Genomic DNA, 72,089 nt, shown 5'->3' on the forward strand with positions numbered 1-72,089 from the left:
AATGTAGGTCCACAATTAAACATACTTACATTATTTTCATTCAATTTAACATTAGATTAAGATGAAATATTATATTATCAATCATAGAGATAATGAGATGGAGGGTCATCAATCTAGTCTTGATAGAAATGATAACAATTTTAATTTCAATGATGATTATGATGATGATGCCCAAAACTTTTTTAAGATGTTCATTCTCTTGTTTTCTTTTTTATTATGATTTTTAGATGTTTGAAAAAATAGAATATCCATTTAGACAAGATGAATATCTCTAATATGATGTTTCTTATGATGTGGGGTATAATATTTAACACTTTGAATAATTATTTCTATTTTGTCAATTTTATAAGACATTATGAGCAATGAAAAATAAATAATATTGATTGTTGAAAACAACGCTTATATTGATTAAGTATCAAATAGGTAAATATATGTATATTTTTTATTGTTTTATTATAATTAGGCTTTCGCTTTGTTTTTCACCTTTCGCTTTTGACAACATTACTTTATAGTGAATGTTGCAATTATGATTAACCCATGTTTTTTTTTCTCTTTAGAAATTTTCCATATTATATCACTGTGTCTTTGTCTCTCTTTTATTCTCTAAATTTATAGTTTGATTCCATTTATAGCATGAATTTTAGATTTGTGGACCATGTTTTAAAAGGTATTGAGGGTTATGCACTCAGGCTCACCTCAAGGCAATTGAGGTGATTGAGGCTTAAGCCTCACCTTATCAAGGCTTATAGCTTCGAGGATATAGCCTCAAGGCTGCTGGGACCTAATCCTCAAATATCCAAAGGGTTTTTGGTTTTTATGGGCTTTTGGTATTTATTTTATAAGAGACTGAAGTCTCTATTCAATAAGTTTTAATATGATCTACTTCAGCAATTACAAAATACCTTGAGGTCATTTGAGACTTTAAAGCCTTTGCCTGTTTCTCTAAATCTTTAAGCCTACCAGCCCGATTATTAGCATGCTCTTTGATTGACTTCTCAAGCAGTGACACTGTATTTACATAGTTTTCAAGCAGAAGTTGCTTTTCTTTAGCAGCTGACTTTGATTCCCCAAGCTCCTGCTCAATCCTTTTAACCAGTTCACTGAGCTACATTGCAAGCAAAAATAAAATTAGAAAGGATAGAATCATATTACATGAGAAGAGGCAGCCTGATGGTAACACCAAAGCTTCCTCCTAGACATTTTATGTGAGAAAGGAAAGGCCATAAACCTTAGATGCTCATTTTGCTCAGCCTTGTTCTGAAATAATGAAAGGTCATATGACTTAAGTTCCAACTGCGCTTTAAGGTCCATGAACCTTTTCTGAAGAGGCACGAGGTCATGTCAACCAAGAAATAGACAAAAACATAAAACTAGTATTGGAGAAGACTGATTTTATTCAAATCTCAATGAATACATCTGAAGAGAACATACACTTGCAATAATAAAAACCATTTATCTTCAAATGATTGACAAATAATTAAAAGATAGATGTCAAGTTTGTTCTCAAAGTTCCAAATATGCACTGAATAAGTAAAAATAAAATGAAGTCCAACATCTTCCCATTGTCATGTTGAATGGAGATAAAAATCAAAACTTTGCAATGTAATCATCATTTTACTAAAAGTTTTTTTCACTTTATGAACATGAACACAAACGACCCTGCTGAAGGAAACTTAACATGATCATGTGAAGGACAATGTTAAAGTCACAAATCATGTGAAGGACTATTGGGTTAACTCAAATGAATACTTCTTATTAAAAGAAGATGCAAGCACATAAATACACCATTAGCATATTGAAAAGAAGTTTTATTTAAATAAAACGCATGAAGATTTTTACTTTCTATTTTTTTTTAATCCCAAATACTTCATTTTTCAGGAAATAAAGGCTGTTCAAAGTTGACCTTTGCTTCAATTTCTGATAACTTTTGTTGATGAATTCAAAGTTTTGATTTAGCCTCTGCCAAAGCATGAAGTTGCCTTAATGAATCACCACCACCTCTAAAACAATAAATTGTTAATTTAAAAGGTTATTTTACTAAAGTTGATTTGAACCTTGAGAGCATCTTCTAATGTAGGTATGGTAGTACAAATGGCCTTTTTCCAACATACTTGAAACATATGTATGCATCAAAAAATTAAATAAAAAAAATAACCAAAAGAACTGCAAAATTACTCAATTTTGTATTTATATGTTCTTACAAACAATAAGCAATTGAAATGACAGGTAACTACACCCCCGGAAAGAATGTTAACTAGATAGAAAATAAGCAGGCAGGTGGTTTACTTGCGACTACCACCAGTCAGAAGACCACTTGGTTGAAATATATCACCATCAAGAGTAACACTTGGAGTGGAAATATCCCTGTCAAAAGCAACCTGTGGACCATTCATTTCAATACAAATTAGCTTTGGCTAAATCAAAAATAAAATTCACCATATAATTCACACTATGACCAGTTTGCATATAAACAAAAAGCAATAAGAAAGCAGTGAATGTTTTAGAGCTGAAAATAATACCCTGGACTTGGGACCACCTGATTCGATCAGGTTTACGTCCATCCCTTTGAGTAAAACAGGTTAACTAATTATAGACATGTCCGGTTAGAGGTTAGCCTCTAACACCAGATAAATTCATACCCAAGCTGAAGTTCTTCAACTAGGTTATAAACAGGACATGCTTTGGTCAGATAGTGTTAGAGAACATGCAGATATGGGGCTGCACATCCATGAATGAGAGAGGGTGTAAGAGAGCATGTTTATTTACCCAATTTATTGAGCTCAAAGGAGGTTGTTCACAATTTGTTTGCCTATGGACTCGTCTATTTCTCCATGTATAGGAATAGGGCCACACATGAAAGAGGATGCTAGAACACATACAGGTATGGGGCCTCTCATGTGGCCTGCGGGCCTATTCGTCTCTCCATGCGTGGGTATGAGGCTACACATGAAGTAAGGTATTGAAGAACATAGTGGAATGGGGCTGCACATCCCCCATGGTTTGTCCATCTCTCTTCATACAAATATGAGGTCGCACATGAGAAAGGTCTTAGAAAGCACATACTTATAGGGCCACACACACCCACAACCATTAGGAGAATTGGTTGTCCAAAGAAGTAGTTTTAGACCACTACTCTATCAATTACCAACTCTAGATATAAATCCAAATCATTATGCATTTTTTACATATCATACACTTGAAAATCACTGCAGAAAACAAACAAAATGGACTGAAAAGATATTCCCAATTCTTATTTCAGTCAAACAATAATTTAGTAAATCATTGATGATACAAATAAACCAACAATACTAATTTGATGATACAAAAACATAATATCTTTTACCAATGATTTTGAAGACTATACACTAAAGGAAATGTGTAATAGAAGTTCAACTTTCAAAAGAACTAAAATTTTCCAAATTCTTTGAAGTGCATTGGTATAGAAAACCCAAAGACTTAACTTTAATTGGCATAATCATCTATTTTCTTAAGCAAAAAGCAACTAAACTTGGCCATGCAGAGATTTAGAGTTTGGTTTATCCGATTACTATTAAAGAGCAATTCCATTGTAAGTATCTATTTGGATCATTAATGGTTTTGATTGACACTACCATCATGGTCCTAGCTTTTCTCTAAGGGGCCATTTAGATGAGAGGTGCAAAAGAAGGGATTTCAAGATAAATAGAATTTGGCATTATCTTCTTCGAAATCCATAGATCTTAGTATTTAAAACAAAGATATAGAGCCATAGACGATTACCCCACCCACCATTTTTGCTAAACCATCACTATAGCCACCAACACTCCTATCACTATGCCATCTTCACCACTACTTATGTAACCACCACCACTAACACATTAGCTTTATTACCAAATCATGCCACCCCACTGTGTCATTTTTATTTTGTTTGATAACCAAGGAACCTTCCATGGCCAAGCCCTTAGGACTCTCCATGGGGACCCATTGTGTCATTGCCATGACAACAGATCAATAATACCACTCCCATGAAAATGATTTTCATACCATATTTATTATCATCTTTATTACAACCTACTCATATGGTAAGGGATTGTTGGATGTGAAAAGAAAAAAACCAAATAAAAAGACATTTTTACTTATTTTATTCATTAGTATCTTTTTTACATCCAATAACCACCTGCTATTGTAGACCCTCCATTTTACTCTCTTAGCACATGTCCTATTAGGTTTTCGTTCGATACTTTACAACAATTCCCCGATGGCCCATTACTACTCATGTAGCTTATCTTTTCTGAGCCACCTTGGAGACTTTGGTTGAGAGGTTTATCTGGCTCCTCATTATGACCTTAGCATAGTTTTAAAAGGCTCAAGGCGCACCAAGGCGCAAAGTAGTCCTGGAGCCTGAGGCGCAAGGCGCATCTAAGGCGCGGCTTTAGTGAATGAGGCGCACCTATTTCCCTTTATTTTTCTCCTATTTTCCCCTATTTTTCTTCTTCTTTTTCTTCTTCTTCTTCACTTCTCCAGCACGGAAGAGGCTAGGGCAAAGAATGGCAGTGGTCTCGGGTGGAGAAAGACAGAAAAGGGGCTGGATGGAAGGAACAGGCCAAACGGATTCGTTTTGGCCTGTTTTTTTTTTAAAAGAACAGGGTCCAAACGACGTCGTTTTGGTCCCTGTGCACTTAATGAACAGGCTCCAAACGACGTCGTTTTGGTCCCTGTGCACTTAAGTGAATAGGGTCCAAACGCCTCGTTTTGGCCCAGAAAATAAAAAAAAAAATTAGGCTAGCGCGCTGCCGCGTCTCTGCAACTCACTGGAGGAGGAAAAGAAGAAGAAGAAGAAGAAGAGAAGGAAAGGAGAGCGCGTACTGTCGGGCCGTCGGAGGCGACTCGGCGACCGCTCGCGCCTTGCTGGAGGCGAGCGCCTTGCGCGCTAAGCGGCGCCTTCGTGAGGGCGTCGCCTCCCTTCAGGCGGGCGCTGGAGGTGGCGTCGCGCCCCCGAGCCTAGGCGCGCCTTTCAGAACTATGACCTTAGTTGTCTTCGAGTTTAGATTAGACTTCACTTAGGTGCACTTTAGGTTAGACTCAGTTAGGCACCACCTTAGGCCCATTTAGGTACATTTGGCCAATTAGGCACCACCTTAGGCCTATCTAAGTTCACTTAGGTCCATTTAGGTACACTTGGCCTATTAGGCATTCTTAGCGTGACTTGTATGGTTGCATGGCTTGCATGCCTAACATGCCTTGCATGGCTCATTTATCTCATTTATCTATTTATTTGTTTGTTTATTTATTTTTTATTATTATCAATCACCTATTTTTATTTACTTATTTATTTACTATTACTTATTTATATGTTTATTATCTTGCTATTTATTCATTTATTTATTATTATCATCTTATATTCTTCAAGAAAATCTTTATTCATTTATCTGATTTAATAATTTGATGCTTTTAAAGGAAAATCTACCAATGGAGAAGTTTTTGGAAAATGTGGGACTCTTTAGGTGATATGCATGGATTGATTTTTGGAAATTCAAAAAGGATTTCTCTGGTGAATGAGATGTAGAATTCGAAAAGAGGAGTCCTCAGGTGGGACGGTTACCAATTGCTATAAAAAGCACACGCTGGTGGTTTTGAATGGGGGGATTCTGAGATTGTCTTCATAGGGAAAGGAAGGAAGCATGACAAAGCTAAGTAAGAGATCTGAGACGATATACCAATGGGGATTTTCTTACCAGGGGGGAGCATTTCCAGGTACACTTTCTATAGACCCTTCCTTCATTCTCGTTATCTTCTTGTTATGTATTGATCTTTGCGGGATTTTGGGTTTTGTCTGGATGCTTAGGTGTACAATGACAAAGGTTATATGTTTGTTTGCATTGGTACTTGATTGCTTCTATAGATGTTATTGATTTCTCCCTTAGGAGTTCTCTAGTTTTGATTTAGGGCTGAAAGGTTCTACCTTTATTTATTTACTGTGCATTACATGAGAAGTGTGGCTGTATTTGTTTGCTAGAATCTGCTCATACTCCCCTCACCAACCTAAGCCCATGGAATAAAATGCGAAATGTGGCTTCCGTTGGATTTTTTTTTTTTTTCCATGCTCCATTTCTAGTCGTCCTCTGTTTTATGTGGATATTTTGAGTATTTCCAATCATGTATGCGTCCTTGATCGATGGCGTTAGAGAATGGCTTCCTGATACTGTCAAAACTCGATATCTAAATTTGGAAGAAGAAAGCAGGTTCAGGGGTTTCTCGTACAACTACTGTTCCAGGAGGAAGATTGTTTGGCACCAGTTAAAGTATTTATTACTAAAGAACGAATGAAACAAAGCAGGGGTGGAAGAACATAGGAGAGACATTAGCATGAGTTTTGGTGCGTCCAGGAATGCAGCATGGGAATTTGATCCATCACGGGTTTTCTAAAAATTGTAAAGCTCAAACTAAAGGCTGCCACGGTGAACAAGTTAGTTATGACATTTAATTTGGTACTCATTTTCCTTGAATTCAGAGTGGCAAGATAGAAGAGAACATATCACTTGGCAAGGGAATGGATAAAGAAAGCTGTGGGAGGGTCCTTAATACATGTTCCTTAAAAAAGACCTAAAGGTTTTCTCGTCCAATGACCACACAGTTATGGATGGTCTGATTCTAAGTTTAGATTGTTGCTCCTGGTGATCTTAAAAAGCATATTGATTGCAAAACGTCAGCATGGTCTGTGATCTTGAAGAACCTCCAAGTAAACAAAATGACAGGAGGGTCTACTGGGTCTGATAGCTAATAATGGTTTAAAGGGTCTACCGCAATTGCCAAAAGCCAAGCTTTCGTTTGTTTTCTTATTAATTCAGGGTTGTTCATCTTTCATTGATCCAGGCTCACGGAGTCCTACAACATATGTTAGTCTTGATTTTCAACAAAGATTGCCATAGTCCTCTTCAATGCCACACCTCTCATGGCATCTCATACTCACTGTATAAACAAATATATCATACTGAGATCGGAATGACAAGAGTTGAGGTCTATGATATGGATATTAGACATCGAATCCTTACGATGATCCTTTACTTGCTACCTTGTCCCTGGTATTTGGTAATGCAGGAAAGATTGGAGTGGCTAGAATACCCCCTTCTTCAAAGGCCCTCGCATTTGTTCTTAATGGTCTCGATACCATTTGTCTCAAGGGCTTAAAGGAAGTGAAAGAAGCTTCAGTATCGTGATCCCTTGTGAACAATGAATGAGATTTTTGCTCCCTTGGCTAATGTTATGTAAAAGCTTCTGTTGTATTTTCATTAAGGAGCACTGGCGTTGACATAACTATCGAAATTGTCGATAGAATTGCTTCAACATGGGATGAAAATGTGGGGAACTTTGGATAGGAAAGAAATAGGAAATTGCAAAGGTTGTCTTGTGGAAACAATGTCATCATGGTTGATTTGCATCAGTTTATTACCATTGCTTTTGAAACATCGAAATCCTGTTTTGGTGGGCCATCCTTCCTTTTTGTTTGCTTTTGTTAATTCACTTGCTTCTGGACTCATTATCAGTGGTGATGAAGATTGTTTTACAAAGACCTGGAAAGATGTAGTTTGTGTTGAAGCATAGAGCATCCTGGTTGTCTTTGGGATGTCCAATTCTGTAGAATGTTGTACAACATGCAGCAAAAATACCATGAGCCCAACTTTAAGTTCAATAACATCTTTTGATATCAGATGCCCTCCCACAATCAATTCGTTCAATGACCCTGTTTGCAACAAGTGTCATAGCTTTGAAAGTTCAAAGTCAATTTCAGAATGCATTAAGGGGCAATGATGCTTTTGGTTTGGTATTTTCTACTATCCATGCCTATGGAAGAAGTTTATCTCTTAAAATGGTTACCACAATATCTCGCCAGAATGAGGAGTTGCCATGGAAATTTTGCATTTCATCTGTGATACCAAAGCAAAAATTTCAGATGGATCCGACTGGGAATCAAAAATCAATGGCAATCTCTTATGATAGTTGCAAATAGTCACAGACTCGTTCATGAAAAATCACATACATATATTGATTCTTATAACTCCTAGAGTTTATAGAGTTGAGCCTAGAAAGGAAGATGCCAATGATCAAGGTGGAGCATGATTGGGTCCCTGACTCTAATGTTGCTACTGGGAATGATACTTGGATTCAATGCATTACAAATTATGGAAACTCTTCCTTGCCTTTCAAACCTATTGTCACAAAATTACTAGAGAAACATCAAGAAGGAAGCTTACTGGAACATAATCTCATGGGATTTATAGTTGATATTCTTCAACAAAAGCCCAATAAAAGCCACTCTTCTCATCTCTGGAAATGAGAAAACTACAGGTATTTGATGTCTAAAGTTGTCAACTAATCGGGGAAAGTTCCAGAAGAAGTCTCTAAGTTAACCTGTTTAACTTGCTTAAACATGGCGCAAAGTAGTTTAGAGGATGGAATTAAAATTTTTATACTCCAGGTTGTAGTAGCAGTTCTGATAACACTCAAACTCAAAACATTAGGGGATGTGACAAAATTGCTAGTAATGGAGATCTTGGAAGGCATTGGAGATATATTGAAAAGATCAATTTCTGCCACCTTGATTAAATATCCAAATAGTGAATGGCTAAATGTGTTTTAGGAAAATATTAAGAAGAAATTCGATCCAGTAACAAGTTTATTCTCTCATTCAGACCAAGGGCTCACCCATATGATACAACCAACCAAAACTCACCAATTTTTAGATGGCATTGAGAGTGAAGTTCAGGTCAAAGTGTTGGCATGAAATCAAAGCTCTCATAAGCCACTTTACATTCTCTTCTTCACTCAAATAGAATTTCTTAGCACAATTAGTGCACCTGGTTGCATGACAATTAGTCACAACTTCTGAAGTAATCTGCAAGGGTAAACTGATCACTGAAATCAGGCACAACAAAGGACTCTATTTCCATTCTCAAGAAAGCTTTGCCAGTTATAGCGAAACTGAATGTTCTTAGATATGATACCATCCACATCACTAAAGTTGAGGCAAGCACCGAATGTGACACTTCCATTCCTGTTATTGGCACTTCTATATTTCATCCATATAGAAAAGATGGGACTCTATAGAAAGAGATGGTGATTGCAACAACCCTAAAGGTGATGATGACGGCTCCAAGTGTAAAGAAGATAGCATGTGAAGAACCTGCAGATTGCTGAATGTTTCCAAGATTGCTCATAGATGTATTTTAGATTTTCAAGAATTCCTTCAACACTGTCAAGCTTGCTAAGATGTAGAAGAAATTGGAGCAACTTCAAACTCATGTGCGGAATGAACACCTACAATTTAATCAAACTAAGATGATTACCCATAACTTGCAGAATTTGCACTCTCAATTGCAGTAGGAACAGAAAGTTCCGCCTTCGAATTTGAAATTGGACCTTAAAGATTGAAACAGGTAGTGATATCTAAGCTTGATTTAGAGAATGAAGCAGAGTGGTCTGTCAGACACCTTTTCGATAACCAACAGATTGCAAAGCTCTAAACAGGAGTCAATTCTTAAAATCACATTAATTGAGATTGATGTTCCTCTTAAGTCGATACATGCAAAACTATCATCTTCAGTTCTATAAAGTGGAAAAGAAAATAGAAAAACAAGTATTGAGAAAACAGAGGAAAAAAGGGAAGTGACAGGCAACACAAGTTGAAGCTGTGTTTGTTAGTCATGGGTTCCAGAGCATCAATACTTCATAATTTCAGACGAGATTTCAGAATAAAGTCTTTGCTAGAACTGGAAATGATTGAAGTCATGACACTGTTGTTATTATTGGCATCAGCAAGTGAGAAGTTGGAGATAAAACAGCCATATGTAGACCGGAAAACTGCATCAGGTTTCAGTTTTGCCCATGCAAACGGTTAAAGGAAGCAAGCCAAGTAACAACCACTGGTAGTAAGATCTCCGAACATGAGTCTTTTGAGCTACAACTTGAGACATCTCGCAGAGCTAGCGATGTCAAGAAAGTAGTCTATTGTTATCATCAAGTTGGTTAAAATGGCAAAACCAACAATGCTAAACGAAGTTGAGAGCCCTCTTCGAGCGTAACAATATCTCAAATCAGAAACTGACACCCTTGCCATAGCTACATCTTCGAATGATGGAAGTGGGCCATCAGTGAACTCCCTCATACAGGCTACAGATGATTGGTTAGGATAACTGAAAAGGTAAAAGATGAAGTTCATGATAAGCAGGAAAACAAAGAATATGAGCTACAAAATAATCCAAAAGAAAATTGTGAAAAAACTGATGAATCAAATGAACTCCTGAGCAAAGACTTGAAACTCGAGAATGAGTGGCAACAAGTGAGCACATGCTCTAAAATGAATATGGCCAATTCTTCTCCAGACATGCCAGCAATGTACAAAGGCCTCTTCATACAACCATCAGCAATCCAGCTACAGCCAAACCCCCAAGCCTCGCTCCGACATGGCCACTCTGGTGCGCACTATCCTCTTCCTTTTCCACCCCTCTTATTTTCCTCGTGATTTTACCTGTTTTGAATTATGTTTTCAAAATCATCTTCATCCTAATAACTCTGATTTTAGAGAATCATCTTCAGACCTTTTTTAGGCAGTAAAATCCAGGTTTCAATAATCTTTTTCTGCCATTTTTCCTCTTGACATGCATTTTCACTATTTTCTTTTACTTTCAACCATTTTCTTGATTTTCTCAATTTTCAACAAGCATGAACAAACTTCATAATTCCAAACAATGGAATTCATAGAATCAACTCATGCAAAATTAATTAGGGCTTTGGTGAGGGCCCAACATTCATAATATTTTCTTCAATATTGTTTGTTTAATATTTGATTGATTGTGTTTCCTCTTCGTGAATACATGAGATGATTTTACACATATTATTGAGCTAACCTTGTTCCTCATTTTAGCGCTCAATTTGTTGTCTAGGTACGCTCTCCATCACCCCATTTTCAAAATTCCACGAATATCCATTTCTTTGTGTACTATGCTCTTGCTTGATGTCATGTTTGATTGCCTTGATGTTTTATGATAGCGCTTGAGAAGCAGTCCGGGTACACACTTTGACTCCTTTATGATCATGATTTGACTTTCTAGCTTGGCATGTTAATTCTGAAATCACCTTAATCTACCTAGGTACCTTCAATCAATTAATTAATTGTCACATTTCCCTCGACTTAGTCACTAGAGACCTCTTTAAGGCTTAGAAGGGTGTTATCTCTTAGAGGTATCTTCCCGATAGGTAACCTGATCCCCGAACCAAGACTCAAGTTTTTCAAGACTTGCTTTTCCAAAACTATAGAATCACTTCTTTAGAGTTTTTCTTTCTTGTTTTATTTTCCCTTTTAAAATAAAATAAAATGAGTGGCGACTCCAACTTTTCCTAAACTAATTTTTCACCATCTCACCATTGAGTGGGGACACACGTGAAAAATGCAGGTCCACAGCTATATTCGACATTGGTAAAAGAGGTGGTATAGAAAATGTTAATGATAGCATCATCCCCATTGCTACTACCATTCCATCACCAGTACAACTACAACAACTCTCATTGTTTTTAATAAGCAAAGGCAATTGTATTAAAAGAAAAAGTATACAAAGCAACCAAGGTGTGAGTACACAAAACGACTCTCATTGTTACAATGCCACCATCACCATTCTATCAACCTTCAAATTTATTAACATCAAACATAAGCAGAATCTTCAAAAGACCATTGGCATTCCATTCATTCAAATACTTGATCACAAAATCCTTAATGTTAAATCAAAATCATCATCCAAACAACGATTAAAAGAAAAGCATTGATCAAAATGAAACTTCTATTTGTTGGCTTAGTTTAAAATTGTCTTATTCCATTAATACATAATAAGTATATTAGTCATTTCATTTCAAACCCATTTCTATCTTGATAGATTGCAATGTATGAAATGGGTTTGGCTCACTTCAATTTCCATAATCTTTAAAAAAAAATCATTAAAATCATTTTGCATAAGCAAAAAACAGTCAAAATCTACTATCTAATAGGTCCCACATACACTACCCCCAATGTACAAAAACCAATTTAACCACATGATTTTAACTATACAATTTTTCACACACTATTTTCCTTCTAAATAACATTAACATGTTCCAACTGTTCAAACTTTTTTATATAAATCAATGAAAATCCAAGGGACAAAATGATCAAATCAAGGTATCTCATACATAGGGTACTAAATCGTGCTCATTAGATGGTGATTTCAATTTTTTATTGCTGATGGCATTGCTTGAGTATAATGGTTGAGGAAACCTCAGAATAGCTCATAAGGTGCAGGGCAGTATGGCAGTCCCAAATTTGGTTATGAAGCTATATTTATAGCCATTTTAAATTTAAAGGATGGAACCAATTGATTGATACAATCTATCTAATTCTATTTAACCTATATGTCACCAGTAGGACTAATCATTCTCAAAAGAGAACTAATAGAAAAAATCTACAAAACAAAGAAGAATCTCTTGAAGGCAACTGACACAGAAACCTCAAAACAAAATGAAAAACAAAGGTGCTGAAGCCTTAAACATATTTCCATAAAAAAATTGCCTACAAGGCAAGGAAAACTTTTTAACAAGATTGTCCTTCAGATGATGGCACGCACTTGAAATCTTAAGATGGTATTGTCCTTGTTTCCTAAATATTCAACTTAAATGACTGGATGGACAAGGAATAGGAAAAATCAAATGATATGATATTCTCAAAGTAGATCAAATAATAGGTAACACACACACACACACCAAATATTCTACTTAAATAATTGGATGGACAAGGAATAGGAAAAATCAAAGGATAGAATAGTCTCAAAGTAGATCAAATGATAGGTAGCGCACACACACAAACTAAATATTCAACCTAAATGACTGGATGGACAAGGAATAGGAAAAATCAAATAGAATATTCTCAAAGTAGATCAAATAATAGGTAACACACACACACACACTAAATATTCTACTTAAATGACTGGATGGACAAGGAATAGGAAAAATCAAAGGATAGAATATTTTCAAATTAGATCAAATAATAGGTAACACACACACACACATATATACATACATATATATATATCACATGTTTCATCATTTCATTTTTTACAGAATTATTCAGGGCAATGCAGCAAAAATATATGAAACTTTGTGCTTTGAAGTAAATTCCAAAAGAGCAGAAATATACTTCTGCTTTTCAGCTGCATTTCTGGTAAAATCATCGCATGCTTCATTGTTTCATTTTTTTGCAGAATTATTCAGTGCAATGCAGCAAAAATATGTCAAACTTTGTGCTTTGATGTAAATTCCAAGAAAATAATTTTTCCAGAAATGGAGTAGAAAAACAAGTATCTGAAATATGGCATCAACAAAACATTCAAATAGAATCATACTACTCAAATAACTGCACAGATAACTGCTTTGCCAAAATGAGTTTACCTCCTTTGCAACATCAATACTTTTACAAACAAAGGTTGAACCAAACACATATTCCATGCACTCTGCGACATTTATACCAACTTTTAGTAAAGCTATTATCCAGCAGAATTTGGTTAAAAATGCAAGAGAGGTCAATGCTCAATTCCCACTGCATATGCTATGCAATAAGATAAATAAGGCTTGCCCATTTTCACAACAAATATGTGATGGAATTATGCCCAAGCACTAAAATTTCTAGTAACATGGCAATATACAAACATTTCACAAAGTGCAACATTCAATAATGAGGTTCGACATCATGGAAGCATACCTTTAGTTCCTCATCATATCCAACCAAAGAAAGAGCAAGTTCTGCATTCTCCTTACCAACCTGAAGATGCCAAATAATAATATTTGAACCATGGCTGACAGACCAAAACCATTAAATTATGGAGAAAACTAAGTGCATTGACTAACCAATCTGGAAGCTGCATTTTGAACTCTTAAAGGAACAGTATGGGATTGAATTTTGTTCAACAGTATGATCATTACTCTTCTCCGGAGATCACCATTTTGAAGCAGTAGTTTTCCAGTATTTTCTGTGTCTACAACAACATTAAACAACTTCCCACCAGCAACCCGTAAGTGAACTCAGCATAAGAATGCATATGTTATTTTGTAGTCATAAATATTGGCAAATGAATTAAGCCCTTGAAAGCAAACCAATTATATCCTATCATGCATTCCCAACCTATAAGGCAGTCATTGTGGAGCTATCCTTCACTTTGATTAGTTTTGCACCACACCTTTCACCCTTGACCTATCAAAATTCTTCACTGGGTCACGGTATGTAAACTGAACATTTCTCAGTTGAGCAGAAACAATCCTTGTCTCATCTTTTAACTTCTGCACCACGTCCAGCTCAAGAGCACGTTCCTGAAAAGCATTTTGCAATCTAATATGTAGAAGTGTGATCAAATTGGGATTCATATATCATTTATGTAGTGCTGGGAGCCATTTGGGAAAGAGCACACTAACCTTTTGTGATGCTTCCATCTGACCTTCTTTGTATGTAAGAGATTCCAATGCCATTTTGATATTTTCCACATCCTTTCTCCTCACATTAAGCTCATTCTCAACAGAAACAGCTTCTTCACACTTAGCTATTAACTCATTTGTTTTCTCTTTCAGCTCTTTTTCACAATGAGTTATTTTTGTGTTGAGTTGTTTCAATTCTGTTTCTGCACTTCTAACTGTTACTTGTGCATCAGCTAGTTGATCTTCAAGGCATTTTTCCTCACTTCCACTGCTCTTACCAGCTAGTATCATGGTATGTACAACATATCTTTTAAATACAACTCAGCTTGCCTATAAATGAGAGCAATAACAATGCCCATCAAGTTCAATAGCAGAATGAGATATATTAGCACTCTTTTTACCTGGTACTCTTTTTCACACTCTTCCAAATTCTTAGAAAGTCCCTCAGCTCTTTGTTTTAGATCAGCTGCCCCATTTTCAGCCCTTTTGACAGCAGAGGCCTCTCTTCAACAGACTTTTAAATCTTCAAACCTCTAACAATCTGGTAACATCAACACAACTAAATGTGATATTCCATACAACTCACAATAACAGCAGAAAAATATTAGTACAAAACAGGAAAAGAAAACACAAAAAGCAAACTGTCAAAAAACAAAAGCTATTGATAAGCATGCAATGCTTCCAACAAAGAGAAAACATATCTTCATTTGTTTGGTGCCAGGCTCCAGTTACCTTTTCAGCATTCTCTTTTTCACTCCTGAGAGTGTCTTCTTGATTTTTCAGTACTGATGCTTGCTTCACAAGCTCACGAGAAAGAGCATCTACATTCTCTGATAAAACTTTTACCTCTCCACCCATACTTGCCTCCTTTTCAGCAGTCAAGTTTGACACTTGTGTCTCCATTTCCTGTATTTCCACCGGCATCCTTTTGTGACCGTCTTCAATATCAGCAAGCTTCATCTTTACTTGTTCAACCCCAGAGACTGCACTGTCCCTAATCTTCTCTGCTTGAACAAATTCATAGGCAATGCAGAACCTTTTAAGTTGATGTAATTCTGCATTGCCATTAGCCCATTGCATATCCTGCATCCATTCTTTCCTCAACTTCTCCAAAGCAGGCAATATCTCCTGGTCAAGAAGCTTATCAATCTCATCAACTTTGCTCTGCTTCTTCTCAAGTGTTTTCAGAGCAGCCTCTTTCTTTGTGTCATACATTCTTGTCCCAGCAACCTCTTCAAGGATAGATAATATCTCAGGAGGTTTCATGTTTAAGACCTTGGTGATGCGCCCTTGCATTATGAGAAAATGTGGGTTGTTAACATTGAGCTGTACAGAGTAGAAAAGATTTTGAACTCGACTAGGCTGGGCAAGGTGTCCATTTATCAGGTATTTGTTCCTTCCACCAACCACAATCTGCCAAGTAAGCAAACAATTCTAGACTAAGTTGGAATAAAAGCAATGCATTGAAGGTCCAAAAGGACATTAGCATAGCACTAGTTGGTGCAAACCGATTATTGGGTGTATTACATATGCTACCACATTAAAGTGACAATTAACTTTTGGAAAAATATGTGAAATGACTTAATGCTGATTAATTTTGGTACAAATTTTCCATGGAAAGTAAAGTGATGATCCAAACAGTAATAGAATAGAATTCTTGTCATTTAGTAAATCCCAAAATTATAATTTTATCTTCTTTTTTTTTCCATTTTTTTATGTTTTTTACCATCTAGAATAGAGCCTTCAACAGAAGAACCAAAATAGTTTTAAAAAGGCATAAGAATTTGGTCAGTTTTTAACACCCTTAGATAACAATGTTTATACCAGAGTGAAGAGAAAAAAAACTAGACTAAGTTCTTATGTTATTAAAATTATAAAAATAAAAAAAAAATAAAAAAAGAAAAAAGGAAAAAAGATAAGACTTTGTCCTCCATTTAGTTGCTGAGAAAGGTAGGAAAACAAAACATCGGATAAAATTTTGAATCTCCATGTTCCATTACTAAGGACCATAGGATCTGCAAACCTCACCCAACTCAATGTACTACAACTGTTCAGCTTAATTAGGATCCTTTTCAGTTGCGGATACAAAAAACCACATAAACAGAGAAGTCAAATTTCTATTCTAGTTATTTGCCTCTTGTCTCAGCAAGCAAACAGGAAGTTCTTGAAATTACCAAAATCTAAAAAGAAAAATGACATAATTTCATTTATTGTGAGTTTAAGCACCACAAAAAATCGCTGTGCCTGAAAAATGCACAAAAATCCTCCCCAGATCTAACATTTTTACCAATTTCTCAAGTGCAATCGTTCTAAGATTGGCCTATTTCACTGAAAGAAAGAAAGAAAGAAATCCAAAAAATAAAAAACTAATTACACTGAAAACAGGCTTAAATCATATCCAAAGGATCATGAAATTTCTGAATACAAGCAAACATGTTTCACAATTTCACCCATATGAAGCTTTCTTCTTTCAAATTTGAACGATCTAAAACATACATACCAAAAAATAACAAAACATAACATTACATAATAGTATTACAATACTTCTCAACAGTTCCTCAGCAACCAAACAGGACATCTTTCTTTTTCATTTTAATGGAGTTGTCAAAAACTCGCATGGAGAATACATTCACAATAGTCAGAAAACCTAAAATTTACAAAATGGCTATAAAAATACACTAAAAAACTAAAAATCAGTGCAAACCCCACACACCTGCCGTGTTACCGTAATATCTGGACAATCCTGGTAGCCGAGCGGACTCCGACTCCTATCAGAATTATCGAACACCACCGACACGGTGGCCTTAGTAACCCCAGCTTGGCCTTGCTTATGGACCAGCTCCTGGAGATTGGAAGCGGACCTGCTGCAAATTGGTAATCCCAACACAAAGCAAATGGATTCAAGAATGTTGGACTTCCGGAACCATTAAGGCCCGTGATGGCATTGAAGTAGGGATCGAAGCCAGGGACGACCGTGCGAGTGGCGTAGGATTTGAAGCCCTCCAAGCAGATGTCCTTTATGTACATTATTGGGATGATGAAATTGAAACCCTAAGGGGTAAAGATGAAGAGGGTGGTTTCGGAGATGGAAACCCTGTAGTTCGAGAGAGGGAGTGGGGATTTTGGAGGGGTTTTGAAATGAATGTCTCTTTATTTCAAAGGCGGGAAATGACTGGATTGTTATTTTTAATTAAAATATTATATAAACAAAGTATAACTGTTAACACGTCAGCGGGGATAGGTCAGTTGGGAGAGCGTCTTACATTATTTATCCTTTTACTTCTCTATTTTCTATGAGGCCCATCCATCACCAATTTCTTTTTTTTTTTTTGAACTCTTTTGAAATGATGGAAATGTTTTTTTTTTAACCTAAATATTTGGTACACTTAATAAGATTAATGTTCCATCTAATAATAAAAAACATCAAGAAAAGAAAAAGAAAAACATGAAAGAAATCTTAGTATCCATTTAGAAACTATTGTTGAATATAGTTTTTGGTTTTCTAAAATAGAAAAAAGTTTTATAACATTAAAAACATGTTTGACAATTTTGCTAACTAAATATGTTTAAATAAATTTAATTTTTTTTCAATTTTTATTTATAAAGTATTATAAAAGAAGTAAATTATAGATAATACTTTTAAAACATTTATATTATATATAAATGAATATATTACTTTCATAAAGATCAATAGAGAATTTTTTTTTTTCATATTTGAGTTTTTAAATAAAAATTTTGTTCTAAAAAATTAAGTAAGAATTTTTAAAAATAAAATTGTTCTAAATTTTTTTTCTACAGCTATTTTCAAAAAAATTGTTAAACTACAAGCTCATTTGATCATGTCTTATGATGTTTGTTTTAAAAAAACTATTAATTTTTACATTAACAAGTTATAATAGTCACATTGAATGTTTATATAATGAAATGTTTATTTATTGTCATTTGAGTGACATAATTCCACAAATTGAAACATTCATTATCGGTGCATATCCTTAGTTCTCTTATTTATTTTTTACATAAAAATATAAAGAAAAATAAAATAAAATGAAAATTATTTAAAGCGTCTCCCATAATAATAATAATGCGAAATTTTGATAGATATGGCATTTGTCATTACACAAATATCAAAAGAATGTTTTGTTTTAGTGTTAACACCATAATTTTTAAAGTTTAAGAAAAACAAGTGATAAAAACAAATGATTGAGTTTCAATCAAATTTTCATTTTCTTTTTGTTCTCCTTTTCCAATTTATTGGGTATCCATTTTTTTCTCTTTACTTTCCCTTCTATTTTGTATAATTCAAAGAAAACTTAGATGTGTTTTTTCTTTTATAAAATAAAAAATGATTTATGCTACTATTTATTACAAATTTCGAGTGCTACTACTTGTAGAATAATCTAAAAGCTTATTTGGTTATGTGATTTAAAAATAGTTTTCTAATTTTTTTTAAAAAATATTTTTAAAAATTTCTAATACTATTTAACCTATGTTCATTGAAAACAATTTTTAAAAACAAAGTAAAATACAAAATAATTTTTAAAGAACAAATAGGAGTACGTTGTTTTCATCGATTTTTAAAACTAAAAGGAAAACGTGAGCCCGTTTGATCATATTTTTTAAACTTATTTTTAAAAATTATTTTTAAGTTATAAAACAAAAAATAAGTTTAAGAAAATATGATCAAATTTTTAGCCAAATTTCACTCAATATAAATATGAGCTTTTCTCAAAATAATTAATTACAATTCCAAACCCAAGGTGGGCTCAAAGCGTAAGCCAAGTTGGGCTTAGGATTAAACTTGAGCTAAAAATTAAATTTCTAATGGGATATATGACTTGTTGGGCCTTGTTATGGCCAACTGAGCCCAAGCCAAGGCAATCACTTAAGGTTGAAGATGGGACATTATATTAGCCCATTCCACATTAGAACTCATAAGTTGAAGTCCAAGGTTGGTTAAAAAATTGGGGCTTGAGATTGGGTGTTGCAACATCTTGGACATGGGCATCTATCCCCACTTAGAAATTATTGCTCACCATATTTATGTTATAAAAGTCTATAATGGTTTTGGAAATTCTATCCTTATTCCTCTATTTTTTTTTACTAGCAAATAAAATAAAAATTATATTTACTTTCGAGTAAGGATTTAATAATGTCAGCAAATATACATGTCGATTTGATAGGTTGGTGTGTCGTTGAATTGAGTTAAGTCAAATCGGATTTAGCTAGTCAACAAGTTATAATTACATTTTACATCAATTTATTAAGGAATTTTGTATCAAAATAAAATCACATTAAATCAACTTACTACCTCTTGTAGTTGATATACATTTAATAAGGAATTAATTGTCAAATTTATAAAAGTAATATTTTAATGGGCTAATATTTGAAATTATAATAATTTCATTAAACATGACAACTTTTAATGTAAGAGAAAAGGGCCTCCATTAGAAGTAGTATCATTATTCTTGCTCATACATATAAAAACTCTTACTAAGATTAAAGAGGAGCTTTTAGTTTCAAAAAAGAAAATCCAAAATAACATTTGGCTCTCCTTAGTCTTATGAAAAATTTTATTTCATAGGAGGAAAAGAAGTTACTATGTTTTAAAATTTGGAAAAAAAAAATTAAAAAGTTATGATTTATAAGTTAGTAGAGTATTTTGAAATTTTAACTTTTCTAACATAGTATATTAGTGTTGAGTAGTGCCCAATACTTTTATTTTCAAATTATTTCTTACCACTCAAACACAAAGTCCACAAACTTCATTTCCTACAAATGAAATGACCATCAAAATTAGCAAAAAAAAAAAAAAAAAGATCAGCATATTGGTTTTATAAAATAATATGTGGATACAAACTTGCTTTATTTTTGAGAAAATAATAACTTGAATATCTTATTTGGTTGTTTTGATGTAGATCCAAGAAGTTAAGCATATGCCCTTAAAATGGAGTGATTAAGGGGGTATCGGTAGTCATGCTTGATTCTTCCTCAAAGTTGTTAAACCACCTTTGAAGTTGTGATGATTTCGGCCTGACAAGTCAAAAATTAGCACTAACGATTATGTTTGACTTTGTCATATTGCTTTATACAAGTTTAACATGTGCCATATCCTTCGTCAAACTCATTGAAGAACATTTTAAGTTGTCTTAGATTTTGAAGTTTTTTTCAGTCTCTTGTTGTATTTCCCCGAAGAGACCAATATTTATAGGTGGTGGATGCCTTATTTGACATCCTAAGATTTGATTTTATTGATTCTAAAAATTTAATTCATTGATTGTATTACTTTGTCTTTTCTTAGGTGACATTTTACTAATGCCAACAAGAGAATAAATCCTCTTAATTTCTTGTAATTTGATTTGATTTTCTTTTGCAAGGTAATTTTCTTCCATAAGGCATTTTTATGTATAGTTTCACAAAATGATACAAAAGTGCTTCTATAGTCTAGTGATAGTTATTGATTTTATGGTTTAACAAAATGATGAATATTGAAAATTATGGATAGGCAAGTGGTATTTCACCTTATAATGTCAATCTCTTAATTATTGTATGAATAATTTTGCTTTAGGATAGTCTTTCATAAATTTTCAGAGCTTTTGATATAGTATTGAAGAAAAATCACACTTACATAGAACACAATCATATAAGGTGAATTAAAGGGGTTTAAAAGTAAAATATGAAATTCTTTTATTTATTAACTTATTAAATTTTTATCTTTTACTAAGAAAGAGGATAAATTGGAGAATGGTTAAGAACAAACATAGTTCAAATTTTACTTTTTATTTTCTATTTTCTTTGACCTTCTAAAATTTTCTTTTATTTTTTATTTTAATTTTTTAGCCCATTCAATTTGAGATAGCAAGATAAATATAGTATCATCATAATCATATACGTATATTTAGGTTGTTTGTTATTGGGACTTTTACTAAATTTGTATACTTTAAATTAAGATCTAGCATTTCTTTACAATGGTCTTATATATTAGGTAAAAAAAATTATTTTATATAAATCTTTTTCAAAAAGTATTTGCAAAATGTCTTGCATGAAAAAAACTCCAAGAACTCAATACTCTTGTTAAAAGAATTTATAAATACACAATCTTGTAACTTAAATTAATCAAATAAAGTTACCACTTTATAGGTTATAATAAGACCTAGCATTTCATGAGGAGGGAGAATTTAAAAAAAATGTCGGTGGTTGGGCAAAAGAACTTAAAAACTTTATGAATAATAAGTTTTGTAAAAGTTAAACAAAAAGCAAGTCTTACTTTTTAAAAAAAGTAAAGTTGAATTGTGGATGTCTTAATCCACTAGCTTGACTAAGATGCAAGAATGCTTTATGCCATTGAGATCATGAGATGTTTTAATTTATTACTTATGAATTAAAGGATTAGGTAGACTTATAGAAAGGTAAAGACTAATATAGTTATATGATTGTTAAAAAGTTAAAAAAAAAAAAAGATATCATAGTCTCTCTTTCTTATTCTTTGCTTGGGGGACACATCCCTAGTTGATTGACTTGACTCTAAATCATTTAAAATCTAATGATTTTGCCAAAAAAAAAAAAAGTGACCTTAAAAGCAAATACAACTATAGTTCTAAAATTTTATTTCCAAAATATATCTTCTTGTGAGGATACAAAATTGACTCTTAAGAATTAATATAGTTTCATATTAAGTGTACCTATGTCCAAAATTCTTTTTTTCTTCTTCTTTCTAAACAGTGCATTGTTTTTTATATTAAAAAGAAAAAAAAAAACCTCTTAATGTCAATCTCTTATTTTATAAATAATTTTACTTTACAACATTATACTATAAATTTAAAAAACCTCTAATTTAATATTGAAAAAAAATTGCATTTGCATGTACACAATTATATAATATAAATCAAGAGGGTACATAAGTAGTAAATACCAATGACACGAGCTCAAGAGAAGGTGAAGATGTATATAAATTAATAAAAGGTTTAATGATTATAATCTATGGGAGATTGCTCTTATATATCTTCCTTTTAGGTACCCTTCACCGAGCTTTAAAATTCTCTCAAAATTCTTAGAGTTATTTTAAGAAATAATTATACAAACATGTAGAATGATTAAAAATAAAATACTAGATATAATAATTATTTTTAAAATATATTTAAAAATATATTAAAATTATTTTGGATTGTCAAATAATTTTTTGTTTTACAAAAATTAAAGAATAGTTTTTAAAAATTGTTCTCAAAACTATTTTAAAGAGTTGTTTTCGAAAATAATTATCAAATATGCCTAAAATTTTTTTAAGACTATTTGAACACTGTTCTTGAACTTTGTTTTTTAAGTCAAAAAATGCATTTGATTATCTTATGACCCAAAATAGCTTTGTAATTTTTTTTTTATATATATAAAATAGACTATTTTCTAGAATAAATTTTATATATTTTCAATTGGTTTTTTTTTTTAATAGTATTTTGAGCAACACACATTAAAAACTTTTATGCTACACATAATATATTGCTTAGTAATTTCATTTAGAATAAGCTTAGAAAACTATTTCCATGCATGTTTAAGTTCTCAAATAGAGTTTTATTTTTGAAAATAATTGAGAACTATTTTTAAAAACAATTATCAATAATTGTTTTTTAAAAACGTTATCAAACAAACCCCAATATACTATTATATCAATATGCTCAGGACAAGCAACAATAAAAAATGTAATTCGAATTTGTCATTCAAATAGTTTATGCAATCATTATTGACTTTATCAAACAGCAATGAAATACAATATTAGTTGATAAGATAGAAAACTTTTCATGCTTAGATCATCTTCATATATTATAAAGATCACCGCCCACTGTTCTGGCCGTCCAGTGAGAGTGGTCATAACAGACTTCTGCCCCGGAGGTCCCTGTGCCTCCCTGGTCCTTTAAACATTATTTCATTTTGGATTAATAAAAGGTGAAGATTTTATAAATTAATAAAAGCTCTGTGAAAATCATGAAAAATAGGAAGGAAAGTACAAAAGAAAAAAAAAAGAAGGAAAGGAAAAGAAAGAAAAACAAAGAAAAAAAATGAGTTGAACAATTTTTTTCTCACATACTTTCAAATTTATGTTTCTACTTTCCTTTTTATATAATTAATAAAGATTTGAAGATGCTTAAATATTTATTATATTTATTTCTCTTTCTATCATACATCCAACTAGAGAATTTAGACTTTTTCAACTTTTTTTTTTATTTTTTTTATAATAGTTTCCATGATCAGAGTGGTATCTAAAATACCTTAATATTGCACATGCTTCAAAAAAATGGTTTTAATTTTTTCTCATCTTCTTTGCTTGTTGAGCACTAACAAAACATATTGTGGAACACATGTCCCAATCTTAGGGTGTAATTATTTGAAAGACGGTATTCAAGTCCACAAGAATAATAGCCACTTTAAAGATGCATTGAGGTCCACAAAAATAATAGTTACTTGAAAGATTTATTTTAGGGTTTTCCATAAGTCTATTTGTTTATTTCTTTATTGTCCTTTATCTTTTGGTGATTTAAGTAGAGTTTTAAGTAAGTATGCTTTTCCGAACCTAAAGAAATAGTAAAATCTTATATTAAGATAAATAACAAGTATCCAACCAAATTTTATTGAAGTGATATGTTATTTTATAACATAGTAGTCAAAGTGCCCTCTAATTGATATTCTTATCAAATTTTATATTTTATATTTAAAATCAACTATTTATTCAATTTTATATATGTATATTAGACTAAAAATTTTAAAAAGTAATTATTGAAAGTTTCATATGAAAAAAAAAATTCTTAAATGTCTACAAAGTTGCTCATAAATTCCAAAAAAATAAAAAAGATAGTAATTTAAGGTAGTAAGTTAAGACTTTGCGTGTTGGAACCACATGATTTGGTATTAGTAGTAATTTACTAGAAATATTTTATTTCATTTTGCTCTCTTTACATCAACATAATAACAAACTTATATTTATAATAAACAAATAGTTGAATATGACTCTATTTCATAATTACACTAAGAGTCCCAATTAACATAATAATCTTAAATAAATTTGAATTTCTAATATTTTTCAAATCCCTAATATACTTCTAATTTGAATTGAAGTTAGATAACTATGACTTATGGGTTATGGTGATTATATATATATATATATATATATATATATATATATATATATATATATATATATATATATAAAACTTTTAATGTCAATCTCTTATTTTATAAATAATTTTTCTATACAACATAACACTATAAATTTAAAAAGCCTCTAATTTAATATTGAAGAAAAATTGCATTTGCATGTACCCAATCATAAAAATATAAATTAAGAGGTTATATAAGAAGTAAATATTCAATAGAACGTGAAGATATACATAAATTAACAAAAAATTTAATGAATGTAATTATATGAGTGTGTCATTTAAACTTTATTGATGTTTTTAATGGAATCACACAAATTTTATTTTCTTGTAAAAAAGCAAACATTGGATTTTTATAACAAGAAGTATTTGCATGTAAAAAAAATCCTAGAAGTTTACACTTTTACCAAAAGAATCTACAAATACATCATCTTGCAACATATTAATTAGATAAAATTAGTACTTTGTATGTTAGACTTTATACTTGATAATACATGCTTTAACAATTTGGTAAATTTTTTTATTAATGGTAGTCTTGTAAGATATGATAATTAGACTTCATAATGCAAATTAACACCAAGTACCATGAGAAAATAAAGGAAAAATGAGTGCCTCTCATGTTTCTAGGTGATAAATGGTGATTAAATAAAGAACGATATTTATTTATTTATTACTTTTCATAAATTTTGTTTTCATTATAGTGGCATGCATACCATCCTAGAAGATAAAATAAATGTAAAATTGGGGAAAGATTAACTAAGAAAAGTTGAAACAAAGTAATATATAAGTCTTGCTTTACATGTAATGGTCTTCTCTTTAACATAATTTATGATTTATATGCCATTGAGTTCATGAGATGTTTCAATTAATTATTTATGAATTAAAGTGTGTGGGAAGAGAAAGACTAATATGCTTGTTGGAAACATAAACTTTAGACAATTGTCCTATTTTTTTTCCTCTTTCACACATGGTAGTTGATAGGTGGTGCCAGTCAAAGCTATAAAAAAAAAATGATCTTTAAAATAATATTCTGCTTGAGGTGAGAATGAACCTTGTGATTTTATTATCTGCCGTCCCTTGTCCTCCATGGCTAAAATGATTAAATACATAAAGGACTCAACTACTCCACTAAACAAAAGGAGTGGACGGCTAGTGGACAATGAAATAGCCAACAATGGTGGAATTATTATTTCCACTTATTGACCGATTCCCATGCAAACAAAATAACACAATAACAACTGATTGACCAGTGACTGATTCCTATGCTGCAAACAAAATAACATCATAATCTGCCAGCCCATGGTCCCATGCTCAACCCTTGTACCTTGGATTCTTGATAGGCACTCGCTCATAAATTTTTCCATGTTCTTTAGTAGGTAGAGATATTGTTAGGTCAAGTCAATTGATATTGAAAACATAGACCTTGTCAATTATCCATTTTCTTTGATCTCTTTCACACAAGGTAAAGACATACATTGATATTTCTGTCTTTTGCAAAGGATACATTACATTTTTCTTTTTGGAGTTTTTTCAGGTCAAGTCAATAGATGCATGGGTGGAGGAGAAAAAACAAACTAACAAACATGGACCTTGGACCATTACTTTTTTCTCTTTCACACATGATAGTGGTCTTAGTTCATAAATTTTTCTATGTCCTTTAGTAAGGGTAGGGACTCTTCATTCTTATCTCTCATGTCGTTAGTTTCCATCTTTAATATCTTGCACGCTATCTTATTCCATCTTTAACTTGTAGTTTGGTGGCAAGTCTATTTATTGTGACTTGTAAGTCAAGTATTTGGAAAATTTGAGACTGTTTTTTAGCAAGACTATTAAGTCTTGAATTTATTCTTTCATAAAAATTCTCTACAAAATTTAAGTAAAAAATTTATAACATATAAGAAAATTTTAAAGAAATGAAATATTTTGAATATACATAACAACATATTTGTGGGAAAAAGGAAAAGAGAGATATTTTAATCTTACTTTCTTATCCCTTATTTTTAAGAATGTCCCAACTAATTGCTTTAAATAAAACATGTTTTCAAAGCATGATGGACCTAGAAAAATTAAAGCTCTATGAAAATCATGAAAAATAGGAAGGAAAGTACAAAAGAAAAAAAAAGAAGGAAAGGAAAAGAAAGAAAAACAAAGAAAAAAAATGAGTTAAACAATTTTTTTCTCACATACTTTCAAATTTATGTTTCTACTTTTCTTTTTATACAAATAATAAAGATTTGAAGATGCTTAAATATTTATATAATTTTTATTATATTTATTTTTCTTTCTATCATACATCCAACTAGAGAATTTAGACTTTTTCAACTTTATTTTTATTTTTTTATAATAGTTTCCATGATCTGAGTGGTATCTAAAATATCTTAATATTGCACATGCTTCAAAAAATTGTTTTAATTTTTTCCCATCTTCCTTGCTTGTTAAGCACTAACAAAACATATTGTGGAACACATGTTATCCCAATCTTAGGGTGTAATTATTTGAAAGATGGTATTCAGGTCCACAAGAATAATAGCCACTTTAAAGATGCATTGAGGTCCACTAAAATAATAGCTACTTGAAATATTTATTTTAGGGTTTTCCATAAGTCTATTTGTTTATTTCTTTATTGTCCTTTATCTTTTGGTGATTTAAGTATAGTTTTTAATAAATATGCTTTTCCGAACCTAAAGAAATAGTAAAATCTTATATTAAGATAAATAACAAGTATCCAACCAAATTTTTTTAAAGTGATATGTTATTTTATAACATAGTAGTCGAAATACCCTCTAATTGATATTCTTATCAAATTTTATATTTTATATTTAAAATCAACTATTTATTCAATTTTTTATATATATATTAGACTAAAAATTTTAAAAAGTAAAAGTATACCGATGTGTGTAAAATGATATGGACCATGGTGTTGGGAGAGGCTTTTTACAAGGAGAGAAAAGATAGGAAAAAAAAAAAAAAACCAGAATTTATAACATTTAAAAGAAAAAACAGTTTAATTCAAAAACTGTTATGTAACTTTTAATAGTGCTAAAAAGAAATCAAGGGTAGTGAAAACTGAAAAATCAGCTGTTGGAGGCCTTCCAACTGTGCTAAACCCAGATGAGAAAGGGGTTTTATTCCAACCCAAACGTAAAAACGACGTCGTTTTCTCAAACTGGGACTACGCCGTTTTGGGTCAGGACGCAGTGAAATAAGATTGAATTCACAGTCGTTTCTCAGTCTTTCATTATTTGCCGCGTTTTCTCAGACTACGCCGCTTCACGGACTGAGTGGTATAAGAATTTCAATTAACTTAAACAAAAGTGATTTTAGAAAACAGTTTTTAATACAAAAATTATGAATTTCACTCTTCAATAAATAAAAGTGGAAGGAATCTTGGTATTGCGTTCATATGGTAGACTCAAACAGATACTATATATATGTGAGTGCTTGGTCTCCTCAGAATTCATAAGAAAAAAACATCAGTTGCAAAGCCTCTCTTCTATTACTTGCAGACCATGGCAGGACGGTCCTTTCAACACCTTCTTAGTTTTCTTATGCTTTTGCTGCTATGTGCCAAACCTGGCCTGGGGAATGTTACTGGGTGCATAGAGAGGGAGAGACAAGCTCTCCTTCACTTCAAACGTGGCCTTGTCGATCAATTTGGCCTTCTTTCCTCTTGGGGAGACAACAACAGAGATTGTTGCCAATGGAGAGGAGTCCAGTGTAGTAACCAGTCTGGTCACATCATCATGCTTCATCTTCTTGCCCCGCCAAATGAAGAATATGATGAATATGGTATTTACCAGTCTCTTAGAGGCGACATAAGTCCTTCCTTGCTTGAATTGGAGCACTTGACTCATTTGGATCTCAGCTGTAATGATTTTGAAGGGAGGCATATACCTCCATTCCTTGGTTCCCTCAGCAGAATGCAGTACCTCAATCTCTCTCATGCCCATTTCAATCACACTGTTCCCACTCAATTGGGAAATCTTTCCAACTTGCTTTCCCTTGATCTCAGCGATAATTATTATCACTTGAATTCTGGGAACCTGGAGTGGCTTTCTCGTCTTTCTTCTTTAAGACACCTTGACCTGAGTTCTGTTGACCTTAGTGAAGCCATCCACTGGTCCCAAGCAATTAATAAACTCCCTTCTCTCATTCACTTGGACTTACGACACTGTTATCTCCCTCCCATCCCCTCACTCACCATTCCGTCTCTTTCCCATGGGAATTCCTCTGTCCCTCTTGTTTTCCTTGATCTCTCTTGGAATTATCTCACTTCTTCAATATACCCATGGCTGCTCAACTTTAGTACCACCCTCCTTCATCTTGATCTCTCTTTCAATCATTTAAACAGTTCGATTCCGGAATATGCTTTTGGGAACATGAGTTCCCTTGAATATCTTGATCTCTCTTTCAATCAACTGCGGGGCTCAATTCCAGATATAGTTGGGAAGATGGTTTTACTTTCACATCTTGATCTCTCTTACAATCAACTGCAGGGCTCAATTCCAGACACAGTTGGGAAGATGGTTTTACTTTCAGATCTTGATCTCTCTAACAATCAACTGCGGGGCTCAATTCCAAATACAGTTGGGAAGATGGTTTTACTTTCACATCTTGATCTCTCTTACAATCAACTGCAAGGCTCAATTCCAGACACAGTTGGGAAAATGGTTTTACTTTCAGATCTTGATCTCTCTCGCAATCAACTACAGGGCTCCATTCCAGATACAGTTGGGAAGATGGTTTTACTTTCACATCTTGATCTTTCTTGCAATCAACTGCAGGGTTCCATTCCAGATACAGTTGGGAAGATGGTTTTACTTTCACATCTTGATCTCTCTCTCAATCAACTACAGGGTTCCATTCCAGATACAGTTGGGAAGATGGTTTTACTTTCACATCTTGATCTCTCTCTCAATCAACTGCAGGGCTCCATTCCAGATACAGTTGGGAAGATGGTTTCTCTTAAAAACCTCTATCTCTCTCAGAATCATCTTCAAGGTGAGATTCCAAAATCCTTGAGTAATTTATGTAACTTACAAGAATTAGAGTTGGATAGAAACAATCTCTCTGGACAGCTTGCACCAAACTTTGTGGCCTGTGCAAATGACACATTAGAGACTCTGTTTTTATCGAATAACCAGTTTAGTGGATCAGTTCCTGCTCTCATTGGATTTTCATCCTTGAGAGAGTTACATCTTGATTTTAATCAACTAAATGGAACTTTACCTGAAAGTGTTGGACAGTTGGCCAAACTTGATTCCTTGGATATTGCCTCAAATTCATTGCAAGGCACTATCTCTGAAGCCCATCTCTTTAATCTATCCTGGTTGTCCTATTTAAACTTATCTTCCAACTCTCTCACTTTCAACATGAGCTTGGATTGGGTTCCTCCATTTCAATTGGATTCTCTACGATTAGCCTCCTGCAAATTGGGACCTCGTTTTCCTAGTTGGCTTCGTACTCAAAACCAGTTGAGTGAGCTTGATATCTCCAATTCTGAAATTTTAGATGTCCTCCCAGACTGGTTTTGGAATGTAACCTCAACTATCGATACCTTGAGTATTTCCAACAATCGGATCAATGGGACCTTACCGAATTTATCATCAAAATTTGGTACTTTTTTATCATAGATATGAGCTCAAACTGTTTTGAGGGTTCAATACCACAACTTCCTTATGATGTGCAATGGTTGGATCTCTCCAATAACAAGTTATCGGGGTCCATTTCTTTATTATGTAAAGTTGGTTATCAGTTACTTCTACTTGACCTCTCAAACAACTCGTTGTCGGGAGGGCTGCCCAATTGTTTGGCGCGGTGGGAAAGGTTGGTAGTTCTTAATTTGGAAAATAACAAATTTTCTGGGCAAATTCCAAATTCATTTGGCTCCTTGCGATCAATTCAGACACTACATTTGCGGAACAACAATTTAACCGGAGAATTGCCTTTGTCTTTTAAGAATTGTACAAGTTTGAGGTTCATTGATTTGGCAAAAAATAAGTTATCAGGAAAAATACCAGAATGGATTGGAGGAAGCCTCCCAAATTTGGTTGTTCTAAACCTAGGATCTAATAGATTCAGTGGAGGTATATGTCCAGAGCTATGCCAATTGAAAAATATTCAAATATTGGACCTCTCTAGCAACAATATGTTAGGTGTTGTACCGAGATGTGTTGGTGGTTTCACTGCCATGACTAAGAAAGGGAGCTTGGTCATTGCTCATAATTATTCATGTGCACAAGTCATACATGGTCCCCATGGTTTTCCCGTCTTTCTGCCTCCACTTTTTAGGAATGCCTCTTATGTTGATAGGGCATTGGTTAAATGGAAAGGAAGAGAATTTGAATATAAAAGTACCCTTGGGCTTGTAAAGAGTATTGATCTTTCAAGCAACAAACTATCGGGGGAAATTCCAGAAGAAGTAATTGATCTTGTAGAATTAGTTTCATTAAACTTATCAAGGAACAATTTGACTAGACTGATCCCTGCAAGAATTGGTCAATTGAAATCATTGGAGGTTCTTGATTTGTCTCAAAATCAACTCTTTGGTGAAATTCCAGCTAGCCTTGTTGAAGTAAGTGATCTAAGTGTCTTAGATCTCTCTGACAACAACTTGTCCGGTAAAATTCCACAAGGTACTCAACTTCAAAGCTTCAATATTGATTCCTACAAGGGAAATCCTGCACTCTGTGGATTGCCTCTTTTGAAAAAGTGTTCTGAAGATAAAATAAAGCAAGATTCTCCCACTCATAACATTGAAGACAAAATTCAGCAAGATGGAAATGACATGTGGTTTTATGTTAGCGTTGCTCTTGGATTCATTGTTGGATTTTGGGGAGTGTGTGGAACTTTACTACTCAACAAATCATGGAGATATGCCTATTTCCAATTCTTGAATAAAATAAAAGATTGGCTCTACGTGATTATAGCAATAAATATGGCTAGATTACAAAGGAGTCTTCAAAGCTAAATGGTAAAATTCTCTCCCTCTTTCCCTCTCTTTCATTTGTACTTGTTTTTGAAGGCTAACAATTGTCAAAGAAAAGTAGGCCTTTACATATCCTTGGGATATAATTTATAAATCACGAATGCTAAAGCAAATTTTCTTTCCATGCAACTAATTGAAGGGATTTTTTCAAATTGATGAACACTAATTTTTACTTTGTGTTAATTGCAGGACTGCAACTCTTGTTCTTGCCCTATTAGCATGGTTGAATGCAAATCGTTGTGTCCTCCCTTCTATGATTGATCTTGGGATGTAATAGGTTTCTTGCTTATGTTCTTTAGATGCGTATTTTATATTTCATTCAGAAATTTGTGTGACATATTATCTCTTTTCTTCCTTACACAATGCTTTTATTGGGTATTTGGATACTTTATGATTCATCCAAACAGTATTATAGAAGGATATCAAAGGTATATTAGAGTCCGACTTTCTAATTTTAAAAATATTTCTTTAGCTCTAAAACTAATTTGTATTCATTAAAATTAAAACAAAATAAAGGATAATGGCATTTGGTTATGTATGACATAAGTTTTTAACCAATTATTAATAATCAAATCATAATTTCAACACTAAAGAAAAAAGAAATTTTTTTCGCAAGTTATTAATGATCTGTTTCTCTCTTTCTAAAAAAACTAAATTACTCTAATAAATGGGAAACTCTTTCTTTCTTGTCATCAAAGCTTTTTCACTTGAAGTTGTCTCACATGCAGATAATTTTTGTGGAATATTTTGTTTTCATCAATTTTATAGAATATTAAGTCTAACTTCTTTTCTTAATAAAAGGTTTTTTTCTAAGCAATTAAAAAAATCTCTTGTTCTTTTCTCTATTTTAACATAATTCAACTCTAGGATGACTAAAATATGATTGAAAAATATAAAATAAGAGAGAATAATTATATTTTATAAAAGCCATTAAGAATCAAGTCCTATCAAGTTTTTAAAGTGGTAAAAATGAAAACTTTTATATTACCATTCTTTTATAAGTTTTTGTATTTATTAGTTTTTATTTATTTCTTTATGATAAAATCTTTTATCCAAAATATTTTTCAATAATTCTTTACTATGATTTTTTAAATTTAAAATTATAAAAGACTTCAATTCTTATTAAAAATATTATTTATATTAATATTTTCTTCTAAGCTCTTTCTATCGGAACAAGTAGTGAATATGTAGACCCTTCATTTTGGTTTTAGAGGAGACTTAATTCTTTCTGGTCACTTTTCGTTCTGTTTTCGCCTTTTGGAAGGTGAGCTGTAAAAGATAGGTGGCAAAAGAGGATATTCTGGTGGTAGTCTATGAGGGTAAGACATGTGGTAGTGAGGGTTTTGGTTTTTCTGCTAGTCGTTTTAGAGAGTAGTGGAGTGTCTTGGTAGTAGGAAGAGCCAGGGGGTTGTTAGAGGGTAGTAGAAAATGTCTTTTGCAGGGATGACACGTATTAGAGGAGATATATTTTGGGTTATTTGGTTAAAGGTGCCAAAATAAGCTGGTATTTGGAAAATGACCTCTGCCTTTTTTAAAACCTAAAGAATGGCCCCTTTTGGACTAAATTACCCCTGGAAAAAAATTAAAGAGTTTAAAAGTGCAAAAAGAAAGAGAAAGAGAACTAACCAAGGGTTATCTTTTGAATGGTAGACTACAACGCATTCTTCGGTCTTCTAATGTTTTTTTTTTTTTGTTTTTTTTTGTTTTTTTGCAAATTTTCATATTATTGTTGATTATCTGTCTAAAAGGATTCTAAAAGGTTCTTCATTTGATTAAAGTGTGATTTTTTTTTCTCTAGTTTTTGAAAAAACGCAAGAAAAGAAGAGAACAAAATGAAGTGGAAGAGAACCAAAAAGGATCTTGAAAAGTAAGTTTATTACTTTGAAATAGTTTATCTCTTGTTGATTTCATACATTCGCTTGAGGTGTGTGTTTTCTTTCTGCATGGTTTCAGAAAAAATGTGGGAGAAAGTAATGGTTTATACGTTCACTTTTTGTTAAGCATAAATATAAGGGTTTTTCTTAAATTTGTTAGCTTATTCCTCTTTGATCTTGAACTCTTAAAACACATTGGTCTACCAAAGAATATATCTAGTTGAATCGAAAAAAAAAAAGTCTTTAATTAGATTTCTTAGCTATTTTATTTTGATGTTTTGCTCTAGTTGTTATGATTTTGAAGCATGATGTTGTGGCAAATGCTTTGTTTCTAGGGAAAATCATCCAACCATACACCAACTACAAAAAATATGAGATTTTGGAACTTTACTTTTTTATTTTTATTTTTAGTGTAAAATGAGAAAAAATATTGTCTATTCATGCACTCCAATAGTGTTTTCAAATTTGTTCCACAATTACCTTCAAAAGTAAAGGACAAATTACACACCAATTTAATATCACCTGTTAACAAGTACATGTGTCATTTATTTTTATTATTTTTCTCACATTAATATATCTCCCTTACCACTTGTCACATTTCCACTTTTTTATTTATTTTATTTTTTACTCTCCTGCCACCATAATCCATTGTCACCTATTATAGTTATTATTGTTATTTTTCTTTTTTTTTTCCTTTATATTCTTTTTAATATGCTCGTGCATTTTCTCATAAAACTTCTTTAATTTTAATTTATTTTTACTCTCTAATTTGTCTATATTTATTGATTTTAATTTTTTTTGACATATTAAACTTAAAATGATAATATATAATAAATAATTAATATTACAAATTAAATAAAACAAAATATATAATGGACAAAATGAAAATATTATCCCACAAATAATAATGATTTTAAATATTAATTATAATAATACATTTTATAAATTAAGGTTTAAATTTAAATTTCCATTTTATTATTTAGAAGTTTATGATATAAGATTTTTTATATTAATACTAAAAAAATATTTATTTATTTTGTAAATTCTATCACATGTAAAATTAAAAATATCATTGTAATACTATTTTATTATTTACATTATTTTTCTTTTAATTTTCATTTTAAATTTATCATATCAAAATCACAATAAGTGATGGAGCTTTTATCATTTTTCTCATGATTTTAAATTGATTGTGGATCTACCTTTTTTTGGTTAAAATCTTTAATTTTTAATTAAAATAAAATATAAAAAAATGTATTTTCATAAAAAATTGTATTTAACCTTTTATATTAATTTCATAAAAAATAGGTACATCCTTAAAAAAAAGAAGGTAAATTAATGCTTAGGAGAACCGGAAACACTATCATACTTATCATGGTGTATATATTCCTTTGGGACCCTTGATAAGTAATTTGAGGTTTTGCCCACCCTAAAAAGAACTTTGGGGTCCTAGGTATATCCATTCTTAGAGGAACCAAGAAACCAATTTTCATTTTCATGGTTCATATATTCCTTTAGGGACCATTGAGAAAGAATTAAAGGTTATTACCCACCCTAAAACAGACATTAGAACCCAAGGTACATCCTAAAGACAATTTGGCACATCCTTAAAACAATTTTGCACATCTAATCCATGAGCTACCAGGACCTCTGTATTATTACCCGTGGTTCATTTATTTCTTTAGGGATCTTTAGGAAGTAATTAGAGGTGTTCCCTACTCCGAAATGAACTTTGGAACCCTAGGTACATCCTTAAGGAAATTTGGTGCATCATTAAGAAATTTTGGTACATCCAATCCTCGGGCTATCGAGACCCCTATCTATCTTCCCATGATCCATATTATCCTTTAAAGACCCTTAGGTAGTGATTGAAGGTCATTCCCTACATCGGAACGAACTTTGCCACTCTTAGTACAACCTTTACAAAATTTGGTACATCCTTAAAAATATTTGGTACATACTTGAGCTATAGAAACCTCTATCTTATTACCCATGGTCCGTTTATTCCTTTAGGAATCTTTGGAAAGTGATTGAAGATCGTTCCCTACTCCGAAATGGACTTTGGAATCCTAGGTACATCATTGAGAAAATTTGATACATCCAATCCTTGAGTTAACGGAACACTTATCTCCATTTCCATAGTCCATTTCTTCCTTTGGAAACCCTCAGGAAGTTATTGAAGGTCGTTCCCCACCTCATAACGGACTTTGGCAACATTGGTACATCCTTTAAAAAATTTGGTACATCCTTCACAAAATTTGGTACATTATGAAGGATGTACCAAATTTTGTGAAGGATGTACCAAGGGTTCCAAAGTGCATTCCAAGGTGGGGATCGGCCCCCAATCACTTCCTTATGGGTTCCAAAATGAAATCATGTACCATCCATGTTCAAATGGGGGACTCGAAAACAATAAGATCAGATGTACCAAATTTTGTGAAAGATGTACCAAGTGTTCCAAAGTGCGTTCCGAGGTGGGGATCGACCCTTAATCACTTCCTTATGGGTTCCAAAATGAAATCATGGACCATACATGTTTAGATGGGGGTCCCGGAAACAATAAGATTGAATGTACCAAATTTAATGAAGGATGTACCAAATTTTGTGAATGATGTACCAAAGGTTCCAAAGTGCGTTCCGAGGTGGGGATCGACCCCCAATAACTTCCTTATGGGTTCCAAAATGAAATCATGGACCATACATGTTCAGATGGGGGTCCCGGAAACAATAGGATCGGATATACCAAATTTAATGAAGGATGTACCAAATTTTGTGAAGGATGTACCAAAGGTTCCAAAGTGCGTTTCGAGGTGGGGATCGGCCCCCAATCACTTCCTTATGGGTTCCAAAATGAAATCATGGACCATTCATGTTCAGATGGGAGTCCCAAAAGCAATAGGATTGGATGTACCAAATTATAAAAGACTTCAATTCTTATTAAAAATATTATTTATATTAATATTTTCTTATGAGCTCTTTCTATCAGAACAAGTAGTGACGGTGTAGATCCCTCATTTTGGTTCTAGATGAGACTTAATTCTTTCTAGTCATCTTTCGTTCTATTTTCACCTTTTGGAAGGTGAGTTGTAAAAGACAGGTGGCAAAAGAGGATATTCTGGTGGCAGACTGTGAGGATAAGACACATGGCAATGAGGTTTTGGTTTTTTTGTTGGCTGTTTTAGAGAGAGTAGTGGAGTGTCTTGGTGGTAGAAAGAGCCGGGGGGTTGTGAGAGGGCAGTAGAAAATGTATCTGCAGGGATGACACGTATCAGAGGGTATGATTACTCCCATTTCACACTTTTCGGCCCTGCCTCCTGCTGATTTTAGGTTCATTTTGATGCTTGATTGTGGACATTAGATACTATGCATACTTGTGGAATCTGAGGCCATTTTTTTTTATGTACTTTATGTCTGGTTCTACTTTGGCTCATTTGGCTCTGTGCATTTCACTTTTTATGAATAACTTGAATATGGATCCATCACTAAATCTGATTATTAAAGATCATGCCCCAACTTTCTTTTTATTCCACCCTAATGTAGCTCATTGACAATCCATGAAATAGGGTTAAGATTCATTAATGTTTCGTTTATTTGTTCGTTTATGCTCTGCCCCTGTTTTCGTTCTTCCCTATATTCCTCTATTTTTGGTGTCTCTGGGTGAGGATACAATAACTTTGGTCAGACAGCCTTTGAGAAGTCTACATATTCCTGGTATCTATCACCATTTTGTTGGCGTGTTGGAGAAGTATTGCATTGGACCAGGATGAGATGGTAAGAGACTTCTAGCTTCGGAGCAATACCTTTGCTTTCTTGCTGAGTACCAAAGCTGGGGCTGGAAATCTGATCACTAAAAAGAATAGTGAGCATTTCGGGTTGAATGAGGGTCCTTCAAGAGTCTACGGGTGATGGCCACTTGACTTTGGAGTTGGGGCACGAATTTTCTCACTACTGATGATATGAGTGTCATACTAGTTGCAAAACTGAAGAGAAGATTGGGATGTGAAATGTGGGCAAGATTACATTTGACTGGCATGCATGTTGACAAGGGTATCAAGTTCCACTGGAGATCAGGTAGAGGCAATGGCCTTTCTAGGGGGTTTAAGACATAAAATGTGCTTTAATGGCATGAGAATTTCTGGGTCCCTTTCATCTAGTACTGTTTATTTGTTAATTTGGAGACCCATTTTTGGTTTTGTTGAGGGTTCTGAGTTGAAGCTGGCCTGTGTTCATGTGCAAAGCTATCTTATATTTGTTTTGTTGGTAGAATGTTAAAATCATTAAGAGTGACAGTTTACGCCAAGCCACATTGTTCAGAAAGGAGAAGTGGTTTTGAAGGAATCAATCCCGTGAAGTAGTTGCCTCCAACAAAGATATGAGCATTTTGAAGGAGTCTGGGGCTCTGAGCATTGTACACTTGAAGAATGGCTTCAACAGGGCTCTGAGCATTCTTGGGTTGCTAAAGTTGCCTCGGATCATTCAAGGTGCTAATCAAAATGATAGTTAAATTAAAGAATATAAATAACATAATGATTTTCAAGCTAATGAGTGTTGTATGCTCTATCTATCATCTTTTCTCTACCATAACGGTGTTTTATTTTATTGGATTTTTGCTGGTACTGGCAGATGTTTGTGGGTGGTGGGAGTATGGGGGCAATTTCTTTTGTTATTTGTTTCTCTACCAAATTCAAAGCGTTAAGCACACGAGGGTAACATGGAGATGTTTATATCCTCTGTAGTCTGTTATGTAAAAGAGTCTGAACAGAGAATATGATTGAAGAAATGTTGTTTCCAGATATCAATAATAAATGTGTTATCCAACTTATAAGGTCATTGTCAGCAAACACCACCAATCAAAGTAGTGGGTTGGCTCAAAATAGGAAAAACCCAAGCAGGAAAACCATATTGTTTGACTGTGGAATTCTTCTCGCATACACAGGCACGGTTGCTTTGCCATACTTTGACGAGATTGATCCTTCAACCATTGATGTCCTTTTGGTGATACCCTTTCACTTGGATCATGCTGCATCCCTTCCATATTACCTGGGAGAAGAGATTTCTGTGCATTCAGACAGTAACATGAAAGCTCAGTTCCTGAAACAACACTTGTAGCTGCAATCAATCAAGCTCTTTCCCACCCGAGCCCTTGGTACATGTGACTTCTTCTGCATGGCCAACCAAAGTTTCTACTAAGCCCTCCATCAAAATCCTTCCTCTATCCAATCCAAATCCCAAGCCAAACAACTCCGTGCCTAAAACCTGAAGACAAACTCACTATCTCCCCAATCTTCATACCCACCACCATCAGTTTGTTTCCCATCACAATACTCAACACAATCACTCCTCACACCCTCTACCTTCAACTTCAAACCCATCATACTCTCTCCATGATCCTCACTTTCCTTTCTCTCTGTAACATGCTCTTCAGACGGTAACCATAAATTAACCAGAAGCAGCTCCTGGGTGGGCCCTAGTGGGCTAACCTCTCTCATCCGGTTTCTCATCATTGCCCAAGACGACCTTGACATACCAGTAGCCACAGTTCAGCTAGTAGATGCGTCTATTCATCCACTATGGAGTTTAGGCTAAAATGGATGATTCTATACTGGTTTTCGCACCCGTTTATTCATCCAAAGATGATAAACTACATGTGTGAAGACATTGGAATCATCTCAAGATCCCAAAATAGTCTCCATGCTAATGGCAGTAGCAGAGCCAGTGGAGCCATGGAACTGTCGGAGGAAAATTCGATGAGAAGAAGCACAAGGTTGGATGCCGCCTTCAACTGAGCATGTAATGCTATTTAGTTCTTCTCATTCTCAGCACCCAAAAAGCTAGAAGGACGATTTGAGGTGACACAAGTTCAACAAGCTGTGAGCCTAGGAATGGCCCCACGTGCATGAAGTTTCTTCATGCACGGTTATCTTTTGGTGCACCACCCAAGAGCACGTGGCCCTTTTGAATCCTACAGTGTTCTTGTTTATAATAGTGAAATATTTGGAGGAATTCATGTTGGCAGCAACTATAGATGCTCAGAACTCAATCTGGACACAACTATATTACTCATAAACCTATTGCTAAGAAAGTAATAATGGAATACTGAAGATGGCTTGCCAACCTCTGATAAGCAACTTCTGGTAATCATAAAGAAGATGGGGACATGGGATGGTTAGATCAGTTTTGACATCATTTATAGTTACCAAAAACTGCTTTACAGTTAATAGGGCTCATCCTTCACTTATGGAGACCGATGATTGGAATTCAAAGCAAGACAAAAAAATAAATTTTAAGGATGTTCGATGGCCGTCAGTCTCTTGGAAATCTCATCGTGTTTGCTCTATTGAAGGACAGAATAGAAAGGAAGTCCAGGTGGTAAATAAGCAAATAAATCTGGTTTATGTAGTTTGTTGATGATTGGCATGAAAGCACTTGTATCAAAGCACCATATTGCAGAATTGAAAGTGATGCTCAGGAGGGAACTAAGAGTTTGGCCTTCTGGTTTGCGCTTGGAGGAGAACAGAATTATACACACAAGGAAATGGCCCAGGAGACTGTTAAGGATCAACACTTATTCACATCCTCATTCAGTTTGGTCTTCAAAACGCCTTGCTCGGCACCACTCGGCTCCACTCTATACGAGATTTGGGAATGATAGTAAAGATGTTTCAAAAGGCATTGAGTGTGTACAACATATAGTCGTGCTGCGGATTGCTCTCTTTAAAAGTGCCGAGATGAAAAGGTTATTGATTTCATTAATGGCATTTCCATTGGACAAACCAGATTCCTTTGATCCTATTTTGGTAAATTAATTCAATCAGTTTTAACTACATTAGTAGCAGCCAGTCGATTGCTTCTTTATGGCTAATAAGACTCCCACTTCACCTGAGGAGACTGGTGATGGAAATTCAAAGCAGGGGACGTTATCCTCTGTTTTATTTCTTTTCACAGAGCACCCACCTGCCCATTCCCTGATCGTGAGTGTTATTCCTCTTCCTCGGGATGTCTCGTAAAGGCCCTTCAGTCTATGGCGTTGAAGACGACATTCCCAGTTTGGAGAGACTCCCAATTTGCTGATTGTAGTTATGAGTTTCACTACATTCAACATACTTATTCCGGAGTTAGGAATGTAAGAGATAAGAGCTTATTTCAGACTATTTATTCATGTTCTGTTTAAGATTTTTAAAAGAAAAACGAATGTGTGGCAAGTGAACCGCTTGAATATCTCCCTCAACACCAATCAGGGAGTTCGACATTCCTCAAAACAAGTACATTATCTCAGTTTGCAGTAAACAAGGAATTTACCGTCCATAGACAAATAAACCAACGGCTGGCATGTGCCTCTTCAAGTAGTCTAGGCTCTGCATTGAACCATTCCACACTTAGAACTTTTGAGAAATCAATAGTTGAGCAATCCCATTCAAATGACTTTAAAGCACTTGAGCTTATTCTTATCATGAAAAGATGAAACAAAGAGAAATTTAGTTTTCTCTCAACTCCAATCCATATCTTCTGGAAAGGATGAAATTCATTATGGGCATCTCAAAAGCATATTTCAAGGCTGAGAAATTCACGAGTCAATTAGGAAACACAGGGCATGTCAAGATGCTACCGCCATTTGCGTTTTCTTGCTTTAACATGGGAACAAACAGAAAATGATGTAACAGTTCAAGATGAATCAGAAAAGATAGTCTCGAAAGCATCAAGTTAACGATTTCCAATTCATTCCTTAAAGTTTTCCCAAATGGGGGGGCAGAGTTCAGACCATGAAGTGTAGGAGAAATTGGTTGGATGCATATCTAACAAGAAGACATGTTTCTAAGGCACATAATCAATATTCCAGATTCTGATTTTCATGATTTTGATATCGACGAAACTGAGAGTTCCTTTGGGGATGACCAATTTTAGTCTGCATATGATAACAAATGATGAGAGAAGCCTCCTCAATGTAAGCAGCTCAGGGCCTTCTAAGGCATTTCCCTATGTATATTCCAGCAGATAAGGACGAAATTAATATTAGGACTTATGTCTATGGAGATGTGGAGCTAGTCGAAATTGCAGTTCAGCTTTCAAAACGTTATTCTAATAGGATGCTTCCAAAGATCCATGAAGCTGGAAATTTGAGACAACAACTCTTTTGCTGTTAACATTTGGAACCAAATTGTAACAGATATTGGTATTGCAATAACCAAGGAGCACATTGACCATCTTGGAATCATAACTCGAGATGGTGCTCCATGATTCTTAAAGGCTTTTAAGGAAACTAAAGGTTTCAAGGTTGATGGTGTACTGATTGGTCAACTTGTTGGCATATTTCCTACATTTCAGGCACAGCGAAGGTGGCAGTGCCAATGAAGGGCTCATGATCTGATAAGCAATATATCTGGAAGGCATCAGGATCTTCACCCCATTCTGCAAGTGATACATGCATGAGCAACAGGCTTGAGATCATTACCGATCCTTATCCTAAAAGATGCTAGTTAGGCAGCAGTTCTACAAGGAAAAGAATTCCTACAAGCTCCACAAAATGAGAACCTTATTCTCATGATGATAAAACAACAGTAAAAAAAAAGTTTGACTAGGAATTCATAATGAACAGGGGAACACAAAAGTTGAGTTACAATGTTAAGGCGAATGAGTGGCAGCACAAGAAGTTTGATCCATAATCAAACTTTACTGCTGCACCACAAGCTGTTGTTGTTGATGAAGAAGGATTAAAATATCGAAAATTACAAACATGCAAACGTGTGATGGTTGGTGGGGTAAAAACTCCTATTGTTCCTGGCAATACTACTGCTGATTACTCAGCCCTGACAGCCTATAAAGATGACAGTTCCTATGGAGGTACTTGTAACAGAATAAATGACAACCTTTGGTGTGATCACTGTCAGAGATCCAATCACAGCCATGAAAACTGCTAGAAGCTGAATGGCAGACCACCGAATTTCAGAGATGACCAAGACACTAAGAGGGAACCCAAGGGATATCAGACCACTTCAGATACTAAATAGCAGAGAGGAGAGAGCTCTGTCAATATTTCCTTAAACAAGGAGCAATTAGAGCAGCTCTACAAATTGTTAACACCATTCTCAGCCTTGGTACCAGCATAATCAGGCACTAATACATCCCAAAATCTCATTAACTCGTCCTTCCTAGCCCACATTTTGGACTGCTTTGAGTGGAACAACAGAAAAAATTAACCCTTGGATCATAGATTTAGGGGCAACAGACCATATGACAGGATGTGCAAGTCTTTTTTCTACTTATACTCCAGGTTCTGGACACATTAAAGTCAAAATTGCATATGGATCTCTCGCTACTGTTGCAGGGGCTGGTACTATAATTTTAGGGCCTCATATAACCCTTTTCAATGTTCTCCATGTCCCAAAATTATCATGTAATTTGTTGTCCAAGGAAGAGCATTGGCAGTGCTAAGGAATATGGAGGGCTCCACAACTTCAAGGAAGACAATACCAAGGATGGACAAGTTCTATCAGTTGGTTGTGAATCTTCCTAGAGGACTAAGCAACAAGAAATAGTGTTGTGGCACTTTAGGTTAGGTCATCCTAATTTTCAATATTTGAAGCATTTGTTTCATTCTTTTTTCAATAATAAAGATGTTTTTTAGTGTGATATTTATCAATTTGCTAAACATCAACGGTCCAATTATCCTTCTCAACCCTATAAAGAATCCAAACCTTATGCAATGACACACTGCATATGGGGTCCCTCACGTCTACAAAGTCTAATTGGGAAAAGGTGGTTTATCACTTTTATTGATGATCACACGAACTATATGTCTATGTCCTTGAAAGAAAAAAATGAGGCAAAACCAACATTCAAAATTTTTTATCAAATGATTCAAAACCAATCTAATGTTAAAATCCAAGTCTTATAAACGAATAACAAGAAAGAGTATTTTAACACCATTTTGAGGAATTATTTGTTAGAAAAAAGGATTATGTATCAAAGTTCGTGTATAGATACACCTCGACAAAATGGAGTGGTCAAGTGAAAGAATAGACATTATTGGAAGTAGCCCGATCCATTATGCTTACCACAAATGTACCAAAACAATTTTGGGGAGATTCCATTCTTACAACTTATTATCTTATAAATCATATGTCTACCCGAGTTTTCAATTACCAAACACCATTAAAAACATTCCTTCAATTATATGCACAAACTCAGTCCATTAACCAACTTTCCCTTAAGGTTTTCGGTTGTAAAGCCTTTGTTCATGTTCTTGACCAAAATCAAACCAAACTAGATCCTACAGCATTAGCCTATGTCTTCCTTGGTTATTCAGCCACACAAAAGGGGTATCGTCATTGCTCTCCGAAAAAACAAAAATACTGTCACTTTTGATGTTACATTTTTTTTAGAACCAACCTTTTTCTCCAAAAATTCACTTCAGGGGCAGAATATAGATAAAGAGAATTTTTGGGAATTATTATTGCTAAGCCTACTACCAGAACAACCATCAAACCTTTTGCCTAACCCGACTATATCACCAAAACAACTATTAAACTAGCCTTCTTACCCACCTGAACAGCCAGATCACCTCCTTAACCAACTAGTGTTTGAAACTAACAAACCAAAAACAACCGAACCCAACCGGACTTGGGGTGTCAACAACAAAAACAGATTCAAGGCAGGAGAGATTCACTACAATAACCAAAACTTCGTGTCTATTCAAGGAGGAGTAACTCAAGAATAGTAGAAACCAAAATGGACCAATAGTGCTGTCAAGAATCAGAACAAACTGTCCTTCCTAAGGTAAGTGACCTTAATTTGCCTATAGCCATGAGAAAAGGTGTTTGACCATGTACTCAACACCCTCTCACCTCAATTTCAAGCTTTTATTTCCAAACTTTTAGGAGAAGAAGTTCTGGAACATATTTATGAGGCTCTACAAGATCCTCGATGGAGAGAAGCTTTGATGGAGGAAATGAAAGCTTTGGAAAAAAACCGAACTTAGGATTTAGTGGACAAGCCCAGAGGAAATATATTTGTTGGATGCAAATGGTGTTTGCTATTAAATAAAAGTCAGATGGGTTCATTGAAAGTACAAGGCAAGGTTGGTACCTAAGGGATTTGCACAAACTTATGGTATTGACTATCAAGAAACATTTACCCCAATTGCCAAACTTAATATCATAACAGTTCTTTTATCCCTTGCTGCAAATCTGGACTGGTGACTTCAATAACTATACATCAAAAATGTTTTTATGAATGGAGACCTAGAAGAAGTGTACATGGAATTGTCTCCTAGATTCGATCAAGGAAGGAAGGTAAGAAAAGTCTACAAGATTAGAAAATCTCTCTATGGGCTGAAACAGTCTTTTTATGCATGGTTCAAGAGATTTACCAATGCCATCATGAGGCATGGATATACATAGGATCAATCTAATCATACCTTATTTTATCATCACAATGATTGTAAAGTCACTATTCTCATGATCTATGTGGATGACATTATAGTGATTGGGAAATGATTTAATGGAGAATGAACAATTAAAAGGGAAGCTGGCTGCTGAGTCTGAAACCAAAGATCTAAGACCTCTACATTACTTTCTAGGGATGGAAATGGCAAGGAAAAAGAGTGAAATATCAGTTTCCTAAAGAAAATATATTCTAGATCTCTTGAAGGAAACCGAGATGCTAGGATGTAAACCTTTGGATGCTACAATGGATTCGGTAAAGGAGATTGAAGAACAAAAAGAAAGCACACCTGTCAACACCACAAGATATCAATGTCTAGTAGGGATGCTAATTTATCTTTCCCACACTAGACCAGACATCGCTTTTGCAATAAGAATTGTGAGTCAACACATGCATGCTCTTTACAAAGAATATATGGAAGCCATGTATAGAATTCTAAAGTATCTTAAAGGATCTATAGGGAAAGGATTATTCTTTAGAAAAAATGAAACAAGAAGCATTGAAGGGTTCACGGATGCTAACAGGGCAAGTACCATAGATGATCAAAGATCAACTTCAGGCTATTGCACCTTTGTGTGGGGTAACTTAGCTACTTGGAGGAATAAGAAGCAAACAATAGTAACTAGAAGTAGTGCAAAGGCGGAATTTCATGCTATTGCTCATGATATGTGTGAACTACCATGGCTTAAACAACTTCTACGAGAAATTAATGTGAAGGAGGAGATGTCAATGAAGATGTCTTGTGACAATAAGGTGATCATCAACATATCACACAACCCAATTCATCATGATTGAACTAAACACGTGAAAGTTGACAAACATTTTATAAAGGAAAAGGTTGAAGATAGTACAATTTGCATGGTTTATGTACCAACAAAATAACAACTAGCAAATGTACCCACCAAATTACTATCAAGAAGATCATTCAAGCAACTAGTAGACAAGCTGGGCACGTTCAATTTGTACCGCCCAACTTGAGGGGGAGTGTTGGAAGATAATTCAAATAAAATAAAATCATTCTAATTATGGGCATATTTTGTTTTAAACTAGTAGTTGAATAATCAACTATTAATCGAACGTTATTTGACTTTTTTCATTTTGAATAAATGTTGCTGATTAATAGCAATAAAATCTTAGGAGATATGATATTATTATTCCTAGAATTAAGGTCTGTTTCACGTTCTGCTTCATATAAATTAGAGGTTGTACCTCTAATTTATTTTTAATAAGAATTTGGCGAATGTTGCTTTTTTCTCCTAATCGATGACAAAACCATCAAAAGACACTAATACTTCATTATTAGCATAGAGAGGTAATTTTTTCCTCAACCCTTGGTAGTTACGACAATAATCCAGAACCATGATGATTGACTTTGGAGCCACAAATCACATGAAGGGCTATGAAAAATTATTCTCGTCATACAATCTAGTTTAGGAAGTTTCAAGGTTAAAATAGCATATGGATCTCTTTCAATAGTGACAAGAACTAGAAATATTAGAATTAACCCTAGTATTGAACTACATTCTGTTTTGCATATTCTATATTTGTCTTGCAATCTTCCCTCTATTAGTAAGTTGATTAGAGATTTAATGTGCGGTGCTCATTTCTTTGAGTCTTCTTATGTGTTTCAGGACCTTACTTTGGAGAAGAAGATAGGCAATGCCAAAGAATATGAGGGGTTATATTATTTTGAGAAGATGAATTGAATAAACAAACTTAAATTGCAAGTTGTAACAAGAAATAATATTGTGACATTGTAGACTAGGCCCCCAAGTTTTTCATGTTTGCGAACTTTGTTTCCATCACTATTTCATAATGGAGATTTTTTTTCAATGTGGAATTTGTCACTTAGCCAAGTATGTGTGTTCCACTTATCCTCCTCTAAAATACAAAGCATCATCACCTTTTTCATTATTCCATAGTGATATTTGAGGTCCTTCACAAGTTAAACATTTAATGAAAAACAATGGTTTATCACATTTATTGATGATCACACTCAAGTTTGTTAGGTATATCTTTTGAAAGAAAACTCAGAAGCAAAGCAAGTGCTTAAAAATTTTTATGCCATGATTAACACCTAATACAATACTAACATTACAATATGTTAATAAACCACAACAAGAAGATTGTTTTCAAAGAATATGTTAATTAAGAAAACTCAGAAGCAAAGCAGGCAATATGTCCTGGTCTAGAAGCTTATCAATCTCATCAACTTTGCTCTGCTTCTTCTCAAGTGTTTTCAGAGCAACCTCTCTCTTTGTGTCATACATTCTTGTCCCAGAAGCCTCTTCAAGGATAGATAAAATCTCAGGAGGTTTCATGTTTAAGACCTTGGTGATGCACCCTTGCATCATGAGAAAATGTGGGTTGTTAACATTGAGCTGTACAGAGTGGAAAAGGTTTTGAACTCGACTAGGTTGGGCAAGGTGTCCATTTATCAGGTATTTGTTCCTTCCACCAACCATAATCTGCCAAGTAAGCAAACAATTCTAGACTAAGTTGGAATAAAAGCAATGCATTGAAGGTCCAAAAGGACATTAGCATAGCAGTAGTTGGAACAAACCGATTATTAGGTGTATTACATATGTTATCACATAAAAGTGACAATTAACTTTTGGAAAAATATGTGAAATGACTTAATGCTGATTAATTTTGGTACAAATTTTCCATGGAAAGTAAAATGATGATCCAAACAGTAATAGAATAGAATTCTTGTCATTTAGTAAATCCCAAAATTATAATTTTATCTTCTTTTTTTTTTCCATTTTTTTATGTTTTTTACCATCTAGAATAGAGCCATCAACAGAAGAACCAAAATAGTTTTAAAAAGTCATAAGAATTTGGTCAGTTTTTAACACCCTTAGATAACAATGTTTATACCAGAGTGAAGAGAAAAAACTAGACTAAGTTCTTATGTTATTAAAATTTAAAAAAAAAAAAAGAAAAGAAAAAAAGGAAAAAAGATAAGACTTTGTCCTTCATTTAGTTGCTGAGAAAGGTAGGAAAACAAAACATTGGATAAAATTTTGAATCTTCATGTTCCATTACTAAGGACCATAGGATCTGCAAACCTCACCCAACTCAATGTACTACAACTGTTCAGCTTAATTAGGATCCTTTTCAGTTGCCGATACAAAAAACCACATAAACAGAGAAGTCAAATTTCTATTCTAGTTATTTGTCTCTTGTCTCAGCAAGCAAACAGGAAGTTCTTGAAATTACCAAAAACTAAAAAGAAAAATGACATAATTTCATTTGTTGCGAGTTTAAGCACCACAAAAAAAATGGCTGTGCCTGAAAAATGCACAAAAATCCCCCCAGATCTAACATTTTTACCAATTTCTCAAGTGCAATCGTTCTAAGATTGGCCTATTTCACTGAAAGAAAGAAAGAAAGAAAGAAATCCAAAAAATAAAAAACTAATTACACTGAAAACAGGCTTAAATCATATCCAAAGGATCATGCAATTTCTGAATACAAGCAAACATGTTTCACAATTTCACCCATATGAAGCTTTCTTCTTTCAAATTTGAACAATCTAAAACATACATACCAAAAAATAACAAAACATAACATTACATAATAGTATTACAATACTTCTCAACAGTTCCTCAGCAACCAAACAGGACATCTTTCTTTTTATTTTAATGCAGTTGTCAAAAACTCGCATGGATAATACATTCACAATAGTCAGAAAACCTAAAATTTACAAAATGGCTATAAAAATACACTAAAAAACTAAAAATCAGTGCAAACCCCACACACCTGCCGTGTTACCGTAATATCTGGACAATCCTGGTAGCCGAGCGGACTCCGACTCCTATCAGAATTATCGAACACCACCGACACGGTGGCCTTAGTAATCCCAGCTTGGCCTTTGTTATGGACCAGCTCCTGGAGATTGGAAGCGGACCTGCTGCAAATTGGTAATGCCCAACATTAAGGCCCGTGATGGCATTGAAGTAGGGATCGAAGCCAGGGAAGACCGTGCGAGTGGCGTAGGATTTGAAGCCCTCCAAGCAGATCTCCTTTATGTACATTATTGGGATGAAATTGAAACCCTAAGGGGGAGAGCTGAAGAGGGAGGTTTCGGAGATGGAAACCCTATAGTTCGAGAGAGGGAGTGGGGATTTTGGAGGGGTTTTGAAATGAATGTCTCTTTATTTCAAAGGCGGGAAATGACTGGATTTTTATTTTTAATTAAAATATTATATAAACAAAGTATAACTGTTAACACGTCAGCGGGGATAGGTCAGTTGGGAGAGCGTCTTACATTATTTATCCTTTTACTTCTCTATTTTATACTAGGCCCATCCATCACCAATTTGTTTTTTTTTTTCATTTTTTCAAATTTTTTTTTCACGCTTAATAATATTTGGTACATATTTTTTGAACTCTTTTGAAATGATAGAAATGTTTTTTTTAACTTAAATATTTGGTACACTTAATAAGATTAATGTTCCATCTAATAATAAAAAACATCAAGAAAAGAAAAAGAGAAACATGAAAGAAATCTTAGTACCCATTTAGAAACTATTGTTGAAAATAGTTTTTGGTTTTCTAAAATAGAAAAAAGTTTTATAACATTAAAAACATGTTTTACAATTTTGCTAACTAAATATGTTTAAATAAATTTAATTTTTTTTCAATTTTTATTTATAAAGTATTATAAAAGAAGTAAATTATAGATAATACTTTTAAAACTTTTATATTATATATAAATGAACATATTACTTTCATAAAGATCAATAGAGATTTTTTTTTTTCATATTTGAGTTTTTAAATAAAAATTTTGTTCTAAAAAATTAAGTAAGAATTTTTAAAAATAAAATTGTTCTAAATTTTTTTTCTACAACTATTTTCAAAAAATTGTTAAACTACAAGCTCATTTGATAGTGTCTTATGATGTTTGTTTTAAAAAACTATTAATTTTTACATTAACAAGTTATAATAGTCACATTGAATGTTTATATAATGAAATGTTTATTTATTGTCATTTGAGTGACATAATTCCACAAATTGAAACATTCAATATACAAATAGTTATCGGTGCATATAGTTAGTTCTCTTATTTATTTTTTCATAAAAATATAAAGAAAAATAAAGTAAAATGAAAATTATTTAAAGCGTCTCCCATAATAATAATGCGAAATTTTGATAGATATGCCATTTGTCATTACACAAATGTCAAAAGAATGTTTTGTTTCGTGTTTGTAGGTGATAAAAAGTTATTAAATGAAGAACAATATTTATATTTTTTTTAATTTTCATAAATTTTCTTTTCATTATAGTAGAATGCATACCATCCTACAAGATAAAATAAATGTAAAATTAGGGAAAGATTAACAAGCAAAGTTGAATGGAAGTAATATATAAGTCTTGCTTTACTTGTAGTGGTCTTCTTTTTAATATATTTTGTGCTTTATATGCCATTGACTTCTTGAGATGTTTCAATTAATTATTTATGAATTAAAGTGTGTGGGAAGAGAAAGACTAATATGCTTATTGAAAACATAGACTTTGGACAATTATCTTATTTTTTTCTCTCTTTCACACATGGTAGTGGTGTTTACTCATAAGTTTTCCCATGTTCTTTAGTAGGTAGAGATATTGTCAAGTCAAGTCAATTGATATTGAAAACATAGACCTTGGTTAATTATCCATTTTATTCTCTTTCACACAAGGTAAAGGTGTACATTGATATTTCTGTCTTTTGCAAAGGATACATTACCTTTTTCTTTTGTGAGTTTTTTTGGGTCAAGTCAATAGATCCATGGGTGGAGGAGAAAAAACAAACTAACAAACATGGACCTTAGACCATTACTTTTTTCTCTTTCACACGTGATAGTGGTCTTAGTTCACAATTTTTTCTATGTCCTTTGATAAGGGTAGGGACTCTTCATTATTATCTCTCATGTTGTTAGTTTCCATCTTTAATATCTTACATGCTATCTTATTCCATCTTTAACTTGTAGTTTGGTGGCAAGTCTATTTATTGTGACTTGTAAGTCAAGTATTTGGGAAATTTGAGATTCTTTTTAGCAAGACTATTAAGTCTTGAATTTATTCTTTCATAAAAATTCTCTACAAATTTAAGTAAAAAATTTATGTAACATATAACAAAAATTTAAAGAAATGAAATATTTTGAATACACATAACAACATATTTGTGGGAAAAAGGAAAAGAGTGATAAATAGTGATTAAATGAAAATAAATAAATATAAAAATGGGGGGAAAAACAATAAGAAAAGTTGAACAAAAAGTAATATACAAGTCTTGCTTTTTTAGAAAAGTAAAGTTGAATTGTGGATGTCCCAATTCACTAGTTTGACTTCAAAAGCTAAGATGCAATGATGCTTTATGCCCTTGAGATCATGAGATGTTTTAATTCATTACTTATGAATTAAAGAATTAGGTAGACCTAGAAGAAGGTAAAGACTAATATGGTTATATGGTTGTTAAAAAGTTAAAAAAAAAAAAAAAAAAACCTTTGCTTTGGGGACATTTCCTAGTTGATTGACTTGATTTTGAACTATTATACAAAAGAACTTCAAAAATAAAAATAAAAATATAGCAAAATAAGAAATGTAGTTGTAAAAGCAAATACAACTATAGTTCTAAAATTTTATTTCCAAAATATATCTTCTTGTGAGGATACAAAATTGACTCTTAAGAATCAATGTAGTTTCATGTAAAGCATATCTATGTCGAGGAATTTTTTTTTTTCTCAAATGATGCATTGTTTTTTATATATAAAAAAAAAACCTTTTAATGTCAATCTCTTATTTTATAAATATTTTTTCTATACAACATAACACTAAAAATTTAAAAAGCCTCTAATTTAATATTGAAGAAAAATTGCATTTGCATGTACCCAATCATATAATATAAATTAAGAGGGTATATAAGAAGTAAATACTAAAGACACGAGCTCAAGAGAAGGTGAAGATGTACATAAATTAACAAAAAATTTAATGAATATAATTATATGATTGTGTCATTTAAACTTTATTGATTTTTTTAATGGAATCACACATTTTCTTTTCTTGTAAAAAGGTAAACATTGGATTTTTATAACAAGAAGTATTTGCAAATATTTTTGCATGTAAAAAAAATCCTAGAAGTTTACACTTTTACCAAAAGAATCTACAAATACATCATCTTGCAACATATTAATTAGATAAAATTATTACTTTGTATGTTAGACTTTATACTTTATACTTGATAATACATGCTTTAACAATTTGGTAAATTTTTTTATTAATGGTAGTCTTGTAAGATATGATAATTAGACTTGATAATGCAAATTAACACCAAGTACCATGAGAAAATAAAGGAAAAATGAGTGTCTCTCGTGTTTCTAGGTGATTAAATAAAGAACAATATTTATTTATTTATTTTTTAATTTTCATAAATTTTGTTTTCATTATAGTGGCATGCATACCATCCTAGAAGATAAAATAAATGTAAAATTGGGGAAAGATTAACAAGAAAAGTTGAAACAAAGTAATATATAAGTCTTGCTTTACGTGTAATGGTCTTCTCTTTAATATAATTTATGTTTTATATGCCATTGAGTTCTTGAGATGTTTCAATTAATTATTTATGAATTAAAGTGTGTGGGAAGAGAAAGACTAATATGCTTATTGGAAACATAGACTTTAGACAATTATCCTATTTTTTTTTCCTCTTTCACACATGGTAGTGGTAAACACTCATAAATTTTTCCATGTTCTTTAGTAGGTAGAGATATTGTCAAGTCAAGTCAATTGATATTGAAAACATAGACCTTGGTCAATTATCCCTTTTCTTCTCTTTCACACAAGGCAAAGGCATACATTGATATTTTTTAGTAGGTAGAGATATTGTTAAGTCAAGTCAATTGATATTAAAAACATAGACTTTGGTCAATTATCCATTTTCTTCTCTTTCACACAAGGTAAAGGCATGAATTGATATTTCTATGTCTTTTGCAAAGGATACATTACCTTTTTCTTTTTTTTTTTGAGTTTTTTCGGGTCAAGTCAATAGATCCATGGGTGGAGGAGAAAAAACAAACAAACATGGACCTTAGACCATTACTTTTTTCTCTTTCACACATGATAGTGGTCTTAGTTTATAAATTTTTCTATGTCCTTTAGTAAGAGTAGGGACTCTTCATTATTATCTCTCATGCTGTTAGTTTCCATCTTTAATATCTTACATGCTATCTTATACCATCTTTAACTTGTAGTTTGGTGGCAAGTCTATTTATTGTGACTTGTAAGTCAAGTATTTGGAAAATTTGAGATTCTTTTTAGCAAGACTATTAAGTCTTGAATTTATTCTTTCATAAAAATTCTGTACAAAATTTAAGTAAAAAATTTATGTAACATATAACAAAAATTTAAAGAGATGAAATATTTTGAATACATATAACAACATATTTGTGGGAAAAAGGAAAAGCGAGATATTCTAATCTTACTTTCTTATCCCTTATTTTTAAGAATGTCCCAATTAATTGCTTTAGATAAAACATGTTTTCAAAGCATGATGGACGTAGAAAAATTAAAGCTCTGTGAAATCATGAAAAATAGGAAGGAAAGTACAAAGGAAAAAAAAGAAGGAAAAATAAGGAAGGGAAAAGAAAGAAAAACAAAGAAAGAGTTGAACAATTTTTTTCTCACACACTTTCAAATTTATGTTTGTACTTTTCTTTTTATACAACTAATAAAGATTTGAAGATGCTTAAATATTTATATAATTTTTATTATATTTATTTCTCTTTCTATCATACATCCAACTAGAGCATTTAGACTTTTTTAATTTTATTTTTATTTTTTTATAATAGTTTCCAGGATTTGAGTGGCATCTAAAATATCTTAATATTGCACATACTTCAAAAAATTGTTTTAATTTTTTCCCATCTTCTTTGCTTGTTGAGCACTAACAAAACATACTGTTGAACACATGTTGTCCCAATCTTAGGGTGTAATTATTTGAAAGATGGTATTCAGGTCCACAAGAATAGTAGCCACTTTAAAGATGCATTGAGGTCCACTAAAATGATAGCCACTTTAAAGATTTATTTTAGGGGTCTTCATAAGTCTATTTTTTATTGTCATTTTTCTTTTGGTGATCTTAGTAGAGTTTTAAATAAATATGTTTTTCCGAACCTAAAGAAATAGTAAAATCTTATATTAAGATAAATAACAAGGATCCAACCAAATTTTATTGAAGTGACATGTTATTTTATTACATAATAGTTGGAATGCCTTATAATTGGTATTCTTATAAAATTTTATATTTTATATTTAAAATCTTCTATTTCTTCAATTTTTTTTATATATTAGACTAAAAATTTTAAGTACTTACTGAAAGTTTCATATGAAAAAAAAAAATCTTAAATGTCTACAATGTTGCTAAAATAGTTTCATAAATCCCAATCCCCCCCCCCCCCCCAGTAAGTTAAGGCCTTGTGTGTTGGAATCAAATGATTTGGTATCAATAGTAATTTACTAGAAATATTTTATTTCATTTTACTTTTTTTGCATCAACATAATAACAAACTTATATTTATAATAAACGAAGTATGTGAATTTCCCATATCCGCCGCCACGCCCTGTTTAACTTTTTTTTTTTTTTGAAAAAATTTAATTTTTTTCAATATTTTTTAATTATATTAAAATAAATATATTTTATAAATAATTAAAATATTATAATTTTATATAACTTATTTTATTGAAAATATTTTATTATTATTATTATTTTAAAATTAATTTTATATATAATTGAGGCAAGACAAGACATACATGAACCCATCCTCTTTGAGTATAAAAAAAATCTCAAACTCGATCATAACCCGTTTACTTAAATTTTAAATTTGTCCCATTAGAGGTATCAGAAAAAACTAGCCCTATTGTCATACCTAACCAAAATTGATGAGTCAACCTTGTCAAAAGTCTTCAAAATTTTAAGGAAAAAAAAAAAAAAGATTAGTGGGGCCTTACTAGTTATAATTTTAGAACCAATACCGTATGAGAAGGGACAAGCTTAATGTTTGGATTAGACATAGAACCAAGAAGCTAATAAAAGTAGAAAGTTGTCACATCGTTATTCACAACTTTGATGACTTGTCGATTCAACAAACCATTTTTTCTTTCTCATTTGCCATTACTAAATTTGACTTGTCTTTATCAAAGTACTATGCAACTTGAATTAAAAGCCATCTTATATGGAAATGTCAAATATTTATTATTCATAAAATTGGAAATTTGCTAGAATTTCAAATATAAATATTTGAAAATTTTAATTTCTATTTTCAATCAAAGCCCGGAATAAAGTAGAAGGAAACTACCAGAAAATTTCTAAGACAAAATGCATTCAAAATGGTGGGGTCAGAAAAAAACGACGGCTAAAGAAATTTGAATCAGTCAAACCTACCATTCAGGTGAACAAAGTTGCTAAAATGGTTTCATAAATTAATACATATATAAGTGGAGAAATTAATTTGTCGAGAACATGTAGATAAATTAAACGTATCCAAATATATTATATAAAATCTCAAGTATATATGTGATTTTTTCAAGAGAAAAAAAATGTAGAAAAAAATTTTCAAAATTTTTCTAAATCATAATTAATTTAATTAATTGTAATATGCAATATGCTTATAAGATAAGAGAAAAATCAAACTTTAATTTACACTTGTATAGAGTTTTATTTTAATTTTTCAATTATAAAATATTTTTAATCTTTATAATTTTTTAAATATATAAAGCTTTACTCTATTAGTTATTTAATTTGTTAATTAATTAAAAACTATCATTTTTTGAATTTTAATATATATAAAATTAATAAATTTAATGGTTAAACGAATTAGTATATAAACAGGTTATTTCTTGAACGTGTTAAATTAGTCAAAAATAATTATGGCACAAACACAAGAATATCCTATCCAAACCTACTATTAACATCATCTTTTAGTCGCATTGTGAAATAATGCCAAAATTTTCACCCCCCATTTTGCATCTAACCAAGATTCAAGAATCAATCTTGCTGAAAGTTTTTAAAAATTTATGAGAGAAAAGAGTAGTTGGTCTTACTTAACCAATATATCCAACCCAAACCAACTAAAACTCCTATCGTTTATTAATTGTGTTGTTAATTGATGTCAAATTTACGACCCCTATTTAGCATGTGATTAAGACTCATGAGTCAACTTCACCGAAAGTCTTTTAAAAAATTATAAAGCAAATTAAATTTAAGTGAAAGGATAATCTTTTATTTTATTTTAAAGTTTATTTTCAAAAAATTAACAATCCATTTCAATATTTATTAGATATAAAAAATGTAACACTTGTCTTTTTATTTCTATTATTAAAACTACAAACATAAATATTAATTTTTTGAGTAAATTAAAATCAATAATATGTTTTTTTTATAATTTATTTGATTTTTAATTATGGTAAGATATATATTTTTTTTAGGTAAAAAAAATTGATGTGGTATTTTTCTTAAATTAAAATTTTGGAATCTACCCCACATCATTACATTTAAAGAAAAATAGAAGATCTTGTATCCTCTTATGAATTAGACATGATTTTAATCCGATAGTAACAAAAATGTTCTATCCTCCTAAGGATTGTATAAGATTTTAAGGCAAAATATAGAATAAATCTAGTTGGAATCTCTTAGGAATTATAATGGGCATTAATGTGAATTTGATATTTTTTTTTTGACAAGTGAACTCCTATCTTGCAATTTTTTTTTTCCATATTAGATTATCAAAACATACTTTTCCCAAGCTTATACACATTCTATTCTTGATCATTTGTGTAGATATGTAGTGTTTTAAATTTGTACTTCAAAAATTCAAGATATTTGATATTGGTTTTCCATACCAGAAATTAAGAATACTTCTAGGTTTACTTTGCATTATGGGGGTTAGGGATAAAATTTTTAATTTTATTTCATAGGTCAAGTAGAGCTAGTTAATGTTTAAGCCTTAACAAATTTATTTGCTCTGTACCGAATTTGAATTCATAAGCTTAGCATTTGTGGTAAGGGTCGGTGTTCCTGAGGTAGGTATATATATCTATGTATATGAAAATTAATTCAATCCATAGATGAACCATTTAATAATCATATCTAAATGAATGAATAACATGATCACATAACTTATTTAATAAATGAGTTTTTAGCAACAATTTTTCGTCAAAATCTGTTGCAAGAAATGGATAATCCATAAACCTTGCAATATCGTTGCACTCTTTAAAATTTTAAATTTATAAAATAATATTTCAAAATTACTATTTAATTAATTTTAAGTTTTCTAAATCTTGATTAATTTAATTATTTATTTTTAATTATAATATTTTTATATGATAAAAGATAAATTAAACTTTTAATTCTATTTATAAAATATGATTATTTAAATATATATATATATATATATATATATATATATATATATATATATATGTATATATAAAGTTTATTTTATTTTAAAATTATTTTTAAAAAATTTATACATCTTTAATTTATATAATTTTTTAATATATAAAATTAGTAAATTTATATGGTTAAAAGGATAAAACAGTTGGTGTGTAAACATGTCATTTTGACATGAATAAGTTAATAGGTTAACTAGATTAATAAAATAAGTTGAGTCATCAAACCCAAACACGAGTCATTTATTGAGCATATTAAATTAGTTGATACAATTTTGATATACATAAAGTTATACTCTATCCAAAACCAATAGAATTCATATCATTTTGAATTGTCATGTGATGTCAAATTTCCTGTATACAAATAGATCTAATCAAAACTAGAGATGACAATGGGACTGGTTGGACTAGTCGTCTCTATCTTAACCCCGCTTTATTTATTCAAAATAATTCTCATCCCCGTCCCATTAAAAAAATTAAATAAGACGGGATGAGACAGAACAAGTATGTGAATTTCCTATACTCGCCCCGCCTTGTTTAACTTTTTTATTTTAATTTTTTTAAAAAAATTTTTAATTTTTTTAAAAAATTATTATATATAAATTTTTTTTTTGATTTTTTTAATTACATTAAAATAAATATATTTTATAAATAATTAAAATATTATAATTTTATATAACTTATTTTATTGAAAATATTTGTCGGTAGGTATCGGAAAAACTAGCCCAATTATCATTCCTAATCAAAACCGATGAGTCAACCTTGTCAAAAGTCTTCAAAAATTTAAGGAAAAGAAAAAAAAAAATAGTGGGGCCTTACTAGTTATGATTTTAGAACCAATACCGTGTGAGAAGGGACAAGCTTAATGTTTGGATTGGACATAGAACTATGAAGCCAATAAAAGTAGAAAGTTGTCACATCCTAATTCAAAACTTTGATGACTTACCGATTCAACAAACCATTTTTTCTTTCTCATTTGTCATTACTAAATTTGATTTGTCTTTATCAAAGTATTATGCAAGTTGAATTAAAAGCCATCTTATGTAGAAATGTCAAATGTTTATAATTCATAAAATTTGGAAATTTGCTAGAATTTCAAATATAAATATTTGAAAATTTTAAGTTCTATTTTCCATCAAAACCTGAGATAAAGTAGAAGGAAACTACGAGAAAATTTCTAAGACAAAATGCATTCAAATGGTGGGGTCAGAAAAAAAAACGACGGCTAAAGATTCGAATCAGTCAAACCTACCATTCAGCTGAACCAAGTTGCTAAAATGGTTTCATAAATTAAAATATATATATGTGTATATAATTGGAGAAATTAATTTGTGGAGAGCATGTAGATAAATTAAACATATCCAAATATATTATATAAAATCTCAAGTCGATATATATGTGATTTTTTTCATGAGTTTCCTTTTTAATCAAATTCTGGTAAAAGAAATATTAATATTGCTTTAAAGTATAAAGAATTTTTGATAATTTACCTTCAGTATTTAAAGCACCAATATATGTTGGCTTACGAGAACATTTATTGGAGCTGGATTCACTTGGCACTTTCAACATGAGTGAAGTTTCTAGGAAATTTGCTACAGTATAAGAGAAAAAAAAATTGTACCATTTTCCACAGAAGACCATGAAATTGAATGAGTTTCCATAGACTATTTAACAAGAAAATGTACTAACAAAATTTTCCACACGATGAATAGATAACGATGAACTTGAATGAGTTTCCATGGACTATTTAACAATAAATGAACAACTTGGATGTTATATAAGACTTCCATGTGGAATTTTCAAGTGTCGTGTGATTTCGGGAGGAATGAATGGAAATTTTTTGACAAGTTAACATTGTTGTATTTAACGTGGGCCTTCCTACACATGTGATCTTCCATTGCCTTGGATGTTATATAAGACTTTCATGTGGAATTTTCAAGTGTCGTGTGATTTCGGGAGGAATGAATGGAAATTTTTTGACGAGTTAACATTGTTGTATTTAACGTGGGCCTTCCTACACATGTGATCTTCCATTGCCTTGGATGTTATATAAGACTTTCATGTGGAATTTTCAAGTGCCGTGTGGTTTCGGGAGGAATGAATGGAAATTTTTTGACGAGTTAACATTGTTGTATTAAACGTGGGCCTTCCTACACATGTGATCTTCCATTGCCTTGGATGTTATATAAGACTTTCATGTGGAATTTTCAAGTGCCGTGTGGTTTCGGGAGGAATGAATGGAAATTTTTTGACGAGTTAACATTGTTGTATTTAACGTGGGCCTTCCTACACATGTGATCTTCCATTGCCTTGGATGTTATATAAGACTTTCATGTGGAATTTTCAAGTGCCGTGTGGTTTCGGGAGGAATGAATGGAAATTTTTGACGAGTTAACATTGTCGTATTTAACGTGGGTCTTCCTACATGTATGATCTTCCATTGACTTGGATGTTATATAAGACTTCCATGTGGAATTTTCAAGTGTCGTGTGGTTTCGGGAGGAATGAATGGAAATTTTTGATGAGTTAACATTGTCGTACTTAACGTGGGCCTTCCTACACGTATGATATTTAGAGTTATAACGTTATTGATCTTGCAAAACAATCTAGTAAAAATTATAATAATGATATAAGACATGGGTGGGACAAGCGTGAGAAATAGAGCGGTTGGCTTAGTAGAGAGAGAGAGAGAGAGAGAGAGAGAGAGAGATAGAGGTCCATATGGGAAACAGTTGCTAAGGAAATTGATTGGTCCTTTCTGTATGTTCAGTCATTGAATCTATCCACCTTCTAATTCCAAAGTGTCAAATGGTGAGAGATTGTCCGCACAACAAAACTCTCACATGCTGAAACACAGAGAAATTAAGAGGGCAGTAGGCTTTTGTGTGTTGTTACCACATGATTTGGTATTACTGGTAATTTATTAAAAATATTTTATTTCATTTTGCTTTATTTGCACCAACATAATTACAAACTTATATTTATAATAAACAAATCATCGTTGTATATGACTAATTCATAATTACACTAAGAGTCAAACTCCTAAAATACTTTTAATTTAATTGAAGTCAGATAACTATGACCTGTGGGTTATGATGATTATACTTGAGTGGTAACGTTGTAAGTTATGATGATTAAATTTAATAATACAATGACCAGATATGGTATGCAAAAAATAAAAAAAAAATAAAAATAGGAGTCTTTAATGTTACCAAGTGATAAATAGTGATTAAATAAAAATAAATAAATATAATAATAGGAGAAACACAACAAGAAAAGTTGAACAAAAAGTGATATACAAGTCTTGCTCTTTCAGGAAAAGTAAAGTTGAATTGTGGATGTCTCAATCCACTAACTTGACTTCAAAAGCTAAGATGCAAGGGTGCTTTATGCCATTAAGATCATGAGATATTTTAATTTATTACTTATAAATTAAAGAATTAGGTAGACTTACAAGAAGGTAAAAGACTAATATGGTTATATGACTATTATAAAAATAAAAAATAAAAAAAATATTATAACATCTCTTTCTTATTCTTTGCTCGGGGGACATGTCCTAGTTGTTTCACTTGACTTTGAACCATTATACAATCAACTTTCATAAGTTAGTTGGAAACTAAAGTAATGATGCAATCAACTTCTTCTTTTTTCCCTAGTTTGTGAAGATGTCTTGATTAATGTGTTTTTCTTTGTAATGGAGTTTCAATATGTTGATATAACTTAAAATAAGAGATTAAAGATTTGTAATTATTTTTGGTCAATAAAAGTAGAAAACTAAAATAAGAAAATCTTTCTTCCTCATTTGTCATTAATTATTAATTAAATTTGATTTTGGATCAAGATATGTGAATGAATTTACATAAGTTGAGCTTAAGGAATCATATCAACCATTGGAGAGTTGTCATTAATTATTAATTAATAAAATTAGAGATTTGCTAGAATCTCAATTAATTTAAACAAAAGTGATTTGAAAAACCAGTTTTTATAAGAATTTATAACATTCAAAAATTGTTATGTAACTTTTAATAGTGCTGAAAAGAACTCCCGAATATTCAAAAATTGGGTTCTGAAGAAATCAAGGGTAGTGAAAACTGAAAAGCTACTAGCTCAGCTGTTGGAGGCCTTCCAACTGTGCAAAACCCAGAGGTAAAAACGACGTCGTTTCTCAAACTGGGACGACACCGTTTTGGGTTAGGATGCAGTGAAATAAGATTGAATTCACAGTCGTTTCTCAGTCTTTCATTATTTGCCGCTTTTTCTAGTTGCCGGAAACGACAAAGCTTCACGGACTGAGTGGTATAAGAATTTCAATTAACTTAAACAAAAGTGATTTGAAAAAACAGTTTTTAATACAAAAATTGTGAATTCCACTCTTCAATAAATAAAAGTGGAAGGAATCTTGGTATTGCGTTCATATGGTAGAGTCAAACAGATACTATATATATGTGAGTGCTTGGTCTCCTCGGAATTCATAAGAAAAAAACAGCAGTTGCAAAGCCTCTCTTCTATTACTTGCAGACCATGGCAGGACGGTCCTTTCAACACCTTCTTAGCTTTCTTATGCTTTTGCTGCTATGTGCCAAACCTGGCCTGGGGAATGTTACTGGGTGCATAGAGAGGGAGAGACAAGCTCTCCTTCACTTCAAACGTGGCCTTGTCGATGACTATGGCCTTCTTTCTTCTTGGGGAGATGAACATGATAAAAGGGATTGTTGCCAATGGAGAGGAGTCCAGTGCAGTAACCAATCAGGGCACATCATCATGCTTCATCTTCAAGCCCCTTGGTCTGAAAATCCTTACGAGTACCAGTCTCTGAGGGGTGAGATAAGTCCTTCGCTACTTGAATTGGATCACTTGACTCATTTGGATCTCAGCTGTAATGATTTTGAAGGGAGGCATATACCTCCATTCCTTGGTTCCCTCAGCAGAATGCAGTACCTCAATCTCTCTCATGCCAATTTCACTCAAACTGTTCCCACTCAACTGGGAAATCTTTCTAACTTGCTTTCCCTTGACCTCAGCTGTAGTTATTGTCATTTGAATTCTGGGAACCTGGAGTGGCTTTCTCGTCTTTCTTCTTTAAGATTCCTTGACCTGAGTTATGTCGACCTTAGTGAAGCCATCCACTGGTCACAAGCAATTAATAAACTCCCTTCTCTCATTCACTTGGATTTACAAGGTTGTGATCTCCCTCCTATCCCTCCATTCACTGTTCCATCTCTTTCCTATGGGAATTCCTGTGTCCCTCTTGTTTTCCTTCGTCTGTCAGACAATGTTAGGATCACTTCTTCAATATACCCATGGCTGTTCAACTTTAGTACCACCCTCCTTCATCTTGATCTCTCTTGCTGTCATTTAAATGGTTCGATTCCCGAATATGCTTTTGGGAACATGAGTTCCCTTGAATATCTTGATCTCCATTTGAGTGAACTTGATGATGAGATTCCGGATACAATTGGAAACATGGGTTCACTTGCATATCTTGATCTCTCTGGCAATCAACTGCGGGCCTCAATTCCAGATACAGTTGGGAATATGGTTTTACTTTCACATCTTGATCTCTCTGGCAATCAACTGCAGGGCTCAATTCCAGATACAGTTGGGAAGATGGTTTTAATTTCTCATCTTAATCTCTCTGGCAATCAACTGCAGGGCTCAATTCCAGATACAGTTGGGAAGATGGTTTTAGTTTCACATCTTGATCTCTCTGGCAATCAACTGCAGGGCTCAATTCCAGATACAGTTGGGAAGATGGTTTTACTTTCTCATCTTGATCTCTCTGGCAATCAACTGCAGGGCTCAATTCCAGATACAGTTGGGAAGATGGTTTTAGTTTCACATCTTGATCTCTCTGACAATCAACTGCAGGGCTCAATTCCAGACACAGTTGGGAAGATGGTTTTACTTTCACATCTTGATCTCTCTCGCAATCAACTACGGGGCTCAATTCCAGATACAGTCGGGAACATGGTTTCTCTTGAAAAACTCTTTCTCTCAGAGAATCATCTTCAAGGTGAGATTCCAAAATCCTTGAGTAATTTATGTAACTTACAAGCATTAGAGTTGGATAGAAACAATCTCTCTGGACAGATTGCACCAGACTTTGTGGCCCGTGCAAATGACATATTAGAGACTTTGTCATTATCTGGTAACCAGTTCAGTGGATCAGTTCCTGCTCTCGTTGGATTTTCATCCTTGAGAGAGTTACATCTTGATTACAATCAACTAAATGGAACTTTACCTGAAAGTATTGGACAACTAGCCAAACTTCAATCCTTGGATATTGCCTCAAATTCATTGCAAGGCGTCATATCTGAAGCTCATCTCTTTCATCTATCCGACTTGCTCTATTTAGACTTATCTTCCAACTCTCTCACTTTCAACATAAGCTTGGCGTGGGTTCCTCCATTTCAACTGTATTCTCTACTATTAGCCTCCTGCAAATTGGGACCTCGTTTTCCTAGTTGGCTTCGTACTCAAGACTGGTTGAGAGAGCTTGATATCTCTAATTGTGGAATTTCAGATGTCCTCCCAGACTGGTTTTGGAATTTAACTGTCAGTTTCGTAAGTATTTCCAACAATCGGATCAAAGGGACCTTACCCAATTTATCATCAAAATTTGACTCTTTTTCTGACGTAAATATGAGCTCAAACTGTTTTGAGGGTTCAATACCCCAACTTCCTTATGACCTAACTAGGTTGGATCTCTCCAATAACAAGTTGTCAGGGTCCATTTCTTTATTATGTACAGTTGGTAATCTGTCACTTCTCCTACTTGATCTCTCAAACAACACGTTGACGGGAGGGCTGCCCAATTGTTGGGCGCAGTGGGAAAGCTTGGTAGTTCTTAATTTGGAAAATAACAGATTTTCTGGGCAAATTCCAAGTTCATTTGGCTCCTTACAATCGATTCAAAGTCTACATTTGCGCAACAACAATTTAACTGGAGAATTGCCTTCATCTTTTAAGAATTGTATAAGTTTGAGGTTCATTGATTTGGCAAAAAATAGGTTATCAGGAAGAATACCAGAATGGATTGGAGGAAGTTTCCCAAATTTGATTGTTCTAAACCTAGGATCTAATAGATTCAGTGGAGGTATATGTCCAGAGCTATGCCAATTGAAAAATATTCAAATATTGGACCTCTCTAGCAACAATATATCAGGTGTTATACCAAGATGTCTTGGTAGTTTCACTGCCATGACTAAGAAAGGGAGCTTGGTCATTGCTTATGATTATTCACTTGATATTGGGATCTTGGCCACTGCTCATACTTATCCACTTGAACATTTTTTTGTTAAACAACATCATGATCCATACCAGAGAGGTTCATATATGCTTCCAAATTACTCTTATGTTGATAGGGCATTGCTTAAATGGAAACGAAGAGAATTTGAGTTTAAAAGTATTCTTGGGCTTGTAAAGAGTATTGATCTTTCAAGCAACAAGCTATCGGGGGAAATTCCAAAAGAAGTAATTGATCTTCTAGAATTAGTTTCATTAAACTTATCAAGAAACAATCTGACTGGATTGATCCCTACAAGAATTGGTCAATTGAAATCATTGGAGGTTCTTGATTTGTCTCAAAATCGACTTTTTGGTGAAATTCCAACGAGCTTGGTTGAAATAAGTGGTCTAGGTGTTTTAGATCTCTCTATCAACAACTTGTCCGGTGAAATTCCACAAGGTACTCGACTTCAAACCTTCGATATTGATTCCTACAAGGGAAATCCTGCACTTTGTGGACTGCCTCTTCAAAAAAAGTGTCCTAAAGATGAAATAAAGCAAGATTCTCCCACTGATAGCATTGATGGAAACATGTGGTTTTATATTAGCATTGCTCTTGGGTTCATTGTTGGATTTTGGGGAGTGTGTGGAACTTTACTTCTCAACAACTCATGGAGATATGCCTATTTCCAATTCTTGAATAAAATAAGAGATTGGCTCTACGTGATTATAGCAATAAATATGGCCAGAATACAAAGGAGTCTTCGAAGCTAAATGGTATAATTCTCCCCCTCACTCCCTTTCTTTCATTGTACTTGTTTTTTAAGGCCAACAATTCTCAAAGAAAAGTAGGCCTTTACATATTCTTGGGATGTACTTTATAAATCAAGAATGCTAATGCAAATTTTCTTTCCATACAACTAAATATAGAGATTTTTTCAAATTGATGAACACTAATTTTTACTTTGTGTTATTTGCAGGAAATCAACTCTTGTTCTTGCCATATTAGCATGGTTGAATGCAAATAGTTGTGTCCTTTATTCTATGATTGATTTTGGGATGTAATAGGTTTCTTGTTTTATTTTTATGATTACTTATGTTATTTAGATGCTTATTTTATCTTTTATTCAGAAATTTGTGGACATGTTATCTCTTTTCTTCATTATATAAAGCTTTTATTTGGTATTTGGGTACTTCATGATTCATCCAAATAATATTGTAGAAGGATATAAGAGGTATATTAGTGTCGGACTTTCTAATTTTAAAAATATTTCTTTCACTCTAAGACCAATTTTTATTCATTAAAATTAGAACAAAGTAAAAGATAATGCTATTTGGTTATGTATAATATAAGTTTTCATCGAATTATTAATAGTCAAATCATAATTTCAACACTAAAGAAACAAGATTTTTTTTTCCCACAAGTTACTAATGATTTCTCTCTCTTTTTAAAAACCTAGATTACTCTTATAAATGCGAAACTCTTTCTTTCTTGTCTTCGAAGCTTTCTCACTTGAAGTTGTCTCACATGCAGATTATTTTTGTGGAATCTCTGGTTTTCATCTATTTTTTGCTTATGTCAAGTTACCTCCCTCTTCTTCTTAATCGCTGATTTTATAGAATATTAAGCCTAACTTCTTTTCTCAATAAAAGGTTTTTTCTAAGCAATTAAAAAAAAAAAAAAAAAAAAAACTCTTGTTCTTTTCTCTATTTAAATGTAATCCAACTATTATAAGATAACTAAAATATGATTGAAAAATATAAAATAAGTGGGAATAATTATATTATAATTATACTCTATAAATAATATCAAATATTTGATTCACATATTAGAAAATAATACCAATCTCCATCATCATGAGATTAATATCCCAATGATCTTTTCTTATTTGTTGAAAATTCATATCTTTCAAAAGTACATTACAAAACTCTTTCAAAAGTACATTACAAAACTCCTTAAAACACTTTAGCACAATGGTCTTTTGTTATTTTGTTGTTTGGTTTTGTTTTTTTTTTTTTCTTTCCTTTCCCCATCTTTTTGTTGGTCCTCCATAGCTTGGATTACTCTATATCTCCATGTTTGTGGGAATTGGCTCAAAAAGCCATTAAGAATCAAGTCCTATCAAGTTTTTGAAATGGTAAAAATGAAAAATATTATATTATCATTATTTTATAAGTTTTTGTATTCATTAATTTTTATTTATTTCTTTATGATACAATCTTTTATCTAAAATATTTTTTCATGCAATAGTGATTCTTTACTATGATTTTTTTTAATTTAAAATTATAAAATACTTCAATTCTTATTAAAAGTTTATATTATTTATTTATTTATTTATTTATTATTATTATTATTATTATTATTATTATTATTATTATTATTATTATTTTAACATTTAAGCTCTTTCTATTAGAATAAGTAGCGACTAACTTTCTTGTGAAGGCAAATTTAAAGTAAGGACTATAGCTTCAATGATGCTAACCTCGATAAGAACCAACCTCATTGCAAAATGTGGCTCTTAACTCATTGGTATAGCCACACAAAGTTGCTTTCTAATTAATTTTCTCACTTTTTGAGCTCAAAACTACTAAAGTAACAACTATTATCATAAAATTATTTTTTTATTTATAATTATATTCTAATTATAAAATCAAATATTTAATTAACATGTTTGATAATACCTCTAGATATTTAAAATAGTATTAATATAATATCCATTAGTGGATTATTATCTTGATCACTTGCTTTATTTGTTATATGTTGATACTGGCCCACTTACCATAAATAATGCTATTAAGTTCAAGGTGCATATAGGTTAAGTTTGGTTCCTAGAAAATTTGAGGAAAAATATATGGGAAATAAAATAGGAAAGAAAAGTGAAAAGAATGAAAACCCGAAGGAAAATAAAAGTTAGATTTAAAGTCAACAACTTATTCTTATATGACACTTCAAACTTATTTTACTTATTTTAACTCTTCGATATAAAGATAAAATATTTGAAAATATACAAGTTGCTTACTAATTTTGATTATTTTTTATTTTTATTTTTTCATAAGACAATCAAATATGAGAAAATCATTTTTCTTAACATTTTTTTTCTTTTCTTTTCTTAATACTTTCCAAAAACTAAACAAAACCATAAGATATTTATTTTTTGTAATAACTCTTTATTCATGCAAAACCCCCTTGCTGAGTTGAGCACAAGAGTTTTTTTTTTTGGCATGTCCTTCTCCATAGGTCGAATTACGATTCCAAAAGAAAAAAAATAAATATAAATGTCATTTGGGCCAATACTAGTATAATGGTAGAATTATCTATCATTAGGGCTAGCTAATACATTTCCAAGAAAAACACCATAAAATGAGGACGATTATCTTAAGTCAAACCCATTACTAATCCAATCAAATTGAGCAAAATTCAACAAACCCTACAGCAAAGAAAGTGGAATATACAACCAAAGATGGCATCGCACAACAAGAATGAACATTTAAGCATTATTAATGGAATGAGAAACCATATACGTTTGAAAAACACAAAAACACTTGAATCAAATTGAGAAAAAAACCAATATACTCCCCAATAATATAATGAAAAATAAAACCCAAATTAAATTAAAAACAGTATTAACGAGTATAACAATATGAGTTGTACGTGTGCATTCTATCCTAGTAAATAAAGTAAAATAATAATAATAATAATAAGAGCTATATGGTGCAAATTATGAATAATGAGAGAGGAGTACTAAGAGATGTGAAAATATGACATAAAATTTTTAAAGAATTTTATTTATTTATTTATAAATTATTTTGTAGAGTAAAGAAAAAAAAAATTAAGCCAATCATTTTAGTTACTTAGTAAATCAGAATTTTGGAATTTGTAAAAGAAAAAATATATAATTGAAATGCCTGTAATTGAACTTGGGCCTCATTTGGATCTCACAATTTTATCCTTTGATAGGGATGGAGTGGGCTTGGGTTGAAGTTCAAACCAGGGCCCATCAATTTAAAAATAATCATATTAAAAGCAAGACATTTAAAACTAGATTTTAGTTGGTGATACTATAATAATAATAATAATAATAAGATATCTAAATAGACACCAAAAAGACAAAAAAAATTCTGAGAGTCATCTACACTGATTATTTTGTCATTAATTGCACTCATCAAATCACCTTTTTAATATATTGATGATTTAATTTGAGAAAAATTCAATGCTATAAATTGCAAAAGATTGAAAATAATTCAAATAAAATTGAGTTATTATTATTATTATTATTTTGTTAAAAACATTTATAAAACATCATTCTCAGTTGTCTCATTAGAAAAGTTAATATTTTATCATATTTTTGTTGTCATTTCACCATTTCATTATTATCACAAAAATAATATCAAAATTGTAGGATCAAGTTTTGATCATTTCATCTGAAAACTAATTGGTGTTTAGTGAGGGTAGGCCAAACCTTTTATGGCATTCAACATCGCACCCTGCAGGCTTATTCTAAGAACCATCATTTGGCTGACCCATCCACGAGCTTAAGAGCGGTATTGTTGCATCTCAACAAAAATTACGACAGTTTTATTGTTTGCCTTTAAATTATAATTAAAGTTGAATTTATTTATCTATTTTTAATTGTTTAGGCCTTTAATATAATTATTTTTGGGCTATTGTAGGTCCTTCAAGTTTAACTGTAGCCAGAGACTAATCGTCCTAAGGCTAAAGCCACAAACCACTGTGCTGGGCTTAAATCCCATATCTTGGGCCTGTTAATGATAGGCCTACCGATTTTTTTTACAAATGACTAAGTTCACTGCCAAGTCCCAACATTTTTAAGCCCGGAGTCCCAACCCTTGTTGAATGTCAATGAAAGTTCTCCAAGTTGAGGCAGCCTCTAGAATGCCATTAATAATATTAAAATGTTACTATTATAAGATAATTAATGATAATAAATATAGTTTATGAAATTTGAATATTTTGACGCGCACCTCATGTGTCTGATCTTGCATCCTAAAAATTTTTGTAATGAAATTCAAAATGAATTTTCATGTCATTTCCATTTCATATGGGTTTCAAAAGGAAAACTATTTTCCAAATCAAGACCAAATATATATTTGAAAATCACACACTCATATAGAGTTAAAATTACAAGGTTGAAGGGGCTTATTTATGCAGAACACTGAAATATCTAGAAACATCTCTTTTCTTTTGCTAAATGTTTCATAGAGAGAAAGCAGAATACCTCAACTTGTAATAAGGGTTCTTCAAAATGAACCATGGTAGTGGAAACCAAAAACATGGCAATACTCATTCAATAATAATGCTGATTTTTTTAGAAAGATTATTTCATTTCAATCAAATGAGATAACTACATGGTGTGAAATTAGTTGATCACCATATTTGGCTACATGCTTCTTGGCTGCAATGAACCAGTCATGACATTAGCTTGTAAGAGGAGAAGCAAAGCATTGCAAACCACAAATTTTCGCACAATTGTTTCAAATAATGTTCTTAAATTTGAAACTAAAAATCTTCTTAGTGTTTACACAACTACATAAAACATACAAAATTTCAAAAATTCAAACATAAAAACTGCAAACTATATATAAATGAAAACCCTTCTTATGTGAAAATTTGTACTATGTCATGCCACTTATACTAACAAGCTTCTGGTTAAGTGCATGATGCAAGACTCTAAGAAGGGTTTACTACCGTTTAAGCATGGAGTTCTCTTTTCTTAGGATTAATGTCATAAGACATCTAAGGAGAAAGATCCCATGGAAGTAGTATCCTATACCTTTACAATGAGTAGTTTTATGTTTGTGATGTTATGTGTTAGACCAAACATTTGCTTGTCGTATGAGTGCTAAGTAGATATTTATCCAATCCAAGACCAAAGATTTGGTGGATGTCAAAGAATATACTCAAGTATCTCAGGAGAACTCGGGGATATATGTTTGTCTATCTTTGCGATAAGTTGGCACTCCTTAGGTATATAGATTCAAACTTTCAATCTAATAAGGATTCTGTTGGTTTACCTCTAGGTATGTATACACTTTAAGTGATTTTTGTTGTTGCTTCTAGTTATAAACAATTAACACACAATAATATAGCTTGTAATTATATAAAATTTTAGAAATTATAGTTTTTAGGTCAAAAATATCAATATTTACAAGCTTTTGACTTGAGCATTCATAGCTTTTGGCTAGGAAAAATTTTACTATATAGCTTCTAGCTATATAAGTTAAAATATCAATAATTACAAGCTTTTAGCTTGATTTGAAAGGTTAAGATATAGCTTTTGGCTATATAAATTTATTAGTTTGACATTATATTTTATATTATTGCTTGTTATGAGAAAATACAACATAGTCCAAATGTTATTTAAAAGATGGAGAAAAATAATTGTGTAAGTTATAAAATAAGAGACTTTGTAATGTGCTTTTGAATGTTGTATTTAGAAATAATGAAATTGCTTTGAATTGCAGAAGCTTTCTCCTTCTCAACCCCAAAAGTCATATTGATAGCATGTTATAATTAAAATATAAAGGCTAAGGAGAAATGAATAGAAGAAAGAATAAGAGGAAAGAATGCATTAATTTTTTTTTATTTTTTATTTATCTTTTTATTAACTTAAAAACACTTGTGTGAATAGTGAGTGGAATGAAGTGAACTCAATCGAATAGGGGCATATTTGTAGACCCCATATTGGGGGTGGATTTTATGTATTTTTGTTTTGCCAGGTGTCCAGATTTCGGGGAGCCACGTGGAGCTTGAAGACTGGTCATCAGGTAGTGTATTTGGCCGTTGGGAGAGAGCTGGTTGTAGCCATTAGAATGCGACACGTACGGATAATATTCGGCAGGAGCGTGTATTCTATTTTGGAGGATAGCAGGCCGTTAGTGAGGGTATGGGTGCAGGAGGTTCTCTGGCAGACAGGAGGTTGCTTTTTGGACGTGTTTTGTTGAGAGATATTAGAGGGATTCAGAGAGCGAGAGGGCTTGAGGGCTTGAGAGAAGGTATTCGTTTAGCCGTGAGGGAGGAGGATATTTTGAGAGGAGAGACATTTTCTGGGGAGAGTTTTCTTTCTGAGAGTTAGGGTGATAGCCATTTTTCTGCTGTGAGGAGAGTGGTTTTCCTTCCCGGAGTTTGGCTGGAGAGGGGAGATTCTGGAGAAGCAAGCTGGGGAACGAGAGGGCTTGAGAGAAGGTATTCGTTTAGCTGTGAGGGAGGAGGATATTTTGAGAGGAGAGACATTTTCTGGGGAGAGTTTTCTTTCTGAGAATTAGGGTGATAGCCATTTTTCTGCTGTGAGGAGAGTGGTTTCCTTCCCGGAGTTTGGCTGGAGAGGGGAGATTCTGGAGAAGCAAGCTGGGGAACGAGAGGGCTTGAGAGAAGGTATTCGTTTAACTGTGAGGGAGGAGGATATTTTGAGAGGAGTGACATTTTCTGGGGAGAGTTTTCTTTCTGAGAGTTAGGGTGATAGCCATTTTTCTGCTGTGAGGAGAGTGGTTTCCTTCCCGGAGTTTGGCTGG

At 32.5% G+C, this 72,089-nt stretch overlaps 3 protein-coding genes and 1 long non-coding RNA gene across 5 annotated transcripts; 2 read left to right on the plus strand and 2 right to left on the minus strand.

The window, feature by feature from the left end:
* Nucleotides 1-9,503: 9,503 nt before the first annotated feature.
* LOC117908523 (structural maintenance of chromosomes protein 2-1) lies at nucleotides 9,504-17,573 on the minus strand. The gene is given in 9 exon segments (XM_034822155.1): nucleotides 9,504-10,169; nucleotides 13,757-13,816; nucleotides 13,903-14,226; nucleotides 14,229-14,361; nucleotides 14,464-14,770; nucleotides 14,872-14,996; nucleotides 15,187-15,876; nucleotides 17,177-17,379; nucleotides 17,382-17,573. Coding segments are annotated over 7 exon segments (1,617 nt in total). The 5' UTR covers nucleotides 17,491-17,573; the 3' UTR covers nucleotides 9,504-10,169; nucleotides 13,757-13,816; nucleotides 13,903-14,176.
* A 10,513-nt stretch (nucleotides 17,574-28,086) lies between these two features.
* LOC117908627 (receptor-like protein EIX1) lies at nucleotides 28,087-31,950 on the plus strand. 2 transcript variants are annotated; one of them, XR_004650228.1, is made up of 2 exons: nucleotides 28,087-31,575; nucleotides 31,780-31,950. XR_004650228.1 is itself a non-coding variant. In XM_034822287.1 (2 exons), exons 1-2 carry the CDS (start codon nucleotides 28,112-28,114, stop codon nucleotides 31,806-31,808), a joined length of 1,521 nt encoding a protein of 506 aa, XP_034678178.1. In that variant the 5' UTR covers nucleotides 28,087-28,111; the 3' UTR covers nucleotides 31,809-31,950. The 2 variants fall into 2 exon arrangements, 1 of the variants encoding a protein (XP_034678178.1); XM_034822287.1 differs by having other exon boundaries at nucleotides 28,087-29,603.
* An 8,638-nt stretch (nucleotides 31,951-40,588) lies between these two features.
* LOC117909441 lies at nucleotides 40,589-49,021 on the minus strand. Its single transcript, XR_004650365.1, has 2 exons — nucleotides 48,669-49,021; nucleotides 40,589-40,819 (listed from the first exon to the last, which is right to left on the minus strand). It is a non-coding gene; the product is annotated as an uncharacterized LOC117909441 (long non-coding RNA).
* Nucleotides 49,022-61,792: 12,771 nt separating this feature from the next.
* Nucleotides 61,793-65,744, plus strand: LOC117908668 (receptor-like protein EIX2). The gene is made up of 2 exons (XM_034822335.1): nucleotides 61,793-65,336; nucleotides 65,540-65,744. Exon 1 carries the CDS (start codon nucleotides 61,854-61,856, stop codon nucleotides 65,331-65,333), a length of 3,480 nt encoding a protein of 1,159 aa, XP_034678226.1. The 5' UTR covers nucleotides 61,793-61,853; the 3' UTR covers nucleotides 65,334-65,336; nucleotides 65,540-65,744.
* Nucleotides 65,745-72,089: the final 6,345 nt, after the last annotated feature.

Source organism: Vitis riparia, chromosome 19, assembly GCF_004353265.1.
Source record: "Vitis riparia cultivar Riparia Gloire de Montpellier isolate 1030 chromosome 19, EGFV_Vit.rip_1.0, whole genome shotgun sequence".
Lineage (NCBI taxonomy): Eukaryota > Viridiplantae > Streptophyta > Magnoliopsida > Vitales > Vitaceae > Vitis > Vitis riparia.

Coding starts and splice junctions, on each gene's coding strand:
- LOC117908627 (XM_034822287.1), top strand. CDS start 28,112: ATGGCAGGACGGTCCTTTCAACACCTTCTTAGTTTTCTTATGCTTTTG. Junction 29,604..31,779: donor CTCTCAGAATCATCTTCAAG/GTGAGATTCCAA, acceptor TGTTAATTGCAG/GACTGCAACTCTTGTTCTTG.
- LOC117908668 (XM_034822335.1), top strand. CDS start 61,854: ATGGCAGGACGGTCCTTTCAACACCTTCTTAGCTTTCTTATGCTTTTG.